At 45.2% G+C, this 60,948-nt stretch overlaps 1 protein-coding gene across 1 annotated transcript; it reads left to right on the top strand.

Moving 5' to 3' along the window:
- The first annotated feature begins 2,082 nt into the window (after nt 1-2,082).
- LOC142501945 (alpha-2-macroglobulin-like protein 1) lies at nt 2,083-58,208 on the top strand. Its single transcript, XM_075612571.1, has 35 exons — nt 2,083-2,488; nt 4,090-4,273; nt 4,791-4,953; nt 5,893-5,945; nt 6,276-6,296; nt 13,936-14,089; nt 14,862-14,946; nt 16,276-16,396; nt 16,968-17,082; nt 17,684-17,802; nt 23,733-23,900; nt 26,420-26,650; nt 26,813-26,876; nt 27,618-27,763; nt 28,172-28,321; nt 29,207-29,353; nt 30,614-30,722; nt 31,180-31,330; nt 31,752-31,977; nt 32,517-32,643; nt 33,269-33,390; nt 35,966-36,017; nt 37,992-38,075; nt 47,354-47,530; nt 47,906-47,987; nt 48,311-48,467; nt 49,971-50,045; nt 50,438-50,600; nt 50,852-51,066; nt 51,660-51,881; nt 52,168-52,292; nt 53,628-53,718; nt 54,032-54,100; nt 54,589-54,691; nt 58,167-58,208. The coding sequence occupies exons 1-35, from the start codon at nt 2,424-2,426 to the stop codon at nt 58,205-58,207; spliced, it is 4,377 nt and encodes a 1,458-aa protein (XP_075468686.1). The 5' UTR covers nt 2,083-2,423; the 3' UTR covers nt 58,208.
- The last annotated feature ends 2,740 nt before the right edge of the window (nt 58,209-60,948 follow it).

Below are 60,948 nucleotides of genomic sequence, written 5' to 3'. Positions count from 1 at the left end.
TACTTTATGAAGTTCCCACATATGGATACAGTATGTTGTTGTCATTAGTAGCAGATAAAGTACTATCTTATTTTGTTCATTTCAAATTGAGAATACATTGGTCCTGTTCCTGGGGGGTTGTTTATTGTGTTTTTTTTCTACTAAGTTGTTATTTATTTTATTAGCATTTGTATAATCCCTGATATATTATATATATATTTTTGTTGCCTAGTATGTTTCTAGTGTTTTGAGTCTTCATTGTGCAAAATACTTCGACTGAGGCTCTAGACATCTATATATCTGCATTATCTAGTGACTGTACACGCTCTAATATACCTATTACTATTTGGACAGTGCAGTCCATTCCATGTGGGATCAATTTGTGGGATAGAGTAGTTTTTAGAGTTAGTGTAGGGATCACTGGCAGTATTAGGCTAGCCATGCTTTATTATCTGTACCTGGTGTGAGGTTTTTTAAGGGTCTGGGGGGGTATATATTGCCTCCTGTGTGAGATCACAGTACAGCACAGATTAAAAGCCCCTGAGGAAGTGAGACAACTTTGCGAAACACAAAAGGTGATCCAGCGAATCAGTGTTGATTTTGGGAATCCCCGGCGGCCATCTTGGGAGTTCCGTCATCCCCCAAGGGGAGGCACTGAGGTGTAGGAGATTGGAGAGGAGAGCACAGAGAGTGCTGGCACCCGGGTGAGACGCTGACATGAAGTCTAAATGTGCTCGGCTGGATCTGAGAGGTCCATGAGTGGGTTCATGATATACCTGACCGGATTATATGTGTCTACAGCAGCAAGCACAAATGGGAGTGCAATTGTTCAATATTTGTATCTTCTATTTTTGTGGACCAATAGGAAGCCATGAAGTCATCCCTTGTGGCTTCTTATTAGCCAGCATGACCTGGACATGTAAGAGATAGCGCCCCCCCTGTGGAGGTAAGTATCCCCCGGAGCTGAAATTAAGGCCGAGTCCATAGACGGACAGGCCGTGCTGAGGCGTGCGGACGCTCCGCGCTGAGCCCCTGCATCCTCAATGAGGATGCCTTGAGAGGGGGCTCACGCGAGCTTCCGCAGGCGAGCTGAAGAGTTGGAGGTTTCAGCCGAGCGCCAAGCTGTTTTTCAGCGCGCTGTCGGCTTAAAACCTCCTCCAATCCCAGCACAGCAGTGTCGACGTCACGGCGCCGTCACGTCGACGCCGTGACGTCGACGTCAGTGCATCGCGGGCGATTGGCCCAGCGACTTCACTGCCCCGCCTCCAACCACCTCCCCCCGGCTCCGATCGCGCCCGCTGGCTCGCCTGTATGGGCATGAAATCGCCCAGATTTCAGCAGGCGAGCCTCAGCGTCAGCGCGGCTCGGATCGCCTCACCCCTCTATGGCCCGGGCCTAACACTTCGTTTCCAGAGACCCCCTGCTTCAATCCTCTAATAAAAATTAATAATAATTAAAATCACGCAGTGCTACCTGTTTTCAGCTTTAAATAGCATGTGCATACATAATGTGGTGTAAAATGCTGATTTATATAAACACTTACATACTGTATTTGAAAACATGTTCTCATTCTCTCTTCACAGCGATCATAACAATACTGACTACAGTGAGGCTGTCTTCAGCTTTTCCAGTGAATGAATTTCCTATCGGACACTTTTCAGACTTTATTGAATTTGGCCCAAAGTAAGATGTACAGAGATGTGGGGAAGTAAGATAGACAGAAATAAAAGGTAAGGAAATGAGAGGGATTGGAGGGGAGAAAGGGAGGGAGGAGTCACTAAGGATGAAAGGAGAGGGACAGGTAATAAAAGACTGAGGCAAGGTGCTACAATAGGCAGATAATGCAGTGAAGAAGGGCAGGGACAGAGAAGAAACACAACACAAGACAAAGGACGAAAGAGAGAAGGTTGGAGAGAGACAAGAAGAAGGAAAGACGGAGAAAGACAGCAAGAGAGAGGAGAAGAAAGAGAGAGAGGAGGGGAAGATAGAGAGGGGGGATGAGGGAGACCACAAGGAGCAAGGAGGGAGAAAGACAGCAATAGAGAAAAGAGAAGAAATAGAGAGAGGGGAGGGGGGGGAAAGGGGAGGGGGTAAGAGAGAGAGGGGGGAGAAAGACAGCAATAAATAAGTAGGGATATATATATGTATTTATAGAGAGAGGGGAAGGAGGGAGACAGCGGGAAAAGGAGACAGCCCACTGTAAGTGCACAGAAGGAACTAAAGGCAGAGAACTATAGAGAGAGCCAAATGGACATAGAGGATGAGAGCCAGGCATCATCTCTGAATATCTCAAGGGACAGAGTGGCACTGGATAGAGAGGGACGCAATGTTTTTGATAGAGTGACACTCTAATTAGACAGTGTGACTTATTACTGGAGTGAGAGGGGTCTCTTGCTGTCTTGTATACCGTCTCCTCCTAGTCACTCTCCAGACCCTCCAAGAAGATGTGGTCTTGGCTCCTCCTCGCTTGGAGTCTGATCCCTTCCACCCTCGGACAGGCATCTTTCACGTAAGAGATACCTCACCCTTTGCTGTTTCACTGACACTGGGAACGGGAAGAAGGCAAATGTATAAAGGGGGGCTCATTGCAGGTATTAATAACGTGCAGGAGGGAAGCATATGCCAGGTTTATGGGGAGGGGGCAGGCACCTTCCTCACTGAAAGAGCAGTGGGTGCATAGAACATACACCCAACAGATACAAGAAAGTAACGTAGCTTTACAAATGATTAAAACAGGCACATTAAGTTTATGTGGGTGGCAAATAAAAGTTTAAAGCAGTTAGATCTAGTAATTCGGGGAAATGGGAAGGTGAGGATCTGTGCTCACTTTCTGTAGTTGAGACGAGTGGTTGTCCAGTAAGGAGTTTCAGTGCTGTTTATTATTTCACGATAGTGGTTATTGTGACACTTCTGTTTTAATATGTTTAAATGGCAGCAGCCATTTTAAACTCCCAGGGTGCCAAATTTGCAGCAGCTGGATCCAGAATGCAACCACAGAATTTAAAAAGGGCAGAATTGCTCAAAACAGAGGCAACAATAATAATAATATTGTTCCTATATAACACTGACAGTATAAGTAGCGCTGTACATAGAATTTTGCAAGCGCAAATAGTCCCTTCCTGTAGAATGTATTATCTAATGTTGGTACCTGAGGGACAGGAACATAACGTTATTTCCCAAGGTCACATGTGGCTGACACTGGGATTACGAATCGGGTTCACCCGCTTCAAAGTCTGTTATGTTATCCTAGGGCTTTCCAATAGTAAAAACGGAAGAGCCGCCATTTTGTTTGTATGGTAACAGATTGCTGGAAGGGTCAGCAAAAGTCTGCAAGGCAAAATATCTCAGGAGTTCCCCCAGTACTGTGAGCGGTGCAGGAAAGGGGAGGTAGAGAGGCCTCTTTGGTTCAAGATCCCAAGGACTTTGCAAACCTAAAACCTTGCTCCCAATATATGACTGAGCACTGCAAGAGTGGGGTTACATTTAGATTAAGGAGTCATTCAGCAATAGGAGTCGGTGCTTACAGGAGGCCTTCTGCTGGTAAGCTAACTCCTGCAGGGTGAAATCAGGGAGGGAGAGGTTAAGGAGAGGGCAGCTGGTAGCTGGTAGCACAAACAGATGTCTCTTGAATCAGGAGAGATTGGACTAATTTAATTAAAAAAAATAGGAGGCCAAGAGACAGACTGGCACCAGCCGTGAGATGAGAAGATGGAGAGAGAGAGTGAGGCAGAAAGAGAGAGGATGAAAGAGAGAGTCAGAGTGAGGCAGAGAGAGAGAGAGAGAGAGAGAGAGAGAGAGAGAGAGAGAGAGAGAGAGAGAGAGAGAGAGAGAGAGAGAGAGGATGAAAGAGAGAGAGAGGATGAAAGAGAGAGAGAGAGGATGAAAGAGAGAGAGAGAGAGAGAGAGAATGAAAGAGAGAGAGGCAGAGAGAGAGAGAAAATTAAAGAGCGAGAAAGAGCGAGCGAGAAAAAGAAAGTGACATAAAAAGAATAGGGAAGAAAAAGAAGTATGAGAAGCAGGGAGAGTAATGGCAAGGAAGGATATAGAAGCACTGATAATTATTTCCTGATAACCCAACCACTGCATTGCTTCTCATTGCTCCCCACACAGGTATTACTTTCTGCTGTTACCAGCAGAGGTCTATCACCCCTCCACAGAGAAGGCCTATGTGCATGTAAGTGGTGTGCGTGAGACTCTGACACTCACCATCACCCTGCAGACAGAGGGTCAAGACACCATCCTATACCAGCAGCTTCTGGCAGGGCCCAGCCTGTTCCAATGCATCGACTTCCAGGTATTCACCACCTTCCCACCACTAGAGAGGGGTGAATTATTCACCCGAATTTGTTTTCCCTGCGAATATGGCATTTTTTCACATGTTCTCATATTTACACATTCATTGGAGTTCAAAACAAGGTGCCACTGTTTTTTTTTTAATTATTATTTAAAAATGAGAAATTTGAACATATAAAAAAATGTGTAAAAAAAATGGAAAAATAATATTCATAAATTGGAGAATATCAAAAAAATTGGTAAATTTTTTTGCATTTTAAAAAAAAAATGGAGAAAATAAAAACAAAATTGGAAATATGGAAAGAATATGTGAAAATTAGGAAATATTTGGTATATTACAGAATTTTCATTTTCCTTTAAAAAAAAAAGTGAAACGCGTTTCGTCACATTCACCCATCTCCACCCACAGCACCAACCAGCGCACTCTCTTCTCTTGTACTCCCTGCTCCAGTCTTTCTTTACATCTCTCTCCCTTCACTTGACCTCTCTTCCATCTAATCCCTTCATCCATCGCACAGACCCCTCCACCAGCAGGAGGCACAGATGAAGTTGCCACGATTCATATCTCTCTCGTGGGACCTTCCACGGAGATTTCGGAGAGTAAGAACATCCTGATCAGCAGCATGGGATTAGAAACCCTCATCCAGACGGACAAACCCATCTACAAGCCGGGCCAGACGGGTGAGCGCAGGGGGCATCTCACCACTCATTGGTGTTGCAGGGATTGAGCGCTCTGATGCACACAATCCTCTTTCTTTCTTGCCGTTGTGTCCGATATAAGAAAGGTTTTCATCTAAATGTTTAAAAAATGTGATGTCTATTTATGTACATTCTCATTTCTGAAGCACACACCATGTACACATTATTTTACAGAAACATGATACAGAATAGTACGGGGGTACTGAGGAATCGCTGTCCAATCTACGTAGGAAGGGCTTCATGCAGTGGGTTAATGGGCAGAGATAATTAGACTGTAAGCTCCTCGGGGCAGGGACTCCTCTTCCTTAATGTTACTTTTATGTCTAAAGCACTTATTCCCATGATCTGTTATTTATATTATGTTATTTATTTGATTACCCCGTGTATTACTACTGTGAAGCGCTATGTACATTAATGGCGCTATATATATAAAGACATACAATACAATACAATTACACCAACCCAGACCTGCCACAAATGAGGAATGAAATGACAGCCAAAAATGAAAATGCTTTCCTATTGCCTTAAAGCAGGGGTTCCCAACTCCAGTCCTTAAGAACCCCAAACAGGTCAGGTTTTAAGAATATCCCTGCTTCAGCACAGGGGATTCAGTCCAAATGACGGAGCCACCTGTGCTGAAGCAGCTGTATCCTTAAAACCTGACCTGTTGGGGGTTCTTGAGGACTGGAGTTGGGAATTGCTGCCTTAAAGCAATCCTTCCGCTGTGATTGTTGATGAATTTGCACTGTGCTCCTGATTGCAAAGTTTGCAGAAATCACCTGGAACAGGAGTTGAACCATCTGCATATTGGTGTCTGTACCAGAAAGTCACTCCGGTGTCATTATGTGGCACATTGTAGCCATGTGGTGTATTAGCCAGACAAGGACTAGTTTTGTCACTGTGCTGTGCATTCTCTTGCAGTGCATTTTCGTGTCCTGAGCTTTGACGAGGATTTCATGGCTAATGATGACAAGGTGAGTGTGGTAGGAGAGGGGTCTGCCATAGGTGGGACAAATGCACTTACAGGTCTGTGTGCCAAGGGCGATTTCCCCTGACACATGGCGTTCTATCATTATTTTTCTGCATTAAGTGTAATAAACGTGCTATTTAATTCTTTTTCATTTAACTCAAATCTAGCAGTGAAAGGTTTAATGCAAAACCACCATATAAATCAGTGGTGTAGCGGGCTTCTATGAAATACCCCTAATATACTCTTAGTGTACTTACATGTTAATGGTAATTGGTGAAATAATTTCTCATTCTCCCCTTTCTCTCTCCTTCTCTCTATCCCTCTGTTCTCGCAGTGCCCTCTTGTGGAGTTGCAGGTAAGACAACATTTATAGGATGTGTGATTTGCATTGTGTGTTTTTCTATCTACAGTATGTGTGTGAGCTCCCACTGAGTCATCTCTCTGCTCTGTGTGTGACTCCCTGTGCTCCCTGTTCTGTGTGTGACTCCCTGTGCTCCCTGCTCTCTGTGTGACTCCCTGTGCTCCCTGCCCGGTGTGTCTCCCTGTTCTCCCTGATCTGTATGTGACTCCCTGTGCTCCCTGCTCTGTGTGTGACTCCCTGTGCTCCCTGATCTGTGTGTGACTCCCTGTGCTCCCTGATCTGTGTGTGACTCCCTGTGCTCCCTGCTCTGTGTGTGACTCCCTGTTCTCCCTGCTCTGTGTGTGACTCCCTGTGCTCCCTGCTCCGTGTGTTACTCCCTGTGCTCCCTGCTCTGTGTGTGACTCCCTGTGCTCCCTGATCTATGTGTGACTCCCTGTGCTCCCTGCTCTGTGTGTGACACCATGTGCTCCCTGCTCTGTGTGTGACTCCCTGTGCTCCCTGCTCTGTGTGTGACTCCCTGTGCTCCCTGCTCTGTGTGTGACTCCCTGTGCTCCCTGCTCTGTTTGTGACTGCCTGTGCTCCCTGATCTGTGTGTGACTCCCTGTGCTCCCTGCTCTGTGTGTGACTCCCTGTGCTCCCTGCTCTGTGTGTGACTCCCTGTGCTCCCTGCTCTGTGTGTGACTCCCTGTGCTCCCTGCTCTGTGTGTGACTCCCTGTGCTCCCTGCTCTGTGTGTGACACCCTGTGCTCCCTGCTCTGTGTGTGACTCCCTGTGCTCCCTGCTCTGTGTGTGACTCCCTGTGCTCCCTGCTCTGTGTGTGTGACTCCCTGTGCTCCCTGCTCTGTGTGTGACTCCCTGTGCTCCCTGCTCTGTGTGTGACTCCCTGTTCTCTCTGCTCTGTGTGTGACTCCCTGTGCTCCCTGTTCTATGTGTGACTCCCTGTGCTCCCTGCTCTGTGTGTGACTCCCTGTGCTCCCTGCTCTGTGTGTGACTCCCTGTGCTCCCTGATCTATGAGTGACTCCCTGTGCTCCCTGCTCTGTGTGTGACACCCTGTGCTCCCTGCTCTGTGTGTGACTCCCTGTGCTCCCTGCTCTGTGTGTGACTCCCTGTGCTCCCTGCTCTGTGTGTGACTCCCTGTGCTCCCTGCTCTGTTTATGACTCCCTGTGCTCCCTGATCTGTGTGTGACTCCCTGTGCTCCCTGCTCTGTGTGTGACTCCCTGTGCTCCCTGCTCTGTGTGTGACTCCCTGTGCTCCCTGCTCTGTGTGTGACTCCCTGTGCTCCCTGCTCTGTGTGTGACTCCCTGTGCTCCCTGCTCTGTGTGTGACTCCCTGTGCTCCCTGCTCTGTGTGTGTGACTCCCTGTGCTCACTGCTCTGTGTGTGACTCCCTGTGCTCCCTGCTCTGTGTGTGACTCCCTGTTCTCTCTGCTCTGTGTGTGACTCCCTGTGCTCCCTGTTCTGTGTGACTCCCTGTGCTCCCTGCTCTGTGTGTGACTCCCTGTGCTCCCTGATCTGTGTGTGACTCCCTGTGCTCCGTGCTCTGTGTGTGACTCTCTGTGCTCCGTGCTCTGTGTGTGACTCCCTGTGCTCCCTGCTCTGTGTGTGACTCCCTGTGCTCCCTGCTCTGTGTGTGACTCCCTGTGCTCCCTGCTCTGTGTGAGACTCCCTGTGCTCCCTGCTCTGTGTGTGACTCCCTGTGCTCCCTGCTCTGTGTGTGACTCCCTGTGCTCCGTGCTCTGTGTGTGACTCCCTGTGCTCTCTGCTCTGTGTGAGTGACACCCTGTGCTCCCTGCTCTGTGTGTGACTCCCTGTGCTCCCTGCTCTGTGTGTGACTCCCTGTGCTCCCTGCTCTGTGTGTGACACCCTGTGCTCACTGCTCTGTGTGTGACTCCCTGTGCTCCCTGCTCTGTGTGTGTGACTCCCTGTGCTCCCTGTTCTATGTGTGACTCCCTGTGCTCCCTGTTCTGTGTGTGACTCCCTGTTCTCTCTGCTCTGTGTGTGACTCCCTGTGCTCCCTGTTCTATGTGTGACTCCCTGTGCTCCCTGCTCTGTGTGTGACTCCCTGTGCTCCCTGCTCTGTGTGTGACTCCCTGTGCTCCCTGATCTATGTGTGACTCCCTGTGCTCCCTGCTCTGTGTGTGACACCCTGTGCTCCCTGCTCTGTGTGTGACTCCCTGTGCTCCCTGCTCTGTGTGTGACTCCCTGTGCTCCCTGCTCTGTGTGTGACTCCCTGTGCTCCCTGCTCTGTTTGTGACTCCCTGTGCTCCCTGATCTGTGTGTGACTCCTTGTGCTCCCTGCTCTGTGTGTGACTCCCTGTGCTCCCTGCTCTGTGTGTGACTCCCTGTGCTCCCTGCTCTGTGTGTGACTCCCTGTGCTCCCTGCTCTGTGTGTGACTCCCTGTGCTCCCTGCTCTGTGTGTGACTCCCTGTGCTCCCTGCTCTGTGTGTGACACCCTGTGCTCCCTGCTCTGTGTGTGACTCCCTGTGCTCCCTGCTCTGTGTGTGACTCCCTGTGCTCCCTGCTCTGTGTGTGTGACTCCCTGTGCTCCCTGCTCTGTGTGTGACTCCCTGTTCTCTCTGCTCTGTGTGTGACTCCCTGTGCTCCCTGTTCTATGTGTGACTCCCTGTGCTCCCTGCTCTGTGTGTGACTCCCTGTGCTCCCTGATCTGTGTGTGACTCCCTGTGCTCCGTGCTCTGTGTGTGACTCCCTGTGCTCCGTGCTCTGTGTGTGACTCCCTGTGCTCCCTGCTCTGTGTGTGACTCCCTGTGCTCCCTGCTCTGTGTGTGACTCCCTGTGCTCCCTGCTCTGTGTGAGACTCCCTGTGCTCCCTGCTCTGTGTGTGACTCCCTGTGCTCCGTGCTCTGTGTGTGACTCCCTGTGCTCCGTGCTCTGTGTGTGACTCCCTGTGCTCCCTGCTCTGTGCGTGACTCCCTGTGCTCCCTGCTCTGTGTGTGACTCCCTGTGCTCTCTGCTCTGTGTGTGTGACACCCTGTGCTCCCTGCTCTGTTTGTGACTCCCTGTGCTCCCTGCTCTGTGTGTGACTCCCTGTGCTCCCTGCTCTGTGTGTGACACCCTGTGCTCACTGCTCTGTGTGGGACTCCCTGTGCTCCCTGCTCTGTGTGTGTGACTCCCTGTGCTCCCTGTTCTATGTGTGACTCCCTGTGCTCCCTGCTCTGTGTGTGACTCCCTGTTCTCTCTGCTCTGTGTGTGACTCCCTGTGCTCCCTGTTCTATGTGTGACTCCCTGTGCTCCCTGCTCTGTGTGTGACTCCCTGTGCTCCCTGATCTGTGTGTGACTCCCTGTGCTCCGTGCGTGACTCCCTGTGCTCCGTGCTCTGTGTGTGACTCCCTGTGCTCCCTGCTCTGTGTGTGACTCCCTGTGCTCCCTGCTCTGTGTGTGACTCCCTGTGCTCCCTGCTCTGTGTGAGACTCCCTGTGCTCCCTGCTCTGTGTGTGACTCCCTGTGCTCCCTGCTCTGTGTGTGACTCCCTGTGCTCCGTGCTCTGTGTGTGACTCCCTGTGCTCCCTGCTCTGTGCGTGACTCCCTGTGCTCCCTGCTCTGTGTGTGACTCCCTGTGCTCTCTGCTCTGTGTGTGTGACACCCTGTGTTCCCGGCTTTGTGTGTGACTCCCTGTGCTCCCTGCTCTGTGTGTGACTCCCTGTGCTCCCTGCTCTGTGTGTGACACCCTGTGCTTACTGCTCTGTGTGTGACTCCCTGTGCTCCCTGCTCTGTGTGTGTGTGACTCCCTGTGCTCCCTGTTCTATGTGTGACTCCCTGTGCTCCCTGCTCTGTGTGTGACTCCCTGTGCTCCCTGCTCTGTGTGTGACTCCCTGTGCTCCCTGCTCTGTGTGTGTGACCCCCTGTGCTCCCTGCTGTGTGTGTGACACCCTGCTCTGTGTGTGACTCCCTGTGCTCCGTGCTCTGTGTGTGACTCCCTGTGCTCCCTGCTCTGTGTGTGACTCCCTGTGCTCCCTGCTCTGTGTGTGACTCCCTGTGCTCCCTGCTCTGTGTGAGACTCCCTGTGCTCCGTGCTCTGTGTGTGACTCCCTGTGCTCCCTGCTCTGTGCGTGACTCCCTGTGCTCCCTGCTCTGTGTGTGACTCCCTGTGCTCTCTGCTCTGTGTGTGTGACACCCTGTGATCCCGGCTTTGTGTGTGACTCCCTGTGCTCCCTGCTCTGTGTGTGACTCCCTGTGCTCCCTGCTCTGTGTGTGACACCCTGTGCTTACTGCTCTGTGTGTGACTCCCTGTGCTCCCTGCTCTGTGTGTGTGACTCCCTGTGCTCCCTGTTCTATGTGTGACTCCCTGTGCTCCCTGCTCTGTGTGTGACTCCCTGTGCTCCCTGCTCTGTGTGTGTGACCCCCTGTGCTCCCTGCTGTGTGTGTGACACCCTGATCTGTGTGTGACTCCCTGTGCTCCGTGCTCTGTGTGTGACTCCCTGTGCTCCCTGCTCTGTGTGTGACACCCTGTGCTCCCTGCTCTGTGTGTGACTCCCTGTGCTCCCTGCTCTGTGTGTGACTCCCTGTGCTCCCTGCTCTGTGTGTGACTCCCTGTGCTCCCTGCTCTGTGTGTGTGACTCCCTGTGCTCCCTGCTCTGTGTGTGTGACTCCCTGTGCTCCCTGCTCTGTGTGTGACTCCCTGTGCTCCCTGCTCTGTGTGTGACTCCCTGTGCTCCCTGCTCTGTGTGTGACTCCCTGTGCTCCCTGCTCTGTGTGTGACTCCGTGTGCTCCCTGCTCTGTGTGTGACTCCCTGTGCTTCCTGCTCTGTGTGTGACTCCCTGTGCTCCCTGCTCTGTGTGTGACTCCGTGTGCTCCCTGCTCTGTGTGTGACTCCCTGTGCTTCCTGCTCTGTGTGTGACTCCCTGTGCTCCCTGCTCTGTGTGTGACTCCCTGTGCTCCCTGCTCTGTGTGTGTGACTCCCTGTGCTCCCTGCTCTGTGTGTGTGACTCCCTGTGCTCCCTGCTCTGTGTGTGACTCCCTGTGCTCCCTGCTCTGTGTGTGACTCCCTGTGCTCCCTGCTCTGTGTGTGACTCCCTGTGCTCCCTGCTCTGTGTGTGACTCCCTGTGCTCCCTGCTCTGTGTGTGACTCCGTGTGCTCTGTGCTCTGTGTGTGACTCCCTGTGTTCCCTGCTCTGTGTGTGACACCCTGTGCTCCCTGCTCTGTGTGTGACTCCCTGTACTCCCTGCTCTGTGTGTAACTCCCTGTGCTCCCTGCTCTGTGTGTGTGACTCCCTGTGCTCCCTGCTGTGTGTGTGACTCCCTGTGCTCCCTGCTCTGTGTGTGACTCCCTGTGCTCCCTGCTCTGTGTGTGACTCCCTGTGCTCCCTGCTCTGTGTGTGACTCCGTGTGCTCCCTGCTCTGTGTGTGACTCCCTGTGCTCCCTGCTCTGTGTGTGACTCCCTGTGCTCCCTGCTCTGTGTGTGACTCCCTGTGCTCCCTGCTCTGTGTGTGACTCCCTGTGCTCCCTGCTCTGTGTGTGTGACTCCCTGTGCTCCCTGCTCTGTGTGTGTGATACACAGGACACACAGAGGAAGTCATGAACAGATAAAAGGTCCAGGAAATCATGAGGCCCCATAACCTTGAAACAAATCACATAAACTCTATTTAGTGGATAATGTTGCTAACAGTCAGTGAACGCAAAAATAGAAATAGGAATCCTGAACCCGTTATTTTAAAAAATCCAAAACATATGATAATGACGTGATATCTAGAAATGTAGATGTGTCCGTCCCCCTTCTGGTAGTGACCATTACAAGCCAATTTGAAGAAGTGAGAAGAATATTTACATGCAGATACTTGTCTAATTCCTTATTAAAGTTATCCGGGGCACAAGTCTTAACCTCTTAAATACAAAAGCCTTCCCTCTGTTTTAAGAGGGTTACACAAGAACCACCTCTTCTTGGCTTTTTTACAACCTCTACTGCCTGGCATCTGAGTTGTGAAATATTGTGACCCATTTCCTTGAAATGTTTTGCTACCGGGAACGCCTCATTTTGATTTAGAACAAAGTGGAGGATCCAGGGCACTGCGGATTTGTAGAAAATACATTTATTCTAGGCACACACAACGTTTCGAGCTGTACAAAGCTCTTTCTCAAGTTTCTCATTTTGATTTAGGGCAGAGGTTTATAACCAGGGGTGATTTCACCCCCAGGGGTTGATAGATGGGTGTTCAGTAAAATTATTGTTATGGGGTGACTGGGTACCTTGTGTGTCCTTTATGGGTGATTAAGGTACAAAAGGTTAAGGACCCCTGCTTTAGGGGTTGCGTAGTTTCCCTTATTCAGAGTAAACACAACAACTTTAGTATAGACCAGAAATTTAGTGTCACACGTGGCATAGTGTCTTTAGTATATTATTTCCCTGTATGTGGGCGTAAGAAACTGTTACCTTTCATACCAAGCACTGATAACACATAAGACACAGAAATGTGACATAGATTGAAAACGACTTTTGTCATCTATCCTGTGAGATGTCAGTCTCAACCAATATATCTCATATATCCCTTCTGTAGTAGACTAAGGGAGGTCTTTAGTCTGAGTCTAACTACAGACCCCTGGGCAGCACTGATGAATAGATGAATCCCGGGAATTTATACATATCAAGGGAAACATTACCCATCTGTTTTCTGCCCACCAGATGTATGATTACAGCCAACTGGAAGCAATTTGGATCCTGAAATTTCCTCAGTCCTTAACAGAATGTGGAAACTAATATACATAGAAAAGATAATTGAGTTCTTCCGTGACTAAATGCAAAAGTTTACAAAAGCTTGGGAACCATGATGCATACTGTATTATACCCACAGTCAACATCGGTCAGGGATTCCATGGTCTTATGAACATCTATACAAGGCCAAAGCATCATGGCTACACATTGTAAACTAAAACAAGGAACCCTTCATGAAACTGTTACTTTTATAGAGAGATACATACTGTAAGCGTTCCGCTGGGTGTGCGCCATGGCGTTCATACATAATATGTGTCACGGGAGACTAGGGAAATTACACCAGGGATCAGTACACTAGACAGGACTTCAGAGCTGAACAAAAGTGAATTTATTGGAAAAAATTTCTACAAACTTCCAGTACATAAAACACACAAACACACAAACTCACCTAACTGGGGGATCAACCTAAATTCCTAGGTGCATGGACCTCCGTCCGGAAGCTTACCCCGATACACACTCCCAACTTGCGCCACTGTCCGCGGTAGTATGGGCCGCACTGCCTTGCTCTCCGCGGGTTAGCAGTTTTAAATTCCCCGCTGTTGTTTCACTCCAGACAGCTCCGGCCAACGCTGCACACACACAGACCACAGCAACACTGGCTGCTCCAGACCCCTGCACTGGGTCTCCTCAGTTCCCTTCTACTGACTGTCAGCTTTTCTTTTAAAGGAGCTCTGCCAGTCCCCTGTCAGCACACAGCCTTCCCCAAGAATATGCAGTTCTTCTGTTCTTATGGAACCTAGCTCCAACACCAGGATTTAATAAATCATCGCTTTATTTGTTCTTAAGGCGTCAACCACCTCTGTAGTGATCTGCTTTCAGTACTCCTGCTTTGTCTCTATATCCAATCAGAGACTAGAGATCTGTGAAGTGAGAAACTACATCTTTTTTCCCTTTTTTCTTTGAAGGACCCTAAGTGGAACCGGGTGGGGCAGTGGCTGAATCTCACCCCTCAGCAAGGCATCATTGACCTGTCTTTCACACTGGACTCTGAGGCAGCTTTAGGAACATACACCATCAAGGCACCCAATGGCAAGCAGACTTTCCACGTGTCAGAATATGGTGAGCACTTCGCCAACAGCAAATGCTTCCAACACAATTTTATTACACATATTATATATATAAGTATTATATCATCATTACAGATGGTGAATCCGCCCAAATCCCTTTCCTGGATTTTTATCCATTTTACCCCCAAAATCTGTTCATTGGTGTAAAATCCGCAAATGGATTTGGTCAGTTTTAATCCGCGCGGATTCATCAAAAACCGCCATTGGATACAACCCGTGGATGGATTTGTAGATTCTTAAGAATCCGCCAACGGATGGCTGAATCCGCAGACCAAATGACCCGGCGATCCACTCTCAATCATCATCTTCATCATCATCTAAAGCGCATGTCAAGCCACTGCTGGAGGAAGGCGTCCCCAATGACCTTCCAAGTACTGCGGCCGCAAACCTCCCCTCCACGTTGCTCCAACACACGTTCTGATTTCGTCCCCACATCATACTTCTTTTTCTGCAAAAATAAAACGTTTTTGGAGGCCCTATTATAACCCTTAGTCTCTTGGCTGCAATAATTGGGTTAAAGTGTGAGGCTGGCGGAGAACAGATAAGCAGAATATCATTGCATTGATGATATAGCTGTGTAATACATTCTCTTTATTGTGTTTATATTGTTCAATAATGTTGTATTATGTGGTAATTATTATTTTATAAATGAATCCTCCCATCCCTTAAAAAGTGATTGTAGAGTTGGGGGCGAGTGCAATGCTCTGCCCTTGTATCAGGGATATATGTTCTGTATCTCTAACAGGATGCAAACTGTTTTTCAGTGCTACCCACATTTGAAGTTATCCCCTTGCTCCCCTCTGTCGTTACCATCCTGGATGAAGCGCTTCAATTAAAAATCTGTGGCAGGTAATTTAAAATGAACCTCAGAGGCTTCTATAATACACACACACTAAAGGGGCTCCGATAACACACACACACACCTCAGAGACTCCTATAACACACACACACACCTCAGAGACTCCTATAATACACACACCTCAGAGACTCCTATAACACACACACCTCAGAGACTCCTATAATACACACACACACAACTCAGGGGCTTCTATAACACACACCTCAGAGACTCCTATAACACACACACACACACACCTCAGAGGCTCCAATAATACACAAACACCTCAGAGACTCCTATAACACACACACATCAGAGACTCCTATAACACACACACCTCAGAGACTCTTATAACACACACACACACACCTCAGAGACTCCTATAACACACACACACACACACACACACACCTCAGAGACTCCTATAACACACACACCTCAGAGACTCCTATAATACACACACACACCTCAGAGCCTCCTATAACACACACACACACACACACATACACCTCAGAGGCTCCAATAATACACAAACACCTCAGAGACTCCTATAATACACACACACACCTCAGAGCCTCCTATAACACACACACACACACACACACCTCAGAGACTCCTATAACACACACACCTCAGAGACTCCTATAACACACACACACCTCAGAGACTCCTATAACACACACACCTCAGAGACTCCTATAATACATACACACACACACCTCAAAAGCAGTGGTCTTTTCTAATAGACATGTAACCCTCCTTGCCTTGCTCTTAAGGAGTTTACACCAGAGTACATGTATATGGCAGTGCTCAGTCTTTGTCACCCTGTCTGGGTGCTGGATTTGCGCGGCTGGGCGTTAGTAATGCAATGCTGGCCGCCAGGAACTTTATTCATACAAACAGCAGCTTTATTATCCTTTAGACACAGTATCACATATATACAGTGTATCTTGTATATCCTCTTGAGTGTCCGTTGGCTATACTGTTTGTGCTGCTTCCCTAGTTGCCCCAATCTCGGCCAGCTAGGTGGGCCCACACAGTTAACCCCTTAATACCATAGTAATTCCAAAGGGGGCTACGCAAGCATTAGATTTTGGGGTAGGATTTTCTAACACCTCATTCTCCTTCTCTCTCCCTCCCTCTCCATCCATCTTCTGCACTCTCTCTGCTATTTCCCACTCTGCCTCCTTCGCCATCTCTCTCCCCCCCTCTCCATCCTTATCTCTCCCCCCCTTTCTCCTTCCCTCTTCCTCCCTCCCTCTCTCTCCCTCTATAACTGTGTCCCCCTTCCCTCCCTCCCCCCTCAAATCTCCATCCATCCCTCTCTCTTATTTTCTTAGATATACCTTTGGGAAACCTGTTCAGGGTGAGGTCTATGCCAGACTGTGCCGCAGAGTGGTGAAGTATTACTGGTACTCCGTGGGGCGTCCTGAGGATCTGTGTGGAGACTACAGAGGCCGAGTATGTATCGCTGTGCCAGCTCAGAGCAGCACTGAGCAGCTCAGAATATCACGCAGCACAGAGCAGCACAGAGCAGCACTGATCAGCACTGAGCAGCACTGAGCAGCACTGAGCAGCTCAGAATATCACGCAGCCCGCTCCCCCATCATAGACACCACTATCCCAGCATCATTGTTGTAAAACCTAATGCCTGATTATTATTTACATGCATAGGGATTTTCTGTCCTGCAGAGCTTACAGTCTAATTGGTACGCACCTGATTGTCTGTAATGTTACAATAACCAGCTTGCCTCTTTAGTGTTACATTTGCCTGATTCATAGTAAGCCGATGTATGGCATCTTTTGAAATAAGTAACAATTTGTTCTATTTCTATTCCATTTAATGATGAATAAATGAGCCAGCGGTGTAATTTGTCTCTAGAAAAGCCACATAGTACCAGCTCCGGCATTAATAGAGCTTCTCAAATACATTATACTGAGTAGGACAACCTGACGACAAGTGTTCTACATTATATTATATATCCGTCGTATCAATTTCCTCCTCTGACTCCTTTTCTTACTCCTCATCCAGACGGACAAGACAGGCTGCCTGGTACTGGAGATACCCACTGCCTTATACGAGCTGCGGTCTTACAACTACCAGATGAGCATTGAGGTTAAGACATCTCTTGTAGAGGATATGACAGGTAAGAGTGAGGAGCGTCAGAGCCCCCCCTCCTGCCTCTTCTATCTGCGTCTAATACCTGTGGGTCATGGTTTGCCCTTTATTGAGACCCAAGTACATTCCCTGCACCTTCTCCTGAGCTAGACACTGACACATGAAAATAGATAGGTGCTCCATATACATGAATATTTGCCATTTCTATACATTTCTCAGATGGTTGCTGATTCCCCTGGTGCATGTGAGTATTAGGCTCGCAATAAAGCACTCTTCTGTGCTCCTGGTGGTTGATCTCAGTCTTGTTAGCGATTTATGACTTATCCCACTTTTGAGTAGTGTGGCCTCATGCTAATTCTATTCCCATTTCCACTTCTCATCATCCCTGTGTTGTAGAAATATGTAGCATACTGTATCTGTACTTTTCATGACCTGGTTTCTGGACTGCTCTTTAGGTGACCTCCAGAAAGAGAACCCTTTGGCTTCTTGCTTGTTTCTTGCTGGCAATGTCCTCTCCAAAGATACTTATCATTCAGAATCCTAAAACCCACTCAGTCTTTCCATTCCATGTCTCCTGTAACCATATTCACACTGACCACTCACACTTAGTGTCTGCTATTCCTGTGCAGGGGTACAAATCAATGCTACAAGCAGCTGCCGCATATCAGCTATGATAGCCAAGGTGACATTTGATGAAGCAGAATTCTCGGATTTTCATTACAAGCCTGGTCTCAAGTACAAAGGGGTGGTGAGTACTGTATGAACCAAAGGCCGTGATTACAGACTAAGGGCCTCATGCAGTAAGCCCCGATACAAAATTTTCGGCAAGAATTGTGAAAAGGCTTTTTTTGGGCGATTTGCCCTCGCAGTATTCAGTAAGGGCCGAATCCTTCCGATCCCTGCCGAAGCACTGCGAAAGCAAAGCTGCCGATGAGCCTGTGCCGATACAGCCTGGCTCCCGATAAGGCCTTTTCTGCCGATAGATGTTTGCAGCTGAGAGAGACAAGCCGCTCTCTCAGCGCAAACATCGGCAACAAATAAAGTATTTAAAAACAACTTTTACTGATAGTGGACATGTGCAGGGGGTCTTCGGAGCTGAAGCGCGTTGGTTTCAGCTCCGGGGACCCCGTGCTTCCCGACATACAGGCCCCTTTATGAGGTGCCGGTATCCCTCTGCGTTTTAAGGTCCCGATCACGTGACCGCGACCTGTAAACAAAGCAGAGGGATACCGGCATCCCAAAAGGGGCCTGTATCTCGGGGAGCACGGGGTCCCCGGAGCTGAAACCAATGCGGTTCTGCTCCGGAGACCCTCTGCATATCTACACTATCAGTAAAAAACACACATCAATAAAGACTCGTTCCTTACCTTGGCGGCTATGTGCTACGGTAATGAAGTAGCATGAATGTATTTTTAATAATACTGTACAGTGAGCAGGGGGTTCCCTGAGCTGAACCGCATTGCTTTGTGGAGCAGGGACCCCCTGCTTCCCGAGTTACAGGCCCCGGTATGTGTCATCGGGTGGCAGTGTCGCCGCCATGTTTATAGCGTTCCCGCAACAAATATGGCGTCCACACTGTAACCGATGGCCCAAACCGGGGCCTGTAACTCGGGAAGCAGGGGGTCTCTGAGCCACAAATAAATGCGCTTCAGCTCAGGGGGCCTCCTGCTCCCGCACAATATTATTAAAATACATTAATGCTGCTTCATTACCACAGCGGATAGCCGCTAAGGCAATGAAGGGGTTAACGCATAGTAGCATGTTTATTGGGGACAAATGCCCCCAATAAACATAGCAGCAATGCACAACATACAATACAGTAATGGGCAACAGTACTATTATCCACAAAAGGATAATAGTGCAGTTGTCCATTTACAATACATACACACCAATAAAGACATTAAATACATGTAGCACTCACCCATGTACGGCTGCCACGATGAAGGCCATCCTCATCTTCATCCTGCCCATGCCCCATCCGCTTCTGCAAAACAGACACAATAATTAAAACATTCTATGTAATGTCCCCTAACCCCTTAATCACCATAACGGTTATTAACCGCTACAGTCATTAAGGGGTTAACCCACCATCACCCACATACCCTCTGCCACTAACCCCCCCAACCCTGAGGCCCAACCACCCTCACCCACTATCCACAGGGGAGTACTACCAAATACCCTTGGGGCCTATACCCCCTCCCCCAGCACATACAGTACAATAATGAGCCAAATAATTATTATCCACATAGGTATAATACATTATTTGGCCATTATTAAACACATTCAATACGGTAATAAAGTGATTTAAATTGTACTAACCTCATCAATAAGAAGTCTCCATCGCCAGCATAATCCTTGGGGTCCGTTGCCAAAATAATAAATAGCCAAAACATTTGAATACCAGTAACATAACACTGAACCCCTTAATCACCTTATCGGGTACTAACCTGAAAGGTAATTAAGGGGTGAAGCCATCCTGCAATGCCAACAACACTTATGCATAACATCCTCAATGATTTAAAAACCAATTGCCTAACCAAATCACATTTAATCATTCAATCTGAAGGCTCACATGCCTCTTAAAACATTGCATTTACAGTGTATACATGTAGCATAACATGTAAACTACATGTACACGCTGCAAATCAATGTTAACAATACAATAATCCCACTCAAATCGCCATACATCACAAGAAGTATATTATTTAATCCAATAAACTCACCATCAATGAATTAACACACATCAATTACATCCCTAAACAATTAAAATACCATCCATACCAATTACACAATGAACTAAAGCTATCGTAACAGAGAACCACTTCAAAACATAGAAAAAAGTACACCAACAATAACAATATACTAAAGCAAGGCTTTCCATAACCTACTGTACGGCCTAGAAGCCCAAAACTTACATCTCTCTAATAATAAAATACATTTACCACACATCTATGCATAGCCACAATGATTAACAATACAGAATATCAAGCTTTAACAACAGTATCATTTATTACCCTGTATATATATATGTAGACATACATACATACATACATACAGTGGCAACAAATGATATGCATTTTAAAAAATGAACACATGAAAAAGCAACAAAAAACACAGTTACATTCAATACATTTCTTTCTTAAACTTACAATTACTTGCCCCCACCGACTCCCGTTGATCAGCTTACTCACGAGCCAATCCACGACACCATCCACGACACCATCCACGACACCATCCACGACACCATCCACGAAACAATCCAGGAACAGGAAACCATGAAATAAAAAAACGTTAAAAATGAAACATTAAAATAATACAACATGACAATCAAGGGTTGTTCTAGTTTTAATCCATGTGAATCTGTATTAAAATACCTTGTTCCGGGGTCTTCTTGGCGTCCGGTGCCACGCCCAGGTCTTCAATCTTCAGGAGGAGGTCCTTCCTCCTCGGCGTCTGTCTTCAAAATGAGACGCCATAGGCTTTTAAAGGCCTATGACGTCACATTTGTCGTCATATGGTTCCCACGGCCCTGATTGGGCCGTGAAAACCATGTGTTTTGGCCGATGTAAAAAAAATTGATGACGTCACTTAAAGGCAATGACAGCACAGCCAATCAGAATGGCTTTGCTGCTATTGCCTTTAAGAAAACGTCATGAAAAGACACATGGCCGGACTCACATGGTACGGCAGCCAATCAGAGTAGGGATGGAGTTCCCACGCTCTGATTGGCTGCCGTACCATGTGAGTCCGGCCATGTGTCTTTTCATGACGTTTTCTTAAAGGCAATTGCAGCAAAGCCATTCTGATTGGCTGTGCTGTCATTGCCTTTAAGTGACGTCATCAATTTTTTTTACATCGGCCAAAACACATGGTTTTCACTGCCCAATCAGGGCCGTGGGAACCATATGACGACAAATGTGACGTCATAGGCCTTTAAAAGCCTATGGCGTCTCATTTTGAAGACAGACGCCGAGGAGGAAGGACCTCCTCCTGAAGATTGAAGACCTGGGCGTGGCACCGGACGCCAAGAAGACCCCGGAACAAGGTATTTTAATACAGATTCACATGGATTAAAACTAGAACAACCCTTGATTGTCATGTTGTATTATTTTAATGTTTAATTTTTAATGTTTTTTTATTTCATGGTTTCCTGTTCCTGGATTGTTTCGTGGATGGTGTCGTGGATGGTGTCGTGGATTGGTTCGTGAGTAAGCTGATCAACGGGAGTCGGTGGGGGCAAGTAATGGTAAGTTTAAGAAAGAAATGTATTGAATGTAACTGTGTTTTTTGTTGCTTTTTCATGTGTTCATTTTTTAAAATGCATATCATTTGTTGCCACTGTATGTATGTATGTATGTATGTCTACATATATATATACAGGGTAATAAATGATACTGTTGTTAAAGCTTGATATTCTGTATTGTTAATCATTGTGGCTATGCATAGATGTGTGGTAAATGTATTTTATTATTAGAGAGATGTAAGTTTTGGGCTTCTAGGCCGTACAGTAGGTTATGGAAAGCCTTGCTTTAGTATATTGTAATTGTTGGTGTACTTTTTTCTATGTTTTGAAGTGGTTCTCTGTTACGATAGCTTTAGTTCATTGTGTAATTGGTATGGATGGTATTTTAATTGTTTAGGGATGTAATTGATGTGTGTTAATTCATTGATGGTGAGTTAATTGGATTAAATAATATACTTCTTGTGATGTATGGCGATTTGAGTGGGATTATTGTATTGTTAACATTGATTTGCAGCGTGTACATGTAGTTTACATGTTATGCTACATGTATACACTGTAAATGCAATGTTTTAAGAGGCATGTGAGCCTTCATATTGAATGATTAAATGTGATTTGGTTAGGCAATTGGTTTTTAAATCATTGAGGATGTTATGCATAAGTGTTGTTGGCATTGCAGGATGGCTTCACCCCTTAATTACCTTTCAGGTTAGTACCCGATAAGGTGATTAAGGGGTTCAGTGTTATGTTACTGGTATTCAAATGTTTTGGCTAGTTATTATTTTGGCAACGGACACCAAGGATTATGCTGGCGATGGAGACTTCTTATTGATGAGGTTAGTACAATTTAAATCACTTTATTACCGTATTGAAGGTGTTTAATAATGGCCAAATAATGTATTATACCTATGTGGATAATATTTATTTGGCTCATTATTGTACTGTATGTGCTGGGGGAGGGGGTATAGGCCCCAAGGGTATTTGGTAGTACTCCCCTGTGGATAGTGGGTGAGGGTGGTTGGGCCTCAGGGTTGGGGGGGTTAGTGGGAGAGGGTATGTGGGTGATGGTGGGTTAACCACTTAATGACTGTAGCGGTTAATAACCGTTATGGTGATTAAGGGGTTAGGGGACATTACATAGAATGTTTTAATTATTGTGTCTGTTTTGCAGAAGCGGATGGGGCATGGGCAGGATGAAGATGAGGATGGCCTTCATCGTGGCAGCCGTACATGGGTGAGTGCTACATGTATTTAATGTCTTTATTGGTGTGTATGTATTGTAAATGGACAACTGCACTATTATCCTTTTGTGGATAATAGTCATTGTGCACATTACTATACAGTATGTTAGGGGGGTATAGGTGTTGTTGGGTTTATATATATATATATATATATATATATATATATATATATATATATATTTATATATATATATATATATATATATATATATATATATATTTCTTTAATTATTTATTTATTTAGTTATTGTGGGGCTGGGGTGTGTATTTTTTTAATATTGTGGCTAGTGGGGGTGGGTGAAAGGGGTATTAGCCCCAACGGTGGTAGTTTAGGGCTTGCGGGTGGGTAGCGGGAGGCCTTAACCCCTTCAGGACCGTAGCGGTATTAACTGCTACGGTCGTGAAGGGGTTAAGTGCCCCCGCAACCCCCCCGCAAGTCCTAAACTCACACCCAGGGCCAAATACCCCCCTCACCCATCCCCGCTACCCACAATAACGCTGGCACGGTGGGTTAACCCCTTCATTGCCTTAGCGGTTAGCCGCTAAGGTAATGAAGTGGCTTTTAAATGCCTTTTTCCTGCCTCGGATGCATGCCGGGGGGCTCCGGTGCGGGTATCAGCTCCGGAGACCCCCGGCATCAATCACAGGCAGGAAAAAGGGCTGATTTTTTCTAAGTGTCGCCCTTGCCGATGCTTCTCCTTCAGCAAGTTGCCAACTTTAGTTGGCGGGCTGGATTGGCCATAAAATCTCCAATCTGGCCTGCCGATCAGCACCGAAAAGCTGATCGGGGCTTACTGAATTCAGGCGGGTTAAAAAAGTCCCGATAAGTTACTTATCGGCAGCCGGGTGGCGAAAAAATTTTTTTCGGAAGAAAAGTTGCCGATAATTCCCACTTATCGGGGCTTACTGAATCTGGAAGGGAAAAAATGCCGATAAACGCCTTATCGGGGCTTACTGCATGAGGCCCTAAGACCCACATCCGCAGAAGGGAGCAAAGCTTTAGTACGCCTTTACTCCCATTCAAGTGAATGCACCCTTTGTGGATCTGGGTTTAAGTTGACAAATCCTACTCTGGTTAGAAATAGTTTTACACAGTCATAAAACATTTTTAAACTTCATAAAATGTTCAAATGGCTACATTTGATACATTTGTTTATTTGTCATGAGTGTGATTCTCTTATTTCCTACAACAAACAGGTAAAGTTGGTGAGCGCTGATGGATCCCCCATGAAATCAAAAAGAGTGTACCTCACGGAGGAGTACAACAGGGTGACCACTGAGCGGGTATATGAAACGGATGAGAATGGGAAGGCATCCTTTACCTTGGATACCAAGATTTGGAATGGAAAAATGGTCATTCTGACTGTGAGTGGTGTCTGAACGTTCTGAAGGTCCCCCTACACATGCAGAGCTACACAATGAGAGAAGAGCAGGCAAATGGTTATTACTAGTATAGTAAGATAGTAGTATCCACCTTGGAGAGGGATGGACAGACATAGTCACACATGTTCAGTTGAGGGACCATAGATCCTCTGGGGCCTATGCTATAAGCCTTCATAAAAAATTCGCCGGGCCATATAATCGCCAGTTTTTGTGAGTGTTGCTATCACGGTATCAGAAAGACTCGCGAAATTCCCAAAACGGGCGAGTAGCCGGCGGCGTGATGATCGCCCCTCTGAAAAGGCCTTATCTGGTGATTTCTTTCTGCTGCAGAGAGAGCTGATCAGAGAGAGCCGCCTCTCCCTGTGCATATCTCGCCCGAAATTAATGTTTTTTAATAAAAAATGTAATACTAGTGTAGATGAGCAGGGGGTCTCGTGAGCAGAACTGTGTTGATTTGAGGTCCGGGGACTCCCTGCTTCCAGAGATACAGGACCCATTATGGGGTGCCGACATTAATTAATTATTTCTTTTGTTGGCTACTGGTTTTAATTGATGTGTTGGCTAGTGGTTTTATTAATTAATTGATTTGTTGGCTAGTGGTTTAAATTAATGAATTGATTTGTTGGCTAGTGGTTTAAATTAATTAATTGATTTGTTGGCTAGTGGTTTTATTAATTAATTGATTTGTTGGCTAGCGGTTTAAATTAATTAATTGATTTGTTGGTTAATGCCTTTATGTATTGAATTGCTTGTTTCGCTAGTGGTTTTATTTCTTAAATAGTTTGCTTGGCTAGGTGTTTATTGAATTGTATTATTATGTTTTGGAATAACAGATTTGTTATTATTGTGCTGTTTTGGAGATAGATAGATGTTATTGATGTGGCTTACTATTAGACTTTTTAGTTCTTTTATTGTTGGGGTATTTAGGTGCTTGTGTATATACTTTATTATTGTGTATTTTGGCCTTCATGCTTTTTGATTAGGGTGACCATTGGCTACTATAGTGGCTTATCATGCCCATATTATATGGGTATGATGTACCACTATGCCAATCCATGGGTGCAGGTTGGGTTTAGTGGTCGTGGGGTGGGTGGTTAGACCTCCTGGGTGGGTTAATATTATTAACGGCTAAGGTGATTAAGGGGTTAGGGGCCATTAGATTGTATTTTTTCATGTTTTCTTGCTGGCATCGAAGGACATGGACCTTGACATGGACCTGTATGCTGACGAGGACAGCCTTCATGATGGCAGGGGTAAGTAGAAAGTTTTATTTACTTTATTTATGCTGGCTGGCTAATGTTTGATTTTATAATGGGCCAATGCACTATTATCCATATCTGGATAATAGTTATTTTGCCCATTACTGTACTGTATGTGTTGGGGGAAAGGGGGGTAAGGGGAGTGTATTTATTTTTTAAAACAAAATTGCCAAGGATTGGTGCCACAGGCCAGCGGGGACCACCCGAGGACCCACAGACACCGCGGGGACCACCTGAGGACCCCCCGGGCCACTGGAATCAATCATGTGGGGGTAGAGGAGGTTTGTATTAGTGTTTATTGTGGGTAGCGGAGGTGGGTGAAGGGGGTATTTGGCCCTTGGCGGGTAGCCGGAGGGGTTAACCCCTTCATTGCCTTAGCGGTTAGCCGCTAATGCAATGAAGTTGCCTGTAAATGCATTTTTATTGCATGGGATTTATACCGGGGGTCTCCGGTGCTGATATTAATGGATATCAGCTCCGGAGACTCCCGGCATCGATCCGATGCAGAAAAAAAAGAATTTTTTTCTAAGTCCTGTCTCGCCGCCTCTCAGCAGCTTTTCACCAGCCTCACGCCAACTTTTCATGGCGTGAGGATTGTGGGAGAAACTCGCCATACTAGAGCCGTGATTAGCCTCGATAAGCTAATTACGACTACTAGAATTGCTCGAATTTCAGAACCTGCCGATAAGTGGCTTATCGCCGCTCACTCGTGATTTTTTATCGGAAGGCTCAAAAATGTGGCGATTTATTCTTTTATCGCCCACTTATTGAGGCTTACTGAATAGCAGCAGGCATTTTGGCTGATAAGTGGCTTATGAACGCTTATAGCACGGGCCCCTTTGTGTCTAGGTCACAATGTTAGTAACATATTAAAAAAGGAAAGAATAGAACTTTGTGGAAGCGGAGACAGAATAGAAAAGTCATGTATCTATTCCAATTATGTATCACTATGTTACCTAGAGTAGAGTTGAAAAGGGTATATGCATTGGTTCCAACTTGTTTGGCAAGGGACAGCTACAGTGTCACAGTGTGTCTAAGGTACCTTCTGTCTCTGTGTCACTGTCTCATCTTGAGGTGGGTGAAAGACTTGTTAGCCGGTTTAATTTGGTATCTTCTGTGTGTGTTACTGAAAACCTGAAATGGCACATGGTTAAATTCACTTATATGGGTGACTTGTGCTTCTCTCTTGGATAAATTGGATTCCTCCTAAACTCCCACTTTTGGTTGTACCTCTGTTTTCAGGCCTCCTATCAGAAGGAGAATATGGAATTTATCTACGGTGAACTGAACCCCTACTTCCCGGATGCACACCGAAGTCTGCAACCATTTAACTCCATTACCAACAGCTTCCTAAAGATACAGCCAAATGACCAGCCCCTATCTTGTGACCAGGAGTACCAGCTAGAGATCGATTACATAATACGAGGAAGCGAGCTAATTGATGGAAGAGACTATCTAGAATTTCACTATGTGGTACAGTATAATTAATTCTGTATAGAAAACTGTACTGGGTAAACAGCTGGTTCATAAAGAATGGTTTGTATTTAAGTCATATACTCTGCTTGCATTCATCACCTCTGCTGGAAGGATGTTCCATGCATAAACTCTCCTATCATGGGATATCTTGTTTTTAAGGTCATGTCAAGAGGCAACATTGTGCGGAATGGACAGCTGGGTATTAATATCAGCAGGAACTCAGGTACGATATACCGACAATATGCAGAAGACACTGATCGTACATGCTGTATAGAGATAAGGCAAGAGATATGAAACTAGAGCAAAAGTCAAAGGAACTCATACAGAGACATGAGGAGAATAGCGATTAGGAGGAGTGACAGCTAGGTGAATATATAAAAAAAAGAGATAAATTGTTAGATATATTTTTCTGACATTTCTCCACCCACTTTATATCAGACGAAAAAACCTCTCTGCGGGGAAAGAGAATCAGCGGGCACTGCGAGCAAAGAAGTATAGAGGCTGGACTGTGCTAAACAAAACTGCCTTTATTAATCCATGAGCAAAAAATAGAATAAAAGAGGGGAATAAGTCCCCTGTGCGCTCTAACGCGTTTCTCCCCTATGGGGCTTTGTCAAAGAGTGCTATCTACTTAACACACATACCTTAAGTAGAGACCCGAACCGGACGTGACATCACGCCTTCCTCTGTGTGTGACATCACGCACAGGGGTCAAGTCATGCTGACTTTGTGATATACACTTACCAACTAACTCCCTGCTGTCCGGAGCTGTATGCATTAAGTACATGCACTTCATATTTCTGGATTTATACTCTGCAGCATACGTCAGTTTGATTGGGGGGGCTCATCCTCCCTAATCGTTTGTTCCACTTTATATCAGACTCACAGATGAGCCCTGTGCTTCTCTATGGTCTAAGTCGGGTCTTGTTATTATAATAACTGCTTGGAGTCTCTCTCTGGACAGTGATGATGGACACCCTGAAGCTCCCTCTCCTGGTCACTGCTGACATCGCCCCCATGGCACATGTTCTGGTGTACACGATACTGAGTAGTGGGCGAATATCAGCGGATACAGAGCAGTTCCCTGTCAACAAGTGCTTCAATAACAATGTGAGAGAAGGAGGTGTCTCTCTGTCTGTCTCTCACACTGACTGTCACCTCTCCCTTTTTAGGTCACCATCCTTTACTCACTCCCTCCCACTCTTTCTCTAACTCTCTCTCTTTATAAATGTGTGTTTGTCTCTATTACTTCCTATTGCCCTCTGTTTATAAACTCTCCCTTTTGATTGAAGTGCTATTAAAATGTAGTGTTATTGTCTATGATTTCAGCAAGGCCTGACTCCATTCAGTAAGAAGGTATATCCCTATGCAGCCCATGTTAAAAGGTTTAGGATGTATGTATTATCTAAGAACAGAAATGGGAAACTTCTGTTAAGACACGCCCAATTTTAAAGTAAATATAAAAGCAGTGGTTCTCTGTACCCTATTGTGCCAGTAAATTTCCCTCTGTAATTCCAGGTGACTTTGGACTTTTCGAAGCGTGAGGGTCTTCCAGGATCGAAAGTCTCTCTTGATGTCCGTGCATCACCGGGGTCTCTCTGTGCTCTCAGAGCTGTAGATGAGAGTGTTTACTTCATGAGACCCGAAGCTGAGCTCTCCAGTGACACTGTGAGTCTGACACTTCAGGGACATCCTGTCACCTCTAGTCCTACTGTAGTCCCTTATGTATGTGTGTCACCCTGTGTATATAGAGACAGAGCCTACTTTTGGTGGATTTGACAGACTTGATTGACCATACTGTAAGTTCTTAGTGTCTGTGTCAATTTGTCAGACTGTGCTATGAGGGACTGAGATACCGTAGTGGCCCATAGGTTTTTTGTTCTGTCTCCATGTCATCCTACAGGTAGAGGACAACCTCAATGGGTTACAGGTTCCTCTAGGGCTGGATAGCTCAGTGGATACATAAGAACTAGGCATTTAAGAGAAGAGGTGTGTAATACAGATACTGGCACCTGTAGGACTAAATGTTCCCATCAATGGGATTCAATAGTTATTACTTCTAGAAAGGAGGGCAGGTAAGAAAACAACAGCTGCTAGACTAAGGTCATGAATTGGATGACTCCAGGATACAGAGCCTGGCACCTCTGGGACTGACAGGCCAAGGGAGCGTGTGCAGAAATATAGAGACCATCATCTCTAGTAATAGGCAGGGGATGTGAAGATTTTAGGAATAGATCATTCATGAGATAGAAATAAGGATTTACACCTGGCACCACTGAAGGACATGTGGTTAAGTTAGCTTGAGCAGCGTTTTAAAGCACAGAGTCTCTTATTAGAATGTACAGGATAAGGATATAATGTAAATTGTCTGGGATTGATGGCTAAGCTAATAGGTGCAAAAATATACAGCCAGGTACCTCCAAGAATGGAAAGGTTTAAGGCCCAAAGACATACAGCCTGTCTCCTCTATGCCTGGAAGGATCATGATTGGACACCCAGGTCCCTCTAGGACTGACCTACCTCCCACCCCCTCCTCAACACCTTGTATTCCAGCTGTACAGTTTGATTACATGGAGGAATCAGTACGGTTATCCATATGAAGTTCAGGAGGTAGAGCCTCGCTGCTGGAGTCCATACATCGGTCACCAGTTCCGGAACTGGGTGCCTCCCAGCTCCCCTGATGTCTTCACACTCATCAAGGTGCGTCCGGAATCAGAATAATATAGTCTATAGTATAGATCCAGAGAGAGATCTGATCAGAATAACACAGGCAAGATATTAATCAGGAAGAGATCTGATTGTTCCGAATAAAGCAGGAAGAGTATTGATCACTGAAGCTATCTGATTAACATTTCATTGAGTTTGTGAACATTGTTCTTTCCCTTTGTGAGACGTAATAGTGAAATGTAGCATGGGTATCTCAGCCTGTCTAAACATAGCAGAAAGTTGAACTCGATGGACGTGTCTTTTTTATCAACTGTTCTTTTTCAACTACTATTTACCTCTGTAATCAACACCCAATTAGAAAAAACTATTCAATGTACAGAAGAAGAATACAAAAGAATGTCGATGCACAGCAAAAGTGAGAAAAAGCTGCACATGAAGCTCCGAGAATATCAATGATAAAGCACATACATAAACGCGTCAGAGGACTTACCTGCACCTACACATGTTTTCTCATGTAGCTCAATAAATTGTTTTTATTCTCGGAGCTTCACATCCAGATTTTTATCACTTTTAATGTGCATCACCATTCTTTTGGGATTCTTCGCCTGTCATCGGTTGCCGGCAGGAAGCACGCATATCAGGAACTATTTACCAGGACTTCAATTCTGAGAGTGTTACCTGTACACACTTGTATTCTAGCACTGAGCCAGAGGGATATTTATTCTTGTGGTCGCACCCTCGGGAAGATGTTGTGAAGTTAGTACAGAGAATTCACTTGCGGTGGGCTCCACGTCACCTTCCCCCCCCCCCCCCCCCATCTCTCCTGTTTGTTGTTCAGATATCACATCATATATCCACACATATATGGGCACAACAGATGCTGGTCTCCAACAGATCCACTCATCATTTTAGGATTCCTACATATATCTTTTTCAGCAACAGCCTCCTTTACATACATAGAAGTCTGCTGCTAGGTTTTGGATGCACCGGATGTGGGACTGGTTTTTACCTATATTCACTATATTCAATATACAGGACGAGAAAAAAATGAACATTTCAGTCTCACTGTTGCATTTTCATCAGAATTTGTACCTTTAAAATTATTTGTTTTAAATAATAATGATACAGTAACTTGTAAAGTGATACTCTTTCACTTGTGTATATACATTGTGTATACGTGTGTTTGAGTGTAGAAGTAGCTGTCTGTGTGTGCATATTTATATGAATGTTGCTGTCTCCCAACACCAAGGCTCCTGTACTGTAGTTAATCCGATCTTTCCCTCTCTTTCTCAGCGGATGGGATTAAAAATTCTTACAAACACCCTCGTGAAGAAGGTGCAGAAATGTCAGTTTCACCCCCCAGTTGCTGCATTGTCCGAATTTGGATACAACAAATATATTGGTAAAAGGCCCCTTCTTGTCTTTGTAAGGGGAGTGGGGGGTGGGGGGAGAGACAGGGAGAGAGAAGGGGGGGGCAGTGTGGTACTGTGTGCAGTAAGGACTGCCAATCTCGCCATTCTCAAACACAATTCCCCACTGAAGTCAATAGGGAAATTTGCCCAAAAACAGCCTGATCAGCCACTTCAGCTGATATAGAATATCTTGCATCCATGTCACTTTGTCACCCTGTGGTGGGAGGGACAGACTTGATTATCCACGTGTTCCTTGTGTCAGTCCCTTAAGTCAGTCTGTTACCGTGTGGATGAAGCTAGTAAGATACTGTATAGGGGACAACTGTAAGTGTTCCTCTGTCACCCTCTGGTGGAATGGACAGACTTTATTGACCACTCTGAGAGGGACTCATGGGTCACTAGTCCCTACTGCCTCTGTCTGACTTGCTAATATTTAATCTCTTCCAGGTAGGGACAGTGATTTTGACACTCAGTCTTCCTTGATGGTGGATGAACCCTACAACTCATTGCCTCATGTCACTGCCACTCTTGCAGAGGTCTCGAAGAAAATACGGAAAAACTTCCCAGAGACTTGGATCTGGGACCTGGTGCCTGTGGGGTTGGTAACCTGCATCAAGTGGGAATTATAACAGAACCTCCTCATACAGATTTAGCCCGTCTCATCATCCCTGGGGTCACAGAAAAAAAGCTATCTATAACTGGTTTGGTTAAGAGAGTGATGCAAGAGTCATTTGGGTCTATGTATTACAGTAAACTGGTGCCGTTCTGGGGCAAACGTTGTTCCAAATTTATTAATGAAAAAACCCATTAAAAGAAATTAGAATTTTTTATACATACAGTAGGAGAGAAAGCTTTTCTTCCAGAATTGCCCCCCTTTTGTATTGATGTATAGACTCACACTCCATGCCCCACAGTAAAATGTTGGCACGATGACAAATTGTGATACAGTAGATTAATTCTTAGAGTGATGCTGCAACTGGGATGTTTGCTAACTGTGTTTGCAACATGTCCCTGCTTAGGACTTCTGGGCAGGCTGCTCTAGAGATGAAGATCCCAGATACCATCACAGAGTGGAAAGCCATGATGTTCTGTATGGGGGATGTGGGACTGGGTCTCTCCCCCACAGCTTCCCTACGAGCCTTCCAGCCGTTCTTCGTGGAGTTGATCCTCCCATATTCAATTGTCAGAGGGGAGTCATTCACTCTCAAAGCCTCTGTCTTCAACTACCAAAGCGTAAACATGATGGTAAGTGAGGGGAACGGGTCAGCACTTTGTAGCCTTGTGCAGAAGACATACACGGTTTGATAGTTCAGAGAATGTAACATGTCACCTCATAATGATTATTAATCTTATTAGAGCAACAAATAGTTACTATATTCTGCTTTCACCTACAAAATGCAGAGCCAGCAAGCGTAAGCTGATACAGTAAGTCTAAAAAGGAGGGAACAGATGTATTGGAGTAGACAGGCGTATCTGTACTTCCTTTGCATATACTTGCTTAATGCAGCAGGATACATGTTAATTAAGGGAACACCATGCAAAGTGAGAAAGCCAAGTCTGCTCATTTGCACCTGGAGTTTGGGCACTGGCTGGTGTTGGAGAGATGGGGCAGGCTTTAAACTGATTGTGGCTCAATTCATGTCTGTCGATTCTTCAAAACATTATTGTACAGACTGATTTGCTTGTCAGACTCCTAACAGCTTTTCATTAACACCGGCTGTGTTATGTGCGATATGTCCCTGTGTCCGGATTACATCTCTGTCCCTCTTGACTCACATATGCAGGTTCAGGTCACACTCTGGGACTCTGTGGAGATGCAGGTGGTAAAATGCTCCAATTGTAGCTACACTCAGTGTTTGTTTGCTGATGAAAGTAAAGTGTTCACCTGGGACGTCAGAGCTCTTCAGCTGGGTAACTATCTGCTCTGTTATACAACTTAGGGCCATATTGACTAAGCAGTGCTATCCCATAAGACACCAAACACTGCATAATAAATATAGCCTATTACGGCTCATTCAAATGGAATGGGACATTTGATCACAGTCATTTTGCGATGACCAAATGACCCTCCGCCGCAGCCGAGCCCCCACTGGAACCACCGCCACCTAATTAAGTTTTAGGTTAGGGTAGGGGGTTAATGTAAGGGGTATAAGCGGTTAGAGTTTGGGGTTTGCAGGTAAGGGTTAAGCTTAAAGACCTTAGCGGCGTGGCGGCAGGTCCCGGTGCCGGGGTGAGTCACGGTGAAGCACCAGCAGTCATTTGATCGCTGCAAAACATCCACGACCAAATGTCCTAGACCGCATTCAAGTGTATTCTGACACTGGTATAACACCCAGACAATGCATTTCTCACTCAATATAATGACTGCCCCTCATTTAACACCCAGACAATGCATTATTTTCTATATAATGACTGCCCCTCATATAGCACCCCGATAATGCATTCTTCTCTATATAATGATTGCCCCTCATATAACACCCAGACATACATTGTATGTAGTGAATGTCTTGGTAGAAGAGCTGTTTGCTTGGTTAAGGTACCGTGCAGATTGTGATAAGCACAGAAGCCATAAAGACGGAAGTGCGGTGTGGAGGAGAGAAGACGGCAGTGCCGGAGGATGGAGCCTCAGACACGCTGATCAGAACCATTCTAGTAAAGGTCAGTGTGCAGAGCCCGCGGGGCAGCAGCATCTGCTAGTGCAAGTATCTGGAAGATCAGTGGACTAGAAGGGCGAATTAGAATCGCAACTTACCAAACGATTCTCGCTAGGAGATCTGATACATCTAGAGTGGTGTGAAATACCAACAGAACTCAAAACAAACATACTCATATGGAATACTATTGTGACCTGCAGGGTGGTGAGAAAAAAATTGGCCTCTCCTATTCTGCATCCAGATACTTACCGATGCAGGGTAATTATAGATTCCCCCCAGGAGACTGCCAAAAGATATTTCGCTCCTGGGGGGGGAAAAAGGGATCAGAATCATAGACCATGTTATAAACAAAGAGACACAAGAACTCATGTCTATTCAGGAAGTAATACAGAATATGATTTCCAAGCTATTCATACATCATATTTATATATCCAATTGATGGGTTATTACAAAAGACTTAAAGATTTCAAAATACACTTCCTGAAAAATAGCATATTTGATGATTTTTTTTCAACAGGTATAAGGAAAGCAAATACTCCCTAGCAGATTTATACAAACCAATCAGAGACTATGAGATGGAGAAAAACAATAGAAACGCTCTTAAATCCTGGCAACAGGATTTCCAGGAAATTCAACCAATGGAGGAAATTATACTATGTTATATTAGAGTATGTAAACTTATAACCTCAGAAAACTGGTGGGAGATGCAATTTACAATAGCACCCAGAGCTTATATACCATTCATCAGACAGCAAACAAACCTAGGGACAGACACTACCAAATGCCCTAAATGTGGGGTTAAGGAGGCTGACCTTAAACATTGTGCCCCACGTTCTTCCCCAAAGCATAAAATCTCAGTATTCTGGGATCAGGTTTTACACTAGATTTACAAATAAAAACGAGGATTTTATGGGATAAACACCCGGTCCCCATGATATTTGCTAATATAGAACAATGAAATTCAACTATAAAAGAGAAGAAATCCGGTCCACGAAAATTATTTCACTGGCAGCCAGGGCTAATATTATCAAAAAATGGATAGCTCCAGAGTAGAACTAGTAAAGTCTGTAATTCTCAAACTAATTATCATAGATAAATCTACGCCTGAAATAATACCCGTTCCCCAGCCAGAGAATTACATTACTAAATGGGACTGGATACCATTCCAAGCCAAGAACAGGAGGAACTAAGAAACACATTAGACTAACTCAATTGGACCTCGATGACCAGATTTAAAAAAAAAAGTATGAGTGAGGTATCAAGAGGAAAGGATAGAGTAAAGGAGTATAAAATAGATATATACAGAGAAGATGGGTTAAAAAGAGAAAAGAGACAAGTGAAAAAAGGAGAGAAAGAGAAAAAAAAATTGTGTGTGTGCCATGCATGCACATTTTAAGTGAAACTTCTTGGTCTTTTGTCACAGAAATTGTATTTGTGTTGGTGGTTTTTAATTAAAAAATGAAAATACAATTTCATGGTTAGCACACAACCCCTGTATTAGCTATTTGCACTATCTGAATTCCTCGTGTGTGTGTGACAGGATGTGTGTATGTGTGACAGTGTGTGTGTGTGACTGTGTGTGTGTGGTGTCTCAACTCCATCCCCTCTTCTCCTGTGCTGCCCATGCGCTATGCGCTGCCTAGCTCCAAAGGCCTCTGTGCATGTGTGCCAGACAGGGACCCTTCTGTGCTCTGCGCATGCGCTTGGTTGTAGCAATGGCCGCATCTGTGCATGTGCGAGCCCACAGTTTGAGCTCCAGAGGCCTCTGCTCATGTGCACCGGCCTGGAGTATTCGTCAGTGCATGCGCAAAGGCCCGGGACCCTTCTGTCACATGTGCGCTGATGGCGAGAGAGACATCTATACGTCTACTGCGCATTTGCGGCGAGCGATGCTGCTGCACATGAGCGCTGCTGCCGACTGCGCATGTGAGCAGAGCAAACAGCTATTGCGCATGTGCGCTGATGGACGGTGGGCATGGAGGCAAGTGCGTGGCTGACTGCTTCATCTGCCAGCACTGACGTCATTTCCATAACTCGCCTCCGTCTCCAGAAACAGCGATTTGGTCCCACTAATGAAGTTTCACTTTTTAAAAAAGACACTAAGCTTAGGCCCGCAAGCCCCATAGACGCCAGGAATCTAAAACCCCAAGATACATAAACCCTCAAGTTGAAGTTACAAGTATTAAGTTCAAAGTTAATTAACAAGAAAAAATAACCTACAGTAATAGTATTTAAGGATAACAAGGAAAACAGCGAAGAAGAAAAATAGGACAAAAGGAGAAACCTTAGTACTAGTAGGAGAGAAAAATGTGGAATAAATTACAGTTAAGCATGTACAGTATAAGATAGACACAAGGGTCAGTGTTTGAAACCAATGTATAAGAATTGCAAATACAGCAACAATGTATTGTAACAATGTAAAGGCAACTATTCCTGTCTGTACTATACAATGTATTATTTTTGTAATGTCCAAAAAAAGAGAATTTGGAAAAAAAAACAAAAAAACCCCAGCTTCAATTGCTTCTTTAATGAGTGTTAGAAAGTGTAATATTGATTCTCTCTTTCCTTTCTTTTACCAGGCCGAGGGCATGCCTGTTGAGACATCCCAGAATTCCCTGCTTTGTGCTGGAGGTAACACTCTTTACAGTCAAAGTAATAATTTTGAAAAGTTTCCACAAGAATCAGGTTGTTCAGCACCATGGCCAGCTCCACCAGGCAATTAATAACATAGGATGCAAGAAAGCAGACACAAATAGACTGTCTCATAGAGCAGGGGTCGCAAACTGGGGGTGGGGGAGCACAAAATTTCCGGTGCTTACAGAGGCCCTGCGCTCTTCCCCAAAGCATTTCAATTAAATGCCGGGGGAGCACGCAAGGCCTCTGTAAGTTCCCTTACCTTGTCTCAGGTGGTTTCTGGTGACGCGTCACCATGGCAACGCGGCATCAAATGATGCCATGGGGTCACATGACATCGTGACTTCAGAAACTCCAGAGACAAGGTAAGGGGGGTGGCAAAACGAAAAAGTTTGCCCACCCCTGTCATAGAGGGTACTATCTCCAAGTGTGTGGTCCAGACACACTTTCAATAAACCAACATATAAGTCAGCAAGACCAACAATATTCAATGCAACAGCATAAAATACAAGAATAGGTTTTATCTTACTCGATCCTTTGAGATATATTAGAGGTTAATCACATGGCACAGTAGCTATGCTTCAAGGCTGGACAAAGCTCCATGGGGTTTTCCACAATACACTGTTACAGTGCACTGTCATGTAATATTCATGTAGCTTCTGCAGTGTACGTTGTGTATCATTTTTACACATTGCTCCAATTGAGCAACTATCTAATGGTGATCCACTTGGGACATTGTGGAAAAGGGATACAATGACCTTTATTCTGTAAGGTGTGATAGCGCAGATGTGCTATCGCATGAAAAGTCCTACAGACATTAATGGGGTTTTTCAAGCGATAGCATGGCATCAGCACTATCACACCTTACAGAATAAAGGCCAACGTCGGACAAGCTGGTGGTAAGCCATACGGCATTCAATGTGAAAGTCATGGGTTCAATCCCCACGTTAGTCCTGCTGCTCACAGCAATCGGTAGCATAATGGAAACTGCAGCATTGTCTTGGAAGTGAGAAAACGCTATTGGAAATTGACAGGGTTATTGTAACAGGGACTTATCCCTGTTAAGAAACTTGCCTCATCCAGCAGTGTGCTGGTTAATTGCACACCTGGCTGATTAGAACTATAGATAAAGCCTGTTCCCAGAATGAGGAGGAGGATTCCTGAGCTCACAATTGGAGGCTGACCCAGGAAGGACAGACCAGAGTTCCCAAGTCCACAACTGGGTTGACCTGGGGAACAAACAGATGTCTTGAGCTGCAGGGTGACAGCAAGACAAAAGGGACAAGATTTCTAAACCTGGATCCTGATATTGCTATAGCACACAAGGGTGTGGACCCAGGGGAGCAGAGAGGCTTCCCCTAAAGCTACAGATAAGACTTTCTTATGGGACTGTTATATATCTGTATAGATCTACATCTATATTTGGGCTGGTAATTAGCTTAGCTAACCACCCAGTTAGAGAGGAATGGACTACATGTGTAGATATCCTCCAAAGCTGAGTTTTTTCTTTGGCTTATTTTGAATGTTTTGCTGTGTTAAAGGGACAGGCGCAATAAAGCCTAATTTTAGTTTCACTTTAAACGGTCTCCATTGCGTACCTCTGCACACGTCTCTTACAGTTATTTATGAAAGTCTCCTGGTTGCAAAACGAGGTGAAAACCAGCACAGAAGAATTGCAACAGATGTATCACAGGAAGAACTCCAGTCGTGTCCCATGGTATTCCTTTCTCGGTTGCCGTTTGGTGACTTTACCTCCGAATTGCATTCGGGAGACCTTAGTAAATAGGCCTCATGACTATGGCTGTCATTTTATCTTTCTGCGGCACCAGAAATTAGATTGTAAGCTCTTCTGAGTACTTTGTTACTAGCACTATAGGCACATAAATAATGAAAGTGCACACCCCATAAGGGTTAAGGAGTATGTGTTACCAGAGAAGGCATATTTCAGACTGTATCCCTCATTCTGTTTAGGTAATCTTTCCTCCGAAACAATTTCCATCAGTTTACCCCCAGATGTGGTGCCAGACTCTGCAACTGCTGTGATTTCTATTGTGGGTGAGAAATAATGTCTTATATATACACTATGTCTTGTCAGCCACACACAAATTGAGCTACGGCCAACACCATGTAATATCTATAGCCCTGCACTGGGACCTGCAATGTTTTGTGCAAATCAATATAGCAACATGTGGAGCAATAAACATGAAATATTGTCTTGTAGTTCTAACCAGCGTTAGGCTCCGGAGATCCTTTGGAAAGCTCTGCTTAATGATTTGGGTAGCTTCTAAATGTGCTTGTGTTAATATTAAATAGCTAATATGATTCCGTATAACAATACAGTCACTTTGGGACAGTAAGTCTGTCCCTCTCATTGACTAAAAGGACCAAAGGTACAGTATATTGAGCTTGTCCCTCCCAGCATATAGAGACACAGATTAGGGCCGGCCTTGGGGCAAGTCGACCATGCCATTCGGGGCCCCGCATTCCCTCTTCTCACGCCTCCTGTCAAAGCCGGCCCTGGGTGTGGTTATCTATGTAGTATGTATTTCTGTGATGCTGTGTCAGTGTGCGGTTATCTCTGTAGTATGTATATCTGTGATACTGTGTCAGTGTGCGGTTAGCTCTGTAGTATGTATATCTGTAATGCAGTGTCAGTGTGTGGTTATCTCTGTAGTATGTATATCTGTGATACTGTGTCAGTGTGCGGTTATCTCTGTAGTATGTATATCTGTGATACTGTGTCAGTGTGCGGTTATCTCTGTAGTATGTATATCTGTGATGCTGTGTCAGTGTGTGGTTATCTCTGTAGTATGTATATCTGTGATGCTGTGTCAGTGTGCGGTTATCTCTGTAGTATGTATATCTGTGATGCTGTGTCAGTGTGTGGTTATCTCTGTAGTATGTATATCTGTGATGCTGTGTCAGTGTGCGGTTATCTCTGTAGTATGTATATCTGTGATGCTGTGTCAGTGTGTGGTTATCTCTGTAGTATGTATATCTGTGATGCTGTGTCAGTGTGCGGTTATCTCTGTAGTATGTATATCTGTGATGCTGTGTCAGTGTGTGGTTATCTCTGTAGTATGTATATCTGTGATGCTGTGTCAGTGTGTGGTTATCTCTGTAGTATGTATATCTGTGATGCAGTGTCAGTGTGTGGTTATCTCTGTAGTATGTATATCTGTGATGCTGTGTCAGTGTGCGGTTAGCTCTGTAGTATGTATATCTGTGATGCTGTGTCAGTGTGCGGTTAGCTCTGTAGTATGTATATCTGTGATGCTGTGTCAGTGTGCGGTTATCTCTGTAGTATGTATATCTGTGATGCTGTGTCAGTGTGCGGTTATCTCTGTAGTATGTATATCTGTGATGCCGTGTCAGTGTGCGGTTATCTCTGTAGTATGTATATCTGTGATGCCGTGTCAGTGTGCGGTTATCTCTGTAGTATGTATATCTGTGATGCCGTGTCAGTGTGCGGTTATCTCTGTAGTATGTATATCTGTGATGCCGTGTCAGTGTGCGGTTATCTCTGTAGTATGTATATCTGTGATGCCGTGTCAGTGTGCGGTTATCTCTGTAGTATGTATATCTGTGATGCTGTGTCAGTGTGCGGTTATCTCTGTAGTATGTATATCTGTGATGCTGTGTCAGTGTGCGGTTATCTCTGTAGTATGTATATCTGTGATGCTATCTCAGTGTGCGGTTATCTCTGTAGTATGTATATCTGTGATGCTGTGTCAGTGTGCGGTTATCTCTGTAGTATGTATATCTGTGATGCTGTGTCAGTGTGTGGTTATCTCTGTAGTATGTATTTCTGTGATGCTGTGTCAGTGTGCGGTTATCTCTGTAGTATGTATATCAGTGATGCTGTGTCAGTGTGCGGTTATCTCTGTAGTATGTATATCTGTGATGCTGTGTCAGTGTGCGGTTATCTCTGTAGTATGTATTTCTGTGATGCTGTGTCAGTGTGCGGTTATCTCTGTAGTATGTATATCTGTGATGCTGTGTCAGTGTGCGGTTATCTCTGTAGTATGTATATCTGTGATGCTGTGTCAGTGTGCGGTTATCTCTGTAGTATGTATATCTGTGATGCTGTGTCAGCGTGCGGTTATCTCTGTAGTATGTATATCTGTGATGCTGTGTCAGTGTGTGGTTATCTCTGTAGTATGTATTTCTGTGATGCTGTGTCAGTGTGCGGTTATCTCTGTAGTATGTATATTAGTGATGCTGTGTCAGTGTGCGGTTATCTCTGTAGTATGTATATCTGTGATGCTGTGTCAGTGTGCGGTTATCTCTGTAGTATGTATATCTGTGATGCTGTGTCAGTGTGCGGTTATCTCTGTAGTATGTATATCTGTGATGCTGTGTCAGTGTGCGGTTATCTCTGTAGTATGTATATCTGTGATGCTGTGTCAGTGTGCGGTTATCTCTGTAGTATGTATATCTGTGATGCTGTGTCAGTGTGTGGTTATCTCTGTAGTATGTATATCTGTGATGCTGTGTCAGTGTGCGGTTATCTCTGTAGTATGTATATCTGTGATGCTGTGTCAGTGTGTGGTTATCTCTGTAGTATGTATATCTGTGATGCTGTGTCAGTGTGCGGCTATCTCTGTAGTATGTATATCTGTGATGCTGTGTCAGTGTGCGGCTATCTCTGTAGTATGTATATCTGTGATGCTGTGTCAGTGTGCGGTTATCTCTGTAGTATGTATATCTGTGATGCTGTGTCAGTGTGCGGTTATCTCTGTAGTATGTATATCTGTGATGCTGTGTCAGTGTGTGGTTAGCTTTGTACTATGTATATCTGTGATGCTGTGTCAGTGTGTGGTTATCTCTGTAGTATGTATATCTGTGATGCTGTGTCAGTGTGCGGTTATCTCTGTAGTATGTATATCTGTGATGCTGTGTCAGTGTGTGGTTATCTCTGTAGTATGTATATCTGTGATGCTGTGTCAGTGTGTGGTTATCTGTAGTATGTATATCTGTGATTCTGTGTCAGTGTGCGGTTATCTCTGTAGTATGTATATCTGTGATGCTGTGTCAGTGTGCGGTTATCTCTGTAGTATGTATATCTGTGATGCCGTGTCAGTGTGCGGTTATCTCTGTAGTATGTATATCTGTGATGCCGTGTCAGTGTGCGGTTATCTCTGTAGTATGTATATCTGTGATGCCGTGTCAGTGTGCGGTTATCTCTGTAGTATGTATATCTGTGATGCCGTGTCAGTGTGCGGTTATCTCTGTAGTATGTATATCTGTGATGCTGTGTCAGTGTGCGGTTATCTCTGTAGTATGTATATCTGTGATGCTGTGTCAGTGTGCGGTTATCTCTGTAGTATGTATATCTGTGATGCTGTGTCAGTGTGCGGTTATCTCTGTAGTATGTATATCTGTGATGCTATCTCAGTGTGCGGTTATCTCTGTAGTATGTATATCTGTGATGCTGTGTCAGTGTGCGGTTATCTCTGTAGTATGTATATCTGTGATGCTGTGTCAGTGTGTGGTTATCTCTGTAGTATGTATTTCTGTGATGCTGTGTCAGTGTGCGGTTATCTCTGTAGTATGTATATCAGTGATGCTGTGTCAGTGTGTGGTTATCTCTGTAGTATGTATATCTGTGATGCTGTGTCAGTGTGCGGTTATCTCTGTAGTATGTATATCTGTGATGCTGTGTCAGTGTGCGGTTATCTCTGTAGTATGTATATCTGTGATGCTGTGTCAGCGTGCGGTTATCTCTGTAGTATGTATATCTGTGATGCTGTGTCAGTGTGTGGTTATCTCTGTAGTATGTATTTCTGTGATGCTGTGTCAGTGTGCGGTTATCTCTGTAGTATGTATATCTGTGATGCTGTGTCAGTGTGTGGTTATCTCTGTAGTATGTATATCTGTGATGCTGTGTCAGTGTGCGGTTATCTCTGTAGTATGTATATCTGTGATGCTGTGTCAGCGTGCGGTTATCTCTGTAGTATGTATATCTGTGATGCTGTGTCAGTGTGTGGTTATCTCTGTAGTATGTATTTCTGTGATGCTGTGTCAGTGTGCGGTTATCTCTGTAGTATGTATATCTGTGATGCTGTGTCAGTGTGCGGTTATCTCTGTTGTATGTATATTAGTGATGCTGTGTCAGTGTGCGGTTATCTCTGTAGTATGTATATCTGTGATGCTGTGTCAGTGTGCGGTTATCTCTGTAGTATGTATATCTGTGATGCTGTGTCAGTGTGCGGTTATCTCTGTAGTATGTATATCTGTGATGCTGTGTCAGTGTGCGGTTATCTCTGTAGTATGTATATCTGTGATGCTGTGTCAGTGTGCGGTTATCTCTGTAGTATGTATATCTGTGATGCTGTGTCAGTGTGCGGTTATCTCTGTAGTATGTATATCTGTGATGCTGTGTCAGTGTGTGGTTATCTCTGTAGTATGTATATCTGTGATGCTGTGTCAGTGTGCGGCTATCTCTGTAGTATGTATATCTGTGATGCTGTGTCAGTGTGCGGCTATCTCTGTAGTATGTATATCTGTGATGCTGTGTCAGTGTGCGGTTATCTCTGTAGTATGTATATCTGTGATGCTGTGTCAGTGTGCGGTTATCTCTGTAGTATGTATATCTGTGATGCTGTGTCAGTTTGCGGTTATCTCTGTAGTATGTATATCTGTGATGCTGTGTCAGTGTGCGGTTATCTCTGTAGTATGTATATCTGTGATGCTGTGTCAGTGTGCGGTTATCTCTGTAGTATGTATATCTGTGATGCTGTGTCAGTGTGCGGTTATCTCTGTAGTATGTATTTCTGTGATGCTGTGTCAGTGTGCGGTTATCTCTGTAGTATGTATATCTGTGATGCTGTGTCAGTGTGCGGTTATCTCTGTAGTATGTATATCTGTGATGCTGTGTCAGTGTGCGGTTATCTCTGTAGTATGTATTTCTGTGATGCTGTGTCAGTGTGCGGTTATCTCTGTAGTATGTATATCTGTGATGCTGTGTCAGTGTGCGGTTATCTCTGTAGTATGTATATCTGTGATGCTGTGTCAGTGTGCGGTTAGCTCTGTAGTATGTATATCTGTGATGCTGTGTCAGTGTGCGGTTAGCTCTGTAGTATGTATATCTGTGATGCTGTGTCAGTGTGTGGTTAGCTCTGTAGTATGTATATCTGTGATGCTGTGTCAGTGTGTGGTTATCTCTGTAGTATGTATATCTGTGATGCTGTGTCAGTGTGCGGTTATCTCTGTAGTATGTATATCTGTGATGCTGTGTCAGTGTGCGGTTATCTCTGTAGTATGTATATCTGTGATGCTGTGTCAGTGTGCGGTTATCTCTGTAGTATGTATATCTGTGATGCTGTGTCAGTGTGCGGTTAGTTCTGTAGTACGTATATCTGTGATGCTGTGTCAGTGTGCGGTTATCTCTGTAGTATGTATATCTGTGATGCTGTGTCAGTGTGCGGTTATCTCTGTAGTATGTATATCTGTGATGCTGTGTCAGTGTGCGGTTATCTCTGTAGTATGTATATCTGTGATGCTGTGTCAGTGTGCGGTTATCTCTGTAGTATGTATATCTGTGATGCTGTGTCAGTGTGCGGTTATCTCTGTAGTATGTATATCTGTGATGCTGTGTCAGTGTGCGGTTATCTCTGTAGTATGTATATCTGTGATGCTGTGTCAGTGTGCGGTTATCTCTGTAGTATGTATATCTGTGATGCTGTGTCAGTGTGCGGTTATCTCTGTAGTATGTATATCTGTGATGCTGTGTCAGTGTGTGGTTATCTCTGTAGTATGTATATCTGTGATGCTGTGTCAGTGTGCGGTTAGTTCTGTAGTATGTATATCTGTGATGCTGTGTCAGTGTGCGGTTAGTTCTGTAGTACGTATATCTGTGATGCCGTGTCAGTGTGCGGTTAGCTCTGTAGTATGTATATCTGTGATGCTGTGTCAGTGTGTGGTTATCTCTGTAGTATGTATATCTGTGATGCTGTGTCAGTGTGCGGTTAGCTCTGTAGTATGTATATCTGTGATGCTGTGTCAGTGTGCGGTTAGCTCTGTAGTATGTATATCTGTGATGCTGTGTCAGTGTGTGGTTAGCTCTGTAGTATGTATATCTGTGATGCTGTGTCAGTGTGTGGTTATCTCTGTAGTATGTATATCTGTGATGCTGTGTCAGTGTGCGGTTATCTCTGTAGTATGTATATCTGTGATGCTGTGTCAGTGTGCGGTTAGCTCTGTAGTATGTATATCTGTGATGCTGTGTCAGTGTGCGGTTAGTTCTGTAGTACGTATATCTGTGATGCTGTGTCAGTGTGCGGTTATCTCTGTAGTATGTATATCTGTGATGCTGTGTCAGTGTGCGGTTATCTCTGTAGTATGTATATCTGTGATGCTGTGTCAGTGTGCGGTTATCTCTGTAGTATGTATATCTGTGATGCTGTGTCAGTGTGCGGTTATCTCTGTAGTATGTATATCTGTGATGCTGTGTCAGTGTGTGGTTAGCTCTGTAGTACAGTATGTATATCTGTGATGCTGTGTCAGTGTGCGGTTATCTCTGTAGTATGTATATCTGTGATGCTGTGTCAGTGTGTGGTTATCTCTGTAGTATGTATATCTGTGATGCCGTGTCAGTGTGTGGTTATCTCTGTAGTATGTATATCTGTGATGCTGTGTCAGTGTGTGGTTATCTCTGTAGTATGTATATCTGTGATGCTGTGTCAGTGTGTGGTTATCTCTGTAGTATGTATATCTGTGATGCTGTGTCAGTGTGTGGTTATCTCTGTAGTATGTATATCTGTGATGCCGTGTCAGTGTGCGGTTAGCTCTGTAGTACAGTATGTATATCTGTGATGCTGTGTCAGTGTGCGGTTATCTCTGTAGTATGTATATCTGTGATGCTGTGTCAGTGTGTGGTTATCTCTGTAGTATGTATATCTGTGATGCTGTGTCAGTGTGCGGTTTTCTCTGTAGTATGTATATCTGTGATGCTGTGTCAGTGTGCGGTTAGCTCTGTAGTATGTATATCTGTGATGCTGTGTCAGTGTGCGGTTATCTCTGTAGTATGTATATCTGTGATGCTGTGTCAGTGTGCGGTTATCTCTGTAGTATGTATATCTGTGATGCTGTGTCAGTGTGCGGTTATCTCTGTAGTATGTATATCTGTGATGCTGTGTCAGTGTGCGGTTATCTCTGTAGTATGTATATCTGTGATGCTGTGTCAGTGTGTGGTTATCTCTGTAGTATGTATATCTGTGATGCTGTGTCAGTGTGCGGTTATCTCTGTAGTATGTATATCTGTGATGCTGTGTCAGTGTGCGGTTATCTCTGTAGTATGTATATCTGTGATGCTGTGTCAGTGTGTGGTTATCTCTGTAGTATGTATATCTGTGATGCTGTGTCAGTGTGCGGTTATCTCTGTAGTATGTATATCTGTGATGCTGTGTCAGTGTGCGGTTATCTCTGTAGTATGTATATCTGTGATGCTGTGTCAGTGTGCGGTTATCTCTGTAGTATGTATATCTGTGATGCTGTGTCAGTGTGCGGTTATCTCTGTAGTATGTATATCTGTGATGCTGTGTCAGTGTGCGGTTATCTCTGTAGTATGTATATCTGTGATGCTGTGTCAGTGTGTGGTTATCTCTGTAGTATGTATATCTGTGATGCTGTGTCAGTGTGCGGTTATCTCTGTAGTATGTATATCTGTGATGCTGTGTCAGTGTGTGGTTATCTCTGTAGTATGTATATCTGTGATGCTGTGTCAGTGTGCGGTTATCTCTGTAGTATGTATATCTGTGATGCTGTGTCAGTGTGCGGTTATCTCTGTAGTATGTATATCTGTGATGCTGTGTCAGTGTGCGGTTATCTCTGTAGTATGTATATCTGTGATGCTGTGTCAGTGTGCGGCTATCTCTGTAGTATGTATATCTGTGATGCTGTGTCAGTGTGCGGTTATCTCTGTAGTATGTATATCTGTGATGCTGTGTCAGTGTGCGGCTATCTCTGTAGTATGTATATCTGTGATGCTGTGTCAGTGTGCGGCTATCTCTGTAGTATGTATATCTGTGATGCTGTGTCAGTGTGCGGTTATCTCTGTAGTATGTATATCTGTGATGCCGTGTCAGTGTGCGGTTATCTCTGTAGTATGTATATCTGTGATGCTGTGTCAGTGTGCGGTTATCTCTGTAGTATGTATATCTGTGATGCTGTGTCAGTGTGCGGTTATCTCTGTAGTATGTATATCTGTGATGCTGTGTCAGTTTGCGGTTATCTCTGTAGTATGTATATCTGTGATGCTGTGTCAGTGTGCGGCTATCTCTGTAGTATGTATATCTGTGATGCTGTGTCAGTGTGCGGTTATCTCTGTAGTATGTATATCTGTGATGCTGTGTCAGTGTGCGGTTATCTCTGTAGTATGTATATCTGTGATGCTGTGTCAGTGTGCGGTTATCTCTGTAGTATGTATATCTGTGATGCTGTGTCAGTTTGCGGTTATCTCTGTAGTATGTATATCTGTGATGCTGTGTCAGTGTGCGGCTATCTCTGTAGTATGTATATCTGTGATGCTGTGTCAGTGTGCGGTTATCTCTGTAGTATGTATATCTGTGATGCTGTGTCAGTGTGCGGTTATCTCTGTAGTATGTATATCTGTGATGCTGTGTCAGTGTGTGGTTATCTCTGTAGTATGTATATCTGTGATGCCGTGTCAGTGTGCGGTTATCTCTGTAGTATGTATATCTGTGATGCTGTGTCAGTGTGCGGTTATCTCTGTAGTATGTATATCTGTGATGCTGTGTCAGTGTGCGGTTATCTCTGTAGTATGTATATCTGTGATGCTGTGTCAGTTTGCGGTTATCTCTGTAGTATGTATATCTGTGATGCTGTGTCAGTGTGCGGCTATCTCTGTAGTATGTATATCTGTGATGCTGTGTCAGTGTGCGGTTATCTCTGTAGTATGTATATCTGTGATGCTGTGTCAGTGTGCGGTTATCTCTGTAGTATGTATATCTGTGATGCTGTGTCAGTGTGCGGTTATCTCTGTAGTATGTATATCTGTGATGCTGTGTCAGTGTGCGGTTATCTCTGTAGTATGTATATCTGTGATGCTGTGTCAGTGTGCGGTTATCTCTGTAGTATGTATATCTGTGATTCTATCTCAGTGTGTGGTTATCTCTGTAGTATGTATATCTGTGATGCTGTGTCAGTGTGCGGTTATCTCTGTAGTATGTATATCTGTGATGCTGTGTCAGTGTGCGGTTATCTCTGTAGTATGTATATCTGTGATGCTGTGTCAGTGTGCGGTTATCTCTGTAGTATGTATATCTGTGATTCTATCTCAGTGTGTGGTTAGCTCTCTCTTCTCCCCGCAGTGGACCTGATCGGGACGGCTCTTGATGGCATTGAGAGGCTTCTCAATCTCCCGTGTGGCTGTGGGGAGCAGAACATGGTCAGATTCGCCCCCAATATCTACGTGCTGAGATACCTTGAGAGGTCCAATCAGCTGACAGGAGCTATCAAAGCAAAGGGGGAGGAGTACCTGAAACTTGGTGAGCTTGGGAATTGAGACTTCTCATGTGGGGATGTATCTCAGAGAACGGTGTGGGAAGGGCTTCGAGATAATGTGCAATCCCACTATGGGAGCAACTGACTGCTGGCCATACAATGGGACGTACATAAATACAGTATACAGACAGATATACACCAAGACCAGGGCAGGCCAACTCCAGTCCTCAAGGGCCACCAACAGGTCAGGTTTTCAGGATGTCCCTGCTTCAGCACAATGACTGAACCACTGATTTAGCCCCCTGTGCTGAAGCAGGGATATCGTGAAAACCTGACCTCTTGGTGGCCCTTGAGGACTGGAGTTGGCCGCCGCTGCTCTAGACAGACAGAAGTGACACTGCAGAATCTGTGTCTGTCAGGTTACCAACGGCAGATGAATTACCAGCGAAAGGATGGTTCATACAGCGCTTTCGGAGAGAGAGATAAAGAGGGGAACACCTGGTAAGTCCCACTTTCTTTCAGTCTCTCGCTCACATTCTCCTGCTCCTGATTTCCACTACTCCTGCACCGTTCTCTTTGTTGTTCCCCCTTTGCTTTCTCTCACTGCGCCCTTCTTAATCGGTAATTCTACAGTGTGTCTGCCAAGGCGGCTGATCGAAAATCCCCAGAGACTTTAACGTGTCTTTTTGGGCAGATATAGCCCGAACTACAGCATTGGCAAGTATAGAATAAGGCCCCAATAGTCTTTTCCTCCTTTTATTTTTCTTGGGGTTTTTTCTTCTCTTCCTCGTGCCCTTTTTTCTCTCCATGTTTCCCTTTCCCAGGCTGACTGCTTTTGTGATGAAGTCTTTCAGCAGTGCCTCACATTATATCTCTGTGGATGAGAAACACTTGCATGAGGCAGCATCGTGGCTGAAAGAAAACCAGCTCCCGAATGGCTGCTTTAAGTGCAGGGGGAAGCTCTTCAAGACCACCTTAAAGGTAAGGCTGTGCACAGGGAGACACACAGAGCAGGGAGCACAGGGTGTTACACAGAGCAGGGAGCACAGGGAGTCGCACACAGAGCAGGGAGTCACACACAGAGAGCAGGGAGCACAGGGAGTCACACACAGAGCAGGGAGCACAGGGAGTCACACACAGAGCAGGGAGCACAGGGAGTCACACACAGAGCAGGGAGTCACACACAGAGCAGGGAGTCACGCACAGAGCAGGGAGCACAGGGTGTTACACAGAGCAGGGAGCACAGGGAGTCACACACAGAGAGCAGGGAGCACAGGGAGTCACACACAGAGCAGGGAGCACAGGGAGTCACACACAGAGCAGGGAGTCACACACAGAGAGCAGGGAGCACAGGGAGTCACACACAGAACAGAGAGCACAGGGTGTCACACACAGAGCAGGGAGCACAGGGAGTCACACACAGAGCAGGGAGCACAGGGAGTCACACACAGAGCAGGGAGCACAGGGAGTCACACACAGAGCAGGGAGTCACACACAGAGAGCAGGGAGCACAGGGAGTCACACACAGATCAGGGAGCGCAGGGAGTCACACAGAGCAGGGAGCACAGGGTGTCACACACAGAGCAGGGAGCACAGGGAGTCACACACAGAGCATGGAGCACAGAGACACACGCAGAGCAGGGAGCACAGGGAGTCACACACAGAGCAGGGAGCACAGGGTGTCACACACAGAGCAGGGAGCACAGGGAGTCACACACAGAGCAGGGAGCACAGGGTGTCACACACAGAACAAGGAGCACAGGGAGTCACATACAGAGCAGGGAGCACAGAGACACAAGCAGAGCAGGGAGCACAGGGAGTCACACACAGAACAAGGAGCACAGGGAGTCACACACAGAGCAGGGAGCACAGAGACACACGCAGAGCAGGGAGCACAGGGAGTCACACACAGAACAAGGAGCACAGGGAGTCACATACAGAGCAGGGAACACAGAGACACACGCAGAGCAGGGAGCACAGGGAGTCACACACAGAACAAGGAGCACAGGAAGTCACATACAGAGCAGGGAGCACAGGGGTCACACGCACAGAGCAGGGAGCACAGGGTGTCACACACAGAGCAGGGAGCACAGGGAGTCACACACAGAACAAGGAGCACAGGAAGTCACATACAGAGCAGGGAGCACAGGGGTCACACGCAGAGCAGGGAGCACAGGGAGTCACACACAGAACAAGGAGCACAGGAAGTCACACACAGAGCAGGGAGCACAGGGTGTCACACACAGAGCAGGGAGCACAGGGAGTCACACACAGAGCAGGGAGCACAGGGTGTCACACACAGAGCAGGGAGCACAGGGTGTCACACACAGAGCAGGGAGCACAGAGAGTCACACACAGAGCAGGGAGCACAGGGAGTCACATACAGAGCAGGGAGCACAGGGTGTCACACACAGAGCAGGGAGCACAGGGTGTCACACACAGAGCAGGGAGCTGAAGTAACTGATTTCTTCTTTCTGGTAACAGGGAGGTGTTAACGATGACATCTCTCTGTCTACATATGTAACAATTGCTCTACTGGAAATGAAATGGCCACAAGAGGTAAATCTCGCTCCCTTTACCCTGTCTTCTTCCTCTTGTTGACCCACAGCACATCCCTCCCCATCTATTCCTCTCCCTCCTATCTATTGACAGCTCTCCCTATCTACTCCTCTTCTTCTTATCTACCTATAGCCCTCCCCATCTGCTCTTCTTCCTTTATATCCAAAGACCAGCCCTATCCATCTCTTCCTTCTACCAATAGCTGTCTCCATCTCCTTATATCCCTTCTATATAACCACATACCTGCCCAACTTCTTCTCCCCCTCTATCTGCCTCTAGTTCTTCCTGTATTCCTGTGTTTCTACACAACCTTCCTGTATTAGGACCTAGAATTTATGTTGGATGGGAGCTAATATCCAGCACATCCCCCATGCCCTCTTTCTGTCTCTCAGGATGCTATGTTGCAGAATGCTTTGCAATGCCTGCGAAGTTTTGTGCCGTTGGTGGACAGTCAGTATACACAGGCTCTCCTAGCCTACACCTTCACTTTGTCTAAGGATCAGGAGAGAAGAGACACCCTCCTAAGAGGCCTGTATGATAAAGCTGAGAGAGCAGGTACCAGTCTAGCACATGAGTTGACCCTCTGCCCTCCTGCACAACCTTGTAAAGCATTGTGCTGTCAATTGTATCTCTAGCAAGGAGACTGCACAGTCACTATACTACCACTTCCCTGATGGAGAGATCTGCATTGCTCTGTTAACCCTTGGAGATCTGCAGAGCATTGCTCTGTTAATTTCTCTTTCTGCTAGAGTCCCACTTGAAGTTCAGATGACATTCAATCCTTATTGCTTTGATGTCCTTACCAGGTGGACAGGTTTACTGGCCTCAGACCCCCAAGCACCTAACCAATGTGTCTTCATGGTCCCAGCCGAATTCCTTTGAAGTAGAGCTGGCATCCTACATCGTTCTGTCCCACCTGAGCATGGAAACCCCCACGAAGGAGGACATCATCAAGGCCTCCAGTGTGGCTTTGTGGATCACAAGCCAACAGAACGCACATGGGGGCTTCATTAGCACTCAGGTGAGAAACCTACAGCCTACACAGGGTGTTCCTCCAACCACAGGGAGATACAATGACACAGATAGAATGGACCAATAGCCTATGGGGTCTGAACCTCCAATTGCTTGGTGGCAAAGTTGAAAGAGGCCTATGGTATACGTACTGTAGTCCCTCTTCCACTGCTGGGTGACACATTGACACAGACTTAAGGGGCTAATGGCCTTTCCAGTCTGTCCCATGCACTTTTTAGTGACACATACAGTAGCAAACAGTGGCTCATCCAGTCTCCTTCTCACATTGAAGGATGACACTTCAGGAGAGACATATGGCTCATGGAGTCAGTCGCTCAATCAAAGGATGACAAAGTGATACAGACAGTAGGAACCTATAGTCCATGGTGTCTGTCCTTTATACGGCAGAGTGAGTTTGTCCCTCCTACCGCTAAGTGACCCAGACAGTAGGGTCTTATGGTTCATGGAGTTTGTCCCTACCATTGCAGGGTGACACAGTGAGACAGGCAGGAGAGCCCTAAGGCTTATAGAGTCCGTTCCTCACAGTGTAACTAAGTACACGATCAAACCTTTCCTACATATCACTGTCAAATCCCCTCACAGGACACGGTGGTGGCACTCCAGGCTCTCTCTCGGTATGCCGAGGTGACACACACTGAGCATGCAGGTCTGCAGGTGACAGTGAGTCCATCAGAGGGAGAGGGCGCTCAGCACCACCTGTGGGTGGACCACTCAACTCGCTTTCTACTGCAAAAAAGACGTCTCTACAATTTGCCCGGGAATTACACAGCGGTGGTCAAGGGTGATGGCTGTGTATATCTACAGGTCAGTTCTAGTGGGAGAAGTTGGTTCTGTGGATCCTTACAATTCAGTTTAAACAGTTTCACAGGGTCACCCTCCATTCCTCTGGACTTGGTTTTGTATTCTAAAGGTAACTGTGACCTCAGCTTTATATTAGTAGAGGTACGTAATTATCTGGGTTTGGAATGGTATTCATAGAATAATCCTCTTAATTTACCATTATAATTCTTGGGGTAAACATGGAGATTTTATAGTCGACGGCCTTGGCATAGTAAATCAGTCCTAGAGGTTTGAACTCCTCTTCCTGCAGACAACACTGAGGTACAACATCCACCCTGCTAAAACTAGCCCCACCTTTGACCTTCAACTGAATACCAGTGAGGAGGGCTGCGGGGGCCAATCTGCATCTTGTTTCAACCTTACCATATGTGTGCGGTAAGTAGGAAGGACCACCAGGCAGAGAGGAGCATTCTTCTGGAGCGATAGCTGGCGGCATGGTGCTCAACCGAAACGTTGGTTAAATAAATGTACACCGCTTGCACATTCTTTTAGGAGTGCTACTCTTTGTCTTCATATCACTGGATCACACCATAAGAGTCTCAGCATCCACAAGTATTCCTTGTGACACAACTTACTTGAGTGCATGTGTATTGCCTTTATAAATATTGGATCCACTACAGAGAGAGACAGGGACCTCAGTCTAAGCCCAGTCCAAGCAGAGGAACCGCTACCAAATTTAGCGGCTGCTAACTGAATGCAGGCGGTTACTAGATAAAGGTTATACTTTCCATGTATTTCATTGGAGGGTCTCCCTAATCTGATCCACGCCTAATTTACCCCATGGTCTCCACTGGATCCCATCTATTTGTTCATAGAGATTTTCCTGGGATCTCGCTCAACAAAAACATTTTGTACACATACTTCCTGGAATTGCCATCTATTAGAAATGATTTGCAGACTTTCATTGGATTCCCCTTAGAAATTAATTATTTGACTCCAGTTTGGCACATGTTCCCAATAACTCAAAGATGTTAACCTCCATATACCAAATTCAGTGAGATTTAGGTATTCTGGAGCAAGACAATTTTATATTAATGAAAAAGTATTGATTTTTTTTTATCAGTGAGACTGTATTAAAGTATCTGAGATCCTGATCCCGTTGAGATGGACTCCAAATCATTGAGACCTGACATAGTCTGTATCACCAGGAAGAGCTTAGTCCATCTCCCTTTCTCTCTCTGCCTTTTATCCAATATGTTGTGAAGCAGACTTTCCCATTCTGGAGAAGAGATCAGATCCACTCAAGTTAATGGGACTAAAATGTTCTCCATTACTCCACACTTCGATCCAAACCCTCTTTTGTTCCTTGCACTGTCTTTCATATTATCCCTCTTTCTCCTCTCCATCTCTTGAGGGTATTCCTTCTATATCTCCTCTCCCTCTCTTCCCCTTTCATTTTCCGATCTCTCCTTGTCCAGTGTCACTTACTGAATATTATAAAATCATACTCATTCTTATTATCAGCGGCTCCAAAGATTTGGATGGAGTCCAACTCTTCACAATATGACTTTTTCTATTAAAATGTCACTTATTTGGTTTCTATCTTCCTGATTTCAGGGCTTTGACCTCTCTGAGAGCTATGATAGATCTTGCTTCACCCATTCACTGCATTGGTTCTGCCATCCCATAGCTTTTCAGTGCTCTTCAGCCACCCCTGGCAGTGAAGGTATATTTATCATTCTCTATGGTTGACAGTTCTGTGTGTTCCAGGTACACAGGGCTACGTCCAGTAACCAACATGGCCCTGATCGAGGTCGCTGTGCTCTCTGGCTTCAGCGTCCTCTTTGAGACAGTGAAAAAGGTAACACATGGGCCAATGATGTAAAGCTCTATGCAGTAGAATGGGGGTCAATAGAGTGGTGCCCTGCAGGTGTTCAGCACGAGTGCAGGTGTCTTCAGCATGGAAGGGGTTAATGGAGTGATGCTTTGAGGATTATCAAGCAGAAAATGTGTTAATGAAGCGATGCTCTGTGGGTGTCCAGCACACGTGGGGTTAATGACTTGAAGCTCTGTGTGTCTCTTCAAAACGGGAAGTGTTAACATACAGTAGCAAGATATGTACACAACATTTTCATTGTTAACCTGCCGCTCTTTGTGTGTCCCTCCCCTCTCAGCTGGAGAAGCATAGCCTGGTGAAAAGGACTGAAATGAAAGAAGATGAAGTTGTCATTTATCTCGCAGAGGTAAGAGGGGATGAGGGAGGGAAGACAGAAAGACGGAGACCAACTCAGAACACATCTGGACCCATTTATAAATTGACTTTAAATTGATATTTTCACTCTGGGGGGAAAAAAAAAAAAGAGGAAGCAGTCCACACTCTATCGACATTGTGACAGTATATGTACTTTTTGCATAGAGTAAAGGACAGCATTTTACTGCCTGCACTATATAGAAATAAATCCGTACAGCAGACAGACATTGGAGCATTGCTAAGTGACAGATTGGACAATAGGAACCAGGACACCAAATGTATTCTGGTCTCCCTGCACCTCCCTCTCATGCTCTCTCTTTCTGCTTCCATTACACTTTCCCCCTTAAACTCTATGCATCTTCTCTTTTCTCCATTTTCTGTCCTACTCTCTCTCCAGTTTTCTATATTTGCTGCTCCCTTTCTCTTTTCTCCATTTTTTATCTGACACACTCCCTCTCTTTCTCTCTCTCCCATGTGCAGCTGTCTCACAAGAATCAGTGTTTCTCCTTCTTGGCCAGACAGGATATCCGGGTGGGAAATTTGGAAGCCCAGCTAGTAAAGGTGTATGACTATTATGATCCAGGTACTGCCCAAAGCCACACAAAAGAGTCCTATTTAGACTGCAATGTTAAGAGAAAGGACACAGAGAATACATGAGACCTAAGCTCAGGCTGAAGCCTCAAGGAAAGGGGCTATGGAGAAGGTGAAACAGTCAGCGTCAGAGCTCTGCCCAAGTTCAGAGACAAACAGTGGGAAAACCAAACTAAGAATGAAGCCTTTAATTGGTCACTCCCAATGAAACAGCCTACCAAAGGACTAGGCTCGCTCCCAATGAGAAAGCCTTCTAATAAGCGAGACTTGCTCCCAATAAGACAGCTGTCCAATAAGTATTACTTACTAATAAGACAGCTTTCCAATGAGTGTGACTCATTGTAATGAGCCAGGTAGTAGAAGTGCACACCTTACCAATTGTAAACAATCAAAGCTGCTTGTAGCAGTACTTACTGTGTGCTCACAGTCACTGATGCTGCTGCTGTGCGATACCAGGACAAACTGATGAAGGTGTCCATAAGGCCTTGGCCATGTTTGGCGCTTGCTCGCTCTCGCTTGCTGCCGCTCACTCTACCAGGAGCTTTTTGCTGTCCTTACAGAGGAGACAGCAAGCGCTTGGGAGGCGGGTATCACTGTGTGTGTGTGTCACTTGGTAGCTGTCAGTGTGTGTGTGTGTGTGTGTGTGTGTGTGTGTGTGTGTGTGTGTGTGTGTGTGTGTGTGTGTGTGTGTGTGTGTGTGTATTATATAATATTTTAAAAATTAAAAAAAAAGACCTGTTGTGAGAATAAATTATTTATTAACATTGTGCAACTTTGATAAATATATTCACGCACGCACACACGCGCACGCACACACGCATACACACACACACACAAAGGCACACACACACACACACAAAGGCACACACACACATGCATACACATACACACACAATGCACACACACATGCACACACACATACATACACACACACATGCATACACATGCACACACATATACACACACATGCATACACACACACACAAAGGCACACACACACACACACATACACACATGCATACACACATATACATACACACATATACATACACACACATGCACACAAAGGCACACACACACACACACATGCATACACAAAGGCACACACATGCATACACAAAGGCACACACACACACAAAGGCACACACACACACACATACACACACACAGGAGACATGGATCGGGGCAGAAGGTGGACAGACCGTCAGGGGGCCCGGCCGGGGGCAGGCGCGTCACTGGCCGGGGGCAGGCCAGTGACGTCACGGAGCTGGTTCGCCCTCATTGGGCGAACCGCTCACGTGACCGGCCTGTCGCGCCGGCAAGCGGGGGAATTATAAATTCCCCCAAGACCTGCGCTTCCGCAAGCGCGCGGAAGCGCAGGTGAGCCCCTACTAAAGCCGCTCTAATTGCGGCTGTAGGGGCTCAGTGCTGAGCGGGAGCGCGACTCAGCACGCTTCCGCCAGCAAGCAGGTAACATGTCCAGGGCCTAAGACACCCAAATGTTTATGTATGATACAATAAACTAAATAGGGGCCTATGCACTAAAGGTTCATTAAAAAAAAATCGCTGGACCATTTAAATCACCGATTTTATGAGCGTTGCTATCACGGTATTCAGAAAGCCTTGATTACCTGTCATAGCAAAATTCACAAAACGGGCAAAAATTCAAAAAACACAAAAAAATCTCAAAATCCCTTACCCGGCGAGTTGTAACTGCTGCAGAGAGAGCTGCTCTGAGAGAGCCGTCTCTCCCTGTGCAAATCTCACCCGAAATTTGTGTATAAATTTTATGATGAGCAGGGGATCTCCTGAGCTGAACCGCATTGGTTTCAGCCTCGGGGACCCCATACTTCCCGAGATATAGGCCCCGTTATGGGGTGCCGGTATCTCCTATGCATTTTATTCCCATGATCATGTGATGCGGACATTTAAATGCATAGGAGATACTGGCAGCCCATAACGGGGCCTGTATCTCTGGAGGTAAGGGGTCCCTGAGGCTATCCGCTATGGTAATGAAATTTACTGTAAATTCATTTTTATTGCATAGGATTCATGCCAGGGGTCTCCAATGCTAATATTAATGGATATCCGCTCCAGAGATTCCCGGCATCAATCCTATGCAGGAAAAATGCATTTTTTTTCTAAGTCCCATCTCGCCGCTTCTCTGCAGGTTTCCAACACCTTTACACCAACTTTTTCTGACGTGAGGATTTTGCGATAAAATCACCATTGTAGAGCGGTGATAGGCATTCATAGCCTAATCACTGATACTAGAATTGCGCGAGTTTATGAACATGCCGAAAAGCGGCGATAAGTGGCTTATCACCGCTGCCTCAGTGATTTTTTTTATGAGCAATTTTTGGGGGCGATTCAGTCTTTTATCACCGACTTATCACCGCTTACTGAATAGCAGTAGGCATTTTGGGCGATAAGTGCTTGATAAGTGGCTTATGAACGCTTACTGCATAGGCCCCATAGTATTGAATCGACTGGAGTGCCACATTATTTATTTTAACAGGATAATTAACTGTAAAGAGACAGTCTTCCAATAAGCAAGACTCACTCCTAATAAGACACTCTTCCAAAGAGCTATACTCACACCCAATGAGACAACCTTTCAATGAGCAATACTCACTTCCAATGCAGCCAGGGATTCTGGGAAATGAGCAAACACATACAGAACTGATAAAGTTGTGAATAAAAAACACAAGTCTGAGGATATATTTTGCAGAATGACAAATAAGTTTATTGCTTTGTGCGGTGCACACGCAGAGGAGGGTTTCAAAATAAAATCCTCCCAACGACATGGTGGCATACAGGCCTTATTTATACACAAAATACTAAACCCACGCCCCCTATACAAGGTTGCGTGTCATCACTACGTAAACAAAATATGAACATGAACACATCGAAATGTTAATAACATTATGGGATGCCTAAATGAAATGATTCAGCAATATTCCGTATACAAGCCGGTGACTTTTACTCTACATACAGAACTTCATGGCCCCCCCACCTTCGGAATGAGACACTGTGCCTATCAGTCTCGTATTTTCATAACATTGGCACATTGCTCTTGTTCTCAAGGTTTTTGGCTTAGCTGAACCGCTCAATATCAATTGGAACTTCAGCAGAAAAAAATGTATTTTAAACTAACGTCAATACCAACTTTCATACAGACAATACCTAAAATGGATGCTGACTTAAAATGATTGCTTAGATCCCAGTGCTGTTATGTAGACCCCCCCCCCCCCCCTTACGTCATATTCTCACTTTGTCAGAACATACAAAAGGGCTAAACTAAATGACCCTTTTTCAAGAGAATATATAAGTATGTTACTGTGTATTTTTGGTCATATTGGATGTAGCATTGGGCTTCTATGTTGCTTGTTGCAAACACATACAGAGCAAGAAGCAGTACCAGGTCATAAATGATGGAAGTCTCATTATTTGTTTTCTTGTTACAGAGGAAAAAGCCGAGGCTATGTATAACTTGCCCAGCCAATGAGGTGAGTTATCTGGCATGATGTTAAAATACTGTAAAACAAATATATTCACTTTCTGTTTTGCACATGATGTTAAAATACGCCAAGGCTTATCCCCATTTAGTAAAACTTAACCACACTTGGTTTAAGCTCATACAGAGATTTCACTGCTAACAGCACTCTATTATTTTTTGATGAAAGTTTGGCTCTTCTTTTGTGTCATGTGCCTCTGTATCTCTCAGCAGAAAAAGAAGTGACACAAGAAGAGGTGACAAGAAGCTGACGGGGCAGCAATTATGTGTTAGGGTTTGGGATGGGGGGAGAGGGGCTGCATCTGATCTCAGATGTGTGTTGAATGTAGACAAAAAAGGATAACATACAAAGAATAGCCAAAGGAGATATAAGAGGAGTACAGGGAGAGAAGAGAGGGTGTGAGAAGAGGGGAAGATTGGGTACGGCTAGAAAGATAGAGCACAGCAGTGAATGATTAGGAGGAATATGGGGAGAGGAGACGGAGAAAGACAAAGGATTACAGGAAGAGCAGTAAGGGAAGCATTAAGGCAGTCACCCAGTTTACGTAAAAACATCACTGTCACGTGAGGTGAGAAATATGGAAATGACTCTCTAATACAATGCATCGATAACCAAGGTGTCTCTGCTGTTCCTGTTCAAAAAGGTAGACGTCCTATAGGAAAAGCAAAAAGATAAGGCATTGTTCAATGTACTTAGAACTGTGGGATTCAATTCTATGGATCTCCTATTTACGTGATCCTATTGTAATAAAAATCTATCTACAAACCAATTAAAATGTCCAAAAATAGTAATTAAGTGTGACAGTACAGTGTCTGAAATATCAACCATGATAATAAAGTAAATACAGTGGATATGTACATATAAAAAAAAGAAAGAAGTCGCTGCTCTGGGAACCCAGTGGAACTGTCCTATCGGTTCCTCTCAGAGAATCTTCTCTCAGAAAAGAGGGAGTGCAGATTTCCAGCTCCGGTGTATAACATGAAAGGAAACAAAATGTATATCGTGTAATACAGCACATACACTTTCAATATATTGGGAGTGAAGCTTCAATCATTCAACTCACAGGACAAAATAGGGTTAAAAGCAGTGGCGTAGCGGGGTATGCACTGGCTCCCGGGCAAAATTTTGCCAGCTGCTCCTGCGCGATTGGCAAGTGCTGACGTGCATGCGTGATAGGAAAAAGTCGACTGCGCATGCGCAATTGGCAAGTGCCGACGTGCATGCGCGATCGACATTTGCCAGCTGCTATTGCGCATGCGCGATCGGAGCTTGCCGGTCGCGCATGTGCATGAGTTACCGGTAAAGGCCGATGGCGCATGCGCAGTCGGCGAGCAGAGCATCAGATTCACACATGCGCAGTCGGAGACAAGTATGCGAGAGAGCGGGCCCCCCAAGAGCCACTGGTTAAAAGCATATATGGTGATGTTTTATATTGCAAACGATGAGGGAAATGTTGTGTCCTCCAGCTGAATATTAGAATTTGCTAAAGTGGAAGGGGAGGGAGAAGGTGGAAGCTCTTGCTCCAGTCTAATGTGTACTTGAAATGGTGCTAGGAGGAGCAAAATATATAGAGTAAACAGATACTTACAGAAGCAAGAGAAGAGCCCCTATAGACCAGCACTCAAATCAAATGGTGCATGAAATGGGGTAGTTATTATCCGCAAGTATTTGTTTACTCTCCAGCTGAATATCACTTAAAGTGTGGAGATATAACTCCGTTGGATTTTCTCTGGGGTGTTCCCTCTTTGATATATATGAGGTTGAGGGAGGCCATGGAGGCAATCTCACCAGGCATATAAAGAAAGAGAGAAGGAACCGATAGTGTGTATGGTCTAAAATCTCTTTATGTAGCAAAAACAATTCAATAAAATGTGCACTCACAATTTCTAGCACTTAAACAAGCATATTTAAAATGTAAACGGAGATGTCAGAGCAAGCAGGGCATGTATTATACTAAGCGCGTCGAGCGTGCGTGCACGTTTACTGCCTATAGGCCAAACAGGGACACGCGCAGCAAGGAGGCTTGGCCATGATGTCACAACGGTAGGCCGCACTGTGATTGGCTCACTGTGGCACGGCAGCTGCTCGAAAAGACACATTTCTTTGTATTTCTACCAAGCTGCCGCACCAACGCTGTCTGCCATGCGCATCGGCAGTGAATACACTGTAATGGGAAGACAGGTATTTTTCATTGCCGTGCACACGCTTAGTATAGTACAAGCCTTAGGAGGAGATCTCACGCCACCCCTGGTGCAACCGGCATCGGTTGTCACTTCCGCTGTGCACGCCTCCAAGTCTGGTGTCCTCTTCGGGTACCTACCAGTATGTGGACGTTTCACTTTTCAAGTCTTCTACATCCAGGATTGTTAAGCAGCTTTTTATACATTGTCGTAATGAATGAATTAATTAATTAAACAGTTAACCCATACTAGTCCTCAGCGTTCTTGAATAGTATAATTTATATCTAACATATTTTACTTAGTATAGTTTGCAACTATAGCTTGGCTAGCAATTGAAACATATTTCCATGTCCATCCTCTTATTCCTACAAGATCATAATGGTAACATATGTGCTACATACTGTATATGCAACTTTTATGAGGAATGTAGCAGAATGTTTGACAAAGTAATAGCAACAAGAATACGAGTTGTGTATACTTCAAAGTTCCTGTTACAAAAGTGAATTGAGACTAGTATCGAAGGCTACACTGATGACTAGAGATTAATTCAT

The sequence above is a fragment of the Ascaphus truei genome, chromosome 8, assembly GCF_040206685.1.
Source record: "Ascaphus truei isolate aAscTru1 chromosome 8, aAscTru1.hap1, whole genome shotgun sequence".
Classification (NCBI taxonomy): Eukaryota; Metazoa; Chordata; class Amphibia; order Anura; family Ascaphidae; genus Ascaphus; species Ascaphus truei.
This window is presented reverse-complemented; position numbering and strand designations above follow the sequence as displayed.

Coding starts and splice junctions, on each gene's coding strand:
- LOC142501945 (XM_075612571.1), top strand. CDS start 2,424: ATGTGGTCTTGGCTCCTCCTCGCTTGGAGTCTGATCCCTTCCACCCTC. Junction 29,354..30,613: donor ATGTCTTCACACTCATCAAG/GTGCGTCCGGAA, acceptor TCTCTTTCTCAG/CGGATGGGATTAAAAATTCT. Junction 51,882..52,167: donor ATGGCTGTGTATATCTACAG/GTCAGTTCTAGT, acceptor CTCTTCCTGCAG/ACAACACTGAGGTACAACAT.